The 72,089-nt window shown below is 43.0% G+C and overlaps 9 non-coding genes and 4 pseudogenes across 9 annotated transcripts; all 13 read right to left on the bottom strand.

Moving 5' to 3' along the window:
- Window positions 1-20,799: 20,799 nt before the first annotated feature.
- On the bottom strand, window positions 20,800-20,870 carry TRNAT-GGU (transfer RNA threonine (anticodon GGU)). The gene has a single exon. It is a non-coding gene; the product is annotated as a tRNA-Thr (tRNA).
- A 2,873-nt stretch (window positions 20,871-23,743) lies between these two features.
- Window positions 23,744-23,814, bottom strand: TRNAT-GGU (transfer RNA threonine (anticodon GGU)). Its single transcript has one exon. It is a non-coding gene; the product is annotated as a tRNA-Thr (tRNA).
- Window positions 23,815-43,377: 19,563 nt separating this feature from the next.
- On the bottom strand, window positions 43,378-43,448 carry TRNAT-GGU (transfer RNA threonine (anticodon GGU)). The gene has a single exon. It is a non-coding gene; the product is annotated as a tRNA-Thr (tRNA).
- A 1,840-nt stretch (window positions 43,449-45,288) lies between these two features.
- TRNAT-GGU (transfer RNA threonine (anticodon GGU)) lies at window positions 45,289-45,359 on the bottom strand. The gene has a single exon. It is a non-coding gene; the product is annotated as a tRNA-Thr (tRNA).
- Window positions 45,360-46,758: 1,399 nt separating this feature from the next.
- Window positions 46,759-46,829, bottom strand: TRNAT-GGU (transfer RNA threonine (anticodon GGU)). The gene has a single exon. It is a non-coding gene; the product is annotated as a tRNA-Thr (tRNA).
- A 1,840-nt stretch (window positions 46,830-48,669) lies between these two features.
- TRNAT-GGU (transfer RNA threonine (anticodon GGU)) lies at window positions 48,670-48,740 on the bottom strand. Its single transcript has one exon. It is a non-coding gene; the product is annotated as a tRNA-Thr (tRNA).
- Window positions 48,741-50,139: 1,399 nt separating this feature from the next.
- Window positions 50,140-50,210, bottom strand: TRNAT-GGU (transfer RNA threonine (anticodon GGU)). Its single transcript has one exon. It is a non-coding gene; the product is annotated as a tRNA-Thr (tRNA).
- A 1,399-nt stretch (window positions 50,211-51,609) lies between these two features.
- On the bottom strand, window positions 51,610-51,680 carry TRNAT-GGU (transfer RNA threonine (anticodon GGU)). The gene has a single exon. It is a non-coding gene; the product is annotated as a tRNA-Thr (tRNA).
- A 1,399-nt stretch (window positions 51,681-53,079) lies between these two features.
- Window positions 53,080-53,150, bottom strand: TRNAT-GGU (transfer RNA threonine (anticodon GGU)). Its single transcript has one exon. It is a non-coding gene; the product is annotated as a tRNA-Thr (tRNA).
- Window positions 53,151-62,212: 9,062 nt separating this feature from the next.
- Window positions 62,213-62,330, bottom strand: LOC149582424 (5S ribosomal RNA; annotated as a pseudogene).
- A 136-nt stretch (window positions 62,331-62,466) lies between these two features.
- Window positions 62,467-62,585, bottom strand: LOC149582423 (5S ribosomal RNA; annotated as a pseudogene).
- Window positions 62,586-62,941: 356 nt separating this feature from the next.
- On the bottom strand, window positions 62,942-63,060 carry LOC149582422 (5S ribosomal RNA; annotated as a pseudogene).
- Window positions 63,061-63,419: 359 nt separating this feature from the next.
- LOC149582421 (5S ribosomal RNA) lies at window positions 63,420-63,538 on the bottom strand (annotated as a pseudogene).
- Window positions 63,539-72,089: the final 8,551 nt, after the last annotated feature.

The following is a 72,089-nucleotide window of genomic DNA, read 5'->3' as shown; positions in this document are numbered from 1 at the left end:
AGAAACAAACCTTCTCCATAGGAAATGAGTTAGACTATACTTTGCAGGCTCGTAACTCTGTTTCTACTGTAGATACGGGGATGTCCTTTGAGTATGTTATAGTCCAATTTGTCCCCCATCTAACCATACTAAAAACATTGAGCTACGACAAACAGTAGTCGAGTAATTAAGCTAATCGTAAACAAACAAACCCCTCCATAGGAAATCCATTAGACTAAATTCTGGAGGCTCGTAAATCTGGTTCTACCAGAGATACGGGGATGTAAATAATTTGACCTTGACACAAATGTTCGGATAATTATAAAAAAAAACTTCGCGGTTTCGAACCTGTGGCCTTCCGGGAGTGAGGCGGATGCGATAACCGCTACACTAAAGATATGTTATTATTTTTAATCGAAAGAACAGGGTCAAGTAATTAAGCAATACGTGAACAAACAAACCCCTCCATAGAAAATGCATTAGACTATACTTTGCAGGCTCGTAACTCTGTTTCTACTGGAGATACGGGGATGTCCTTTGAGTATGTTATAGTCCAATTTGTCCCCCATCTAACCATACTAAAAACATTGAGCTACGACAAACAAGGGCCGAGATATTAAGCAAAATGTTCGTCAACTTTGGTATCGTCTCACTTATTTTTATTATGTTACTTATGATTTTTGCACTAAACTTTGGAGGCTCATAACTCCTGTTCTACAAGAGATACTGGGATCTCCTTTGGATATGTTATAGTACTCTTTGCTCCCCATACAAGGATACTTTAAACTTGAGGCTACCTCAATATCGTCGTCAACTTATTTTTTGTCTCACTCATTGTTAGAAGGTTACTTTTGATTTTTGAAAATAAACTTTGCAGGCTCGTAACTCTGTTTCTACTGGAGATACCGGGATGTCCTTAGGATATGTTATAGTCCAATTTGTCCTTCATCTAACCATACTAAAAACTTTGGGCTACGACAAACAGGGGCCGAGTACTTAAGCAAAACGTAAAGAAACAAACCCCCTCCATAGGAAACGAGTTAGACTATACTTTGCAGGCTCGTAACTCTGTTTCTACTGGAGATACGGGGATGTCCTTTGAATAATTTATAGTCCAATTTGTCCCCCATCTAACCATACTAAAAACATTGCGCTACGACAAACAGGGGCCGAGTAATTAAGCTAAACGTAAACAAACAACCCGTCCATAGGAAATGCATTAGACTATACTTTGCAGGCCCATAACTCTGTGTCTACAAGAGATACGGGGATGTCCTTAGGATATAATATAGTCCAAATTGTCCCCCATCTAACCATACTAAACACATTGAGCTACGACAAACAGGGGCCGAGATATTAAGCAAAATGTTCGTCAATTTTGGTATCGTCTCACTTATTTTTATTATGTTACTTATGATTTTTGCACTAAACTTTGGAGGCTCATAACTCTTGTTCTACAAGAGATACTGGGATCTCCTTTGGATATGTTATAGTACTCTTTGCTCCCCATACAAGGATACTTTAAACTTGAGGCTACCTCAATATCGTCGTCAACTTACTTTTTGTCTCATTTATTGTTAGAAGGTTACTTTTGATTTTTGAAAATATACTTTGCAGGCTCGTAACTCTGTTTCTACGGGAGATACGGGGATGTCCTTTGAGTATGTTATAGACCAATTTGTCCCCCATCTAGCCATACTAAGAATTAGGGCTACGACAAACAGTAGTCGAGTAATTAAGCTAATCGTATACAAACAAACCCCTCCATAGGAAATACATTAGACTAAATTCTGGAGGCTCGTAACTCTGGTTCTACCAGAGATACGGGGATGTAAATAATGTGACCTTGACACAAATGTTCGGATAATTATAAAGGTCTTTGCATGTTCCAAGCAAAAAAAATTTTCGCGGTTTCGAACCTGTGGCCTTCCGGGGTGAGGCGGATGCGATAACCGCTACACTAAAGATATGTTATTATTTTTAATCGAAAGAACAGGGTCAAGTAATTAAGCAATACGTGAACAAACAAACCCCTCCATAGAAAATGCATTAGACTATATTTTGCAGGCTCGTAAATCTGTTTCTACTGTAGATACGGGGATGTCCTTTGAGTATGTTATAGTCCAATTTGTCCCCCATCTAACCATACTAAAAACATTGAGCTACGACAAACAGTAGTCGAGTAATTAAGCTAATCGTAAACAAACAAACCCCTCCATAGGAAATCCATTAGACTAAATTCTGGAGGCTCGTAACTCTGGTTCTACCAGAGATACGGGGATGTAAATAATGTGACCTTGACACAAATGTTCGGATAATTATAAAAAAAAACTTCGCGGTTTCGAACCTGTGGCCTTCCGGGAGTGAGGCGGATGCGATAACCGCTACAGTAAAGATATGTTATCATTTTTAATCGAAAGAACAGGGTCAAGTAATTAAGCCTCCAGAATTTAGTCTAATGGATTTCCTATGGAGGGGTTTGTTTGTTTACGATTAGCTTAATTACTCGACTACTGTTTGTCGTAGCTCAATGTTTTTAGTATGGTTAGATGGGGGACAAATTGGACTATAACATACTCAAAGGACATCCCCGTATCTACAGTAGAAACAGATTTACGAGCCTGCAAAATATAGTCTAATGCATTTTCTATGGAGGGGTTTGTTTGTTCACGTATTGCTTAATTACTTGACCCTGTTCTTTCGATTAAAAATAATAACATATCTTTAGTGTGGCGGTTATCGCATCCGCCTCACTCTCGGAAGGCCACAGGTTCGAAACCGCGAAGTTTTTTTTTGCTTGGAACATGCATAGACCTTTATAATTATCCGAACATTTGTGTCAAGGTCACATTATTTACATCCCCGTATCTCTGGTAGAACCAGAGTTACGAGCCTCCAGAATTTAGTCTAATGTATTTCCTATGGAGGGGTTTGTTTGTTTACGATTAGCTTAATTACTCGACTACTGTTTGTCGTAGCCCTAATTCTTAGTATGGCTAGATGGGGGACAAATTGGTCTATAACATACTCAAAGGACATCCCCGTATCTCCAGTAGAAACAGAGTTACGAGCCTGCAAAGTATATTTTCAAAAATCAAAAGTAACCTTCTAACAATAAGTGAGACAAAAAGTAAGTTGGCGACGATATTGAGGTAGCCTCAAGTTTAAAGTATCCTTGTATGGGGAGCAAAGAGTACTATAACATATCCAAAGGAGATCCCAGTATCTCTTGTAGAACAAGAGTTATGAGCCTCCAAAGTTTAGTGCAAAAATCATAAGTAACATAATAAAAATAAGTGAGACGATACCAAAATTGACGAACATTTTGCTTAATATCTCGGCCCCTGTTTGTCGTAGCTCAATGTTTTTAGTATGGTTAGATGGGGGACAATTTGGACTATATCATATCCTAAGGACATCCCCGTATCTCTTGTAGACACAGAGTTATGGGCCTGCAAAGTATAGTCTAATGCATTTCCTATGGACGGGTTGTTTGTTTACGTTTAGCTTAATTACTCGGCCCCTGTTTGTCGTAGCGCAATGTTTTTAGTATGGTTAGATGAGGGACAAATTGGACTATAAATTATTCAAAGGATATCCCCGTATCTCCAGTAGAAACAGAGTTACGAGCCTGCAAAGTATAGTCTAATGCATTTTCTATGGAGGGGTTTGTTTGTTCACGTATTGCTTAATTACTTGACCCTGTTCTTTCGATTAAAAATAATAACATATCTTTAGTGTAGCGGTTATCGCATCCGCCTCACTCCCGGAAGGCCACAGGTTCGAAACCGCGAAGTTTTTTTTTATAATTATCCGAACATTTGTGTCAAGGTCAAATTATTTACATCCCCGTATCTCTGGTAGAACCAGATTTACGAGCCTCCAGAATTTAGTCTAATGGATTTCCTATGGAGGGGTTTGTTTGTTTACGATTAGCTTAATTACTCGACTACTGTTTGTCGTAGCTCAATGTTTTTAGTATGGTTAGATGGGGGACAAATTGGACTATAACATACTCAAAGGACATCCCCGTATCTACAGTAGAAACAGAGTTACGAGCCTGCAAAGTATAGTCTAACTCATTTCCTATGGAGGGGGTTTGTTTCTTTACGTTTTGCTTAAGTACTCGGCCCCTGTTTGTCGTATTCCAAAGTTTTTAGTATGGTTAGATGAAAGACAAATTGTACTATAACATATCCTAAGGACATCCCGGTATCTCCAGTAGAAACAGAGTTACGAGCCTGCAAAGTTTATTTTCAAAAATCAAAAGTAACCTTCTAACAATAAGTGAGACAAAAAATAAGTTGACGACGATATTGAGGTAGCCTCAAGTTTAAAGCATCCTTGTTATGGGAGCAAAGAGTACTATAACATATCAAAAGGAGATCTCAGTATCTCTTGTAGAACAAGAGTTATGAGCCTCCAAAGTTTAGTGCAAAAATCATAAGTAACATAATAAAAATAAGTGAGACGATACCAAAGTTGACGAACATTTTGCTTAATATCTCGGCCCTTGTTTGTCGTAGCTCAATGTTTTTAGTATGGTTAGATGGGGGACAAATTGGACTATAACATACTCCAATCTATTGGTTAACAGCCGAACGCGCTAACCATTGAGCCACGGAAGCTCAGAAATTAAATGGTTGTCAGGTATTGTGGAAAAGTTTTGACTTTTTACGCTAAATCTGAGACCCCACAACACCTTTCCCGGGTGGGCTCGATACAACTAGAACGAATCATGTCAGGTGGGCAGGGAAGTGGGAAAAGGACGTGCCATGAAAATAGAGGCACCAAAGAAAAGTAGGAATGCCACCATCCACGTCGTTCATCCCTTCACACCAGGGGTACTAACTTATCTTTCCCTTTTAAACAACCATTTTTTACAGTGCAATTACTTATACCAGTATCAATGTCATTGTACCAAATTTTCTTTTTACCATATTTCACTAAATACATGTAATGCAATCACCTTATAAGTGTTCCATTTAAACCAATACACCCTTTATACTTTTAACAAATACCAACATTACCTTTTACAAATAGTAATTTTACCTTTTACCAAACAACCTAGTTAACGGCAATAATGATTGGACAAAGTCAGCCAGGGACTCGCGAAGGGACCACCAAAAAGGGAGTATCCAAACTTCGGTCTGTACACCTGTTAATCACTCGTCGACGCCGTTCGAAATAAATCTTACAGCGCCGCTCGTATCGTGAATGCGCTACTAAGTGTATCGAAATAGCCAACTAATAAGCGTCGCCTTTTTCTTAGGTACGCCCCGATCAGGTCTTAATAATGCCCATGTGCAACTCTTTTATCTTGGCTAACCCTTTTATCCTTTTAGGCAAAGGTTCGTGCTCAATTAAGAGCTTTTTGTCCTTTCATGGACTTTGTCTAATGCCCGTGCTGGGGCATGGGAGGGGATACCCGGCTAGGTTATTTACTTATTTTCGCTCTTTATGGGGCATCTAATTTCTTACCGTGGCCACGCCATCATACAACCTCTCTTTCACAACAAGCCAAGACCGACCTATTGGTAATAAACCCTTATACCAAGCTCAACCAGAGCACTTAAACCAAGCTCAACCAGAACACCTTTAACCAATCTCAACCAGAGCACAACTTTAACCAAGCTCAACCAGAGGACAACTTTAACCAAGTTCAACCAGAGGACAACTTTAACCAAGCTCAACCAGAGCACAACTTTAACTCAGCTCAACCAGAGCACAACTTTAACTCAGCTCAACCAGAGCGCAACTTTAACCAAGCTCAACCAGAGCACAACTTTAACTCAGCTCAACCAGAGCACAACTTTAACTCAGCTCAACCAGAGCACAACTTTAACTCAGCTCAACCAGAGCACAACTTTAACCAAGCTCAACCAGAGCACAAGTTTCTATCTTACGTCAACCTAGTGTCAAACCTTCGTTTCACTTAATACAAATTTTTCTACGAACCCAACTTCATTGCGAAGTGCGAATCAATTTTATCAACCTGAAGTGTAACGGTTGTTCGTTGCTTCCAAACTGCATATAGTTGCATCCAACCTTGACAAACACCACTCCTTCGGCTTCTGTAGACTCTGATGTCTTTGGGCTGGGACTCCTTTATCCCGCTCCTTGTCGCTCTCCGCCGCTGGACTTCTTGCGGCACGTTCATGTTCCCTTTCTCTCAGGCATCGGCAAAAAGCATCCATCGTGGAGTTGACTAGAGACTTGAAGATTTCCAAAATTTTTCGAAGTTCTCGAACCAAGTCCAATGTTCACAAAATTGTCCAATTAACGTAATTTTTCTCGAGCACGTAATTAGTCCCGGGCGCGTAATTAATCCCGAGCACGTAATTAGTCCCGGGTTTCGGCACCATTTTATGTTGCGACTTCCATCCCAACATAAGAGTTTGTGATACCCTTCTGATATCACATTGGCGGACTGAAACACCGATCTAAATCCCTAACTTATTTGTGTGTCTTTATTCAAAAACGAAGAAGCTCCAAATGCAATCGTCAATAATTTCTTTAATTGTTGTATTGTCTGTCAAATCATACTCAAATTAACATATCTTTACATTAATTTTCCTTAAAACACGTCCGTTTATCTAAAGTTCTAAATCTTTCTTTTACAACCTCTCTCGGCAGAGTCGGTTTGCTTTCTATATTGTCCGATGGTAACAAGCGCTCTTTTTCCATCAAGAGTCCAATACGTTCTACTCAGGCTTTGCTTTTGCTAGTTTTAACACAAAGTTCAAGTTTTACCCCCTATTATTGTTACTAAGCGATCCCCAATATTCGTCACTCCGAAGTTTTATGACTTTACAGGGCCAGAGGGCCTTTTAACATCCTAGTAACAAAAACCATCCGTCGAACCTTTCAAATGCATTACTATAGCCTTTACAATTGTACAGTATTTCTTAGCAATTACAGGCCGTGCCATACGACAGTTCTTATTTTGGTTTAGAGTTAAATGTTATCTTAAAGGTCTTTACATAAAAAACATATCAAACATAAGTATTCATTATAAGTAAACCTTAAATAATCTTAACTAAACTGTATCTAAACTAAATTCGGACCATAAAAACCCATAACTTCTGCTTATGGGAAAAAAGGTCCTGGGAAAACCCCAGTGGGGAAAACCATTAATTTCAATCATTATTTAGGTCTAAATGACCAGGCTCGTTGTGGATCGCCGGATTCAACAATCTGAGACCCTACAACACCTCTCCCGGGTGGGCTCGAACCACCAACCTTTCGAATAACAGCTGAACGCGCTAACCATTGCGCCACGGAAGCCCAAAAATTAAATGCTCGTCAGGTATTGTGTAAAAACCTTGACTTTTTACGTCACATCTGAGACCTCACAACACCGTTCCCGGATGGGCTCGAACCACTAACCTATTGTTTAACAGCCGAACGCGCTAAACATTGCGCCACAGAAGCCCAAAAATTAAATGGTCGTCAGGTATTGTGGAAAAGTTTTGACTTTTTACGCTACATCTGAGACCCCACAACACCTCTCCCGGGTGGGCTCGAACCACCATCCTTTCGATTAACAGCTGAACGCGCTAACCATTGCGCCACGGAACCCCAAAAATTAAATGCTCGTCAGGTATTGTGTAAAAACCTTGACTTTTTGCGTCACATCTGAGACCTCACAACACCACTCCCGGATGGGCTCGAACCACCAACCTATTGGTTAACAGCCGAACGCGCTAACCATTGCGCCACGGAAGCCCAAAAATTAAATGGTCGTCAGGTGTTGTGGAAAAAACCTTGACTTTTTACGTCACATCTGAGACGTCACAACACCGCTCCCGGATGGGCTCGAGCCACACACCTATTGGTTAACAGCCGAACGCGCTAACCTTTGAGCCACGGAAGCTCAGAAATTAAATGGTTGTCAGGTATTGTGTATAAGTTATGACTTTTTACGTTACATCTGAGACCCTACAACACCTCTTCCGGTTGGGCTCGAACCACCAACCTTTCGGTTAACAGCCGAACGCGCTAACCATTGTGCCAAGGAAGCCCAAAAATTTAATGGTCGTCAGGTATTGTTGCAAAACTTTGTCTTTCTACGTTACATTTGAGATCCCACACCACCGCTCCCGGGTGGGCTCGAACCACCAACCTATTGGTTAACAGCCGAACGCGCTAACCATTGAGCCACGGAAGCTCAGAAATTAAATGGTTGTCACGTATTGTGGATAAGTTTTGACTTTTTACGCTACATCTGAGACCCCACAACACCTCTTCCGGGTGCGCTTGAACCACCAGCCTTTCGATTAACAGTTGAACGCGCTAATAATTGCGCCAAGGAAGCCAAAAATTAAATGTTCGTCAGGTATTGTGGAAAAACTCTGACATATTACGTTACATCTGAGACGTCACAACACCGCTCCAGGATGGGCTCGAACCACCAACCTTTAGGTTAACAGCCGAACGCGCTAACCATTGAGCCACGGAAGCCCAAAAATTAAATGCTCGTCAGGTATTGTGTAAAAACCTTGACTTTTTGCCTCACATCTGAGACCTCACAACACCGCTCCCGGATGGGCTCGAACCACCAACCTATTGGCTAAAAGCCGAACGCGCTAACCATTGCGCCACGGAAGCCCAAAAATTAAATGCTCGTCAGGTATTGTGTAAAAACCTTGGCTTTTTACGTCACATCTGAGACCTCACAACACCGCTCCCGGATGGGCTCGAACCACCAACCTATTGGCTAAGAGCCGAACGCGCTAACCATTCAGCCACGGAAGCTCAGAAATTAAATGGTTGTCAGGTATTGTGGATAAGTTATGACTTATTACGTTACATCTGAGACCCTACAGCACCTCTCTCGGTTGGGCTCGAACCACCAACCTTTCGGTTAACAGCCGAACGCGCTAACCATTGCGCCAAGGAAGCCCAAAAAATAAATGGTCGTCAGGTATTGTGGAAAAACTTTGGCTTTCTACGTTACATTTGAGATCCCACAACACCGCTCCCGGGTGGGCTCGAACCACCAACCTATTGGTTAACAGCCGAACGCGCTAACCATTGCGCCACGGAAGCCCAAAAGCTAAATGCCCGTCAGGTATTGTGTAAAAACCTTGACTTTTTACGTCACATCTGAGACCTCACAACACCGCTCCCGGATGGGCTCGAACCACCAACCTATTGGTTAACAGCCGAACGCGCTAACCATTGCGCCACGGAAGCCCAAAAGCTAAATGCCCGTCAGGTATTGTTCAAAAACCATGACTTTTTACGTCACATCTGAGACCTCACAACACCGCTCCCGGATGGGCTCGAACCACCAACCTATTGGTTAACAGCTGAACGCGCTAACCATTGCGCCACGGAAGCCCAAAAATTAAATGCTCGTCAGGTATTGTGTAAAAACCTTGACTTTTTACGTCACATCTGAGACCTCACAACACCGTTCCCGGATGGGCTCGAACCACTAACCTATTGTTTAACAGCCGAACGCGCTAAACATTGCGCCACAGAAGCCCAAAAATTAAATGGTCGTCAGGTATTGTGGAAAAGTTTTGACTTTTTACGCTACATCTGAGACCCCACAACACCTCTCCCGGGTGGGCTCGAACCACCATCCTTTCGATTAACAGCTGAACGCGCTAACCATTGCGCCACGGAACCCCAAAAATTAAATGCTCGTCAGGTATTGTGTAAAAACCTTGACTTTTTGCGTCACATCTGAGACCTCACAACACCACTCCCGGATGGGCTCGAACCACCAACCTATTGGTTAACAGCCGAACGCGCTAACCATTGCGCCACGGAAGCCCAAAAATTAAATGGTCGTCAGGTGTTGTGGAAAAAACCTTGACTTTTTACGTCACATCTGAGACGTCACAACACCGCTCCCGGATGGGCTCGAGCCACACACCTATTGGTTAACAGCCGAACGCGCTAACCTTTGAGCCACGGAAGCTCAGAAATTAAATGGTTGTCAGGTATTGTGTATAAGTTATGACTTTTTACGTTACATCTGAGACCCTACAACACCTCTTCCGGTTGGGCTCGAACCACCAACCTTTCGGTTAACAGCCGAACGCGCTAACCATTGCGCCAAGGAAGCCCAAAAATTTAATGGTCGTCAGGTATTGTTGCAAAACTTTGTCTTTCTACGTTACATTTGAGATCCCACACCACCGCTCCCGGGTGGGCTCGAACCACCAACCTATTGGTTAACAGCCGAACGCGCTAACCATTGAGCCACGGAAGCTCAGAAATTAAATGGTTGTCACGTATTGTGGATAAGTTTTGACTTTTTACGCTACATCTGAGACCCCACAACACCTCTTCCGGGTGCGCTTGAACCACCAGCCTTTCGATTAACAGTTGAACGCGCTAATAATTGCGCCAAGGAAGCCAAAAATTAAATGTTCGTCAGGTATTGTGGAAAAACTCTGACATATTACGTTACATCTGAGACGTCACAACACCGCTCCAGGATGGGCTCGAACCACCAACCTTTAGGTTAACAGCCGAACGCGCTAACCATTGAGCCACGGAAGCCCAAAAATTAAATGCTCGTCAGGTATTGTGTAAAAACCTTGACTTTTTGCCTCACATCTGAGACCTCACAACACCGCTCCCGGATGGGCTCGAACCACCAACCTATTGGCTAAAAGCCGAACGCGCTAACCATTGCGCCACGGAAGCCCAAAAATTAAATGCTCGTCAGGTATTGTGTAAAAACCTTGGCTTTTTACGTCACATCTGAGACCTCACAACACCGCTCCCGGATGGGCTCGAACCACCAACCTATTGGCTAAGAGCCGAACGCGCTAACCATTCAGCCACGGAAGCTCAGAAATTAAATGGTTGTCAGGTATTGTGGATAAGTTATGACTTATTACGTTACATCTGAGACCCTACAGCACCTCTCTCGGTTGGGCTCGAACCACCAACCTTTCGGTTAACAGCCGAACGCGCTAACCATTGCGCCAAGGAAGCCCAAAAAATAAATGGTCGTCAGGTATTGTGGAAAAACTTTGGCTTTCTACGTTACATTTGAGATCCCACAACACCGCTCCCGGGTGGGCTCGAACCACCAACCTATTGGTTAACAGCCGAACGCGCTAACCATTGCGCCACGGAAGCCCAAAAGCTAAATGCCCGTCAGGTATTGTGTAAAAACCTTGACTTTTTACGTCACATCTGAGACCTCACAACACCGCTCCCGGATGGGCTCGAACCACCAACCTATTGGTTAACAGCCGAACGCGCTAACCATTGCGCCACGGAAGCCCAAAAGCTAAATGCCCGTCAGGTATTGTTCAAAAACCATGACTTTTTACGTCACATCTGAGACCTCACAACACCGCTCCCGGATGGGCTCGAACCACCAACCTATTGGTTAACAGCCGAACGCGCTAACCATTGCGCCACGGAAGCCCAAAAGTTAAATGCTCGTCAGGTATTGTGTAAAAACCTTGACTTTTTACCTCTCCGAGTGACGTATGTCACGGAGAGGTTCTAATTTCGACGTGTGTGTGTGTCTGTGTGTGTGTGTGTCTGTTGTTACACCCACGTGACCGCGTTCGCAGTTTCCAAATCGGAGCAAACGTGATCGCCATTTCCGAACTGCTTTCACAGTCACGGAAATGGCTCCTTTACTTGAGTTCTCACACCACCATCTTCTCGTCTTCGTCCATTCCACTTGGACACCAGTCTGTACATACTGGCTTCTAATCACCACCATCTTTTGGTCTTCGTCCATCCCACATGGACACCAGTCTGTACATACTGGCTTCTAATCACCACCATCTTTTGGTCTTCGTCCATCCCACATGGACACAATCTGTACATACTGGCTTCTAATCACCACCATCTTCTGGTCTTCGTCCATCCCACATGGACACCAGTCTGTACATACTGGCTTCTAATCACCACCATCTTCTGGTCTTCGTCCATTCCACTTGGACACCAGTCTGTACACCTGACTTCTACTCCATCGTCATCGTTGGGTTTAAGACATTCGCGGCGACCAGCTAGGGTTACGAGAAACGTCTAGCCTCCCTAGGGTGGGTTGTCCACCAAAGGTTTTCGCAATTGCGGTTGTTCTTGCTTTTAGTTGTAGTTCGACACCCTTATATACTACCTATTTGAGTAAGGTAATGCAACCGGCGTATGCTTCATTTCAAACGCCAATATTAGTCAAGTCTCTCAAGAATGTCTAATTGTTCTTTATCAACGCGATGTAACGCTCAATAAGGCGAACAACTAACGAAGAAAATATTTAATATTAATTATATTTATTTTAATATTTAAGATAATCTTGTTTCTCAACTCAAAATTAAAACGGAAAGAGTTAAAAAGCAGTCTATGTTTAAGTCTGTGTATGTCCGTCCGTTAGTGCATCGCGTTAGCAGTTCGCTTTGTTTTGTGGAAAGAAATCCTACAAAACCTTAATATTTGGTTTTCTCATAATGTATAATTAATATATGGAAATATTTTTCGTAATTTCGATGCCTTTAGTGGTTTTGTAGCTATAAAGCTCTGTTTCATTTTGATATCCCAAGAACTTTTTTTAATATTATTATTTGAAATCGATGTTTATATATTACTTAAGCTATACTACATCTGTTTATAGCATAATCCTTTCTAAAGTGATTTCAAGAAGAACGCCACTATATTGGTCAAATGAACTTTCATCTGTCAATAGGCCTAGTGAACCATAAAGTAAACGCTAGGTTTTCGTTTCTGTAATGCAGAGACATTAACGGTTCAGAGTGAGCCGAAAGTTAATTACACTTTTAAATAATCAGGCTAAGATTTTATAATCATGGTGGAAGTCTGGGCCGCGTTGAGCAGAGCTCAGCGCTGTTAGCAGTGTCCTACAGAACGGGATTTTGGTTATGAATTTTGACGGCACGGTGCTCAGCGTTGAGCCAGCGCGGTCACCAATGAAAATAGTCAGGTTTTTGGATAACGTGACGTAAAACGCGTAGTTCTCAGCTTGGCGAAAAAAACATGGAGGAATTAATACAAATAGCTCTTGCTGATTCTGATCATAGAGACTAGAAACCCCAAGGAGTGGCAGGAATGCCTCAACTTGTTGCCCTTTTTCATGGTACACGCAATGGGTACACGGCGACTTCCGCTAAGCAAAATTAAACGGGCCGGAAGCTCTCATGTACCAATTTATGAGCAACATATTATTTGCGCTTGTAGAGCGGGGGACCTGCCACTCCTTGGGGTTTCTAGTCTCTATGTTCTGATGGGACTATAGCTATTTATTTGACGTGAAACCAGTTGATCACGCGAGAATTTTAAGAGATATGTTAGTTTCTATGTTTAATTATAAAAGTTGTTCTTATCTATCTCCATAAATATGTTATCATACAATTTTTGTTAAGCCTTTGTACCGTGCACGCTTTATTGCGCTAGCTTCATTTTTAAAACACCGATGACCGGAGAAAAGCTATGACGACAGATCTCACCGGTAAACGTTTTCCAAAATCCGCTGTCTTTTTTGGTGAGCTCTGCTGAACGCAGCCCAGATCAGTGAAAGGTCTGATCGTAATCGGATTATAGCTTTGTGTTATCATGATTTTAATGGTGCACGTTTACTTTCAGTGTGTGTAGCCACAAATTAGCTTTGGTGTTATGTAACTTTAATCGTCATGTTGACAAACTAAGAAAATTGTTGAGGTGAAAGGAGAGGATAGTGTTTACATGGCAACCCTGTTGTGAATATGGCTTTGAACATAGAGGGTATACAGTTGAGGAGTAGCAAATTGGGCCTTTACAAACACGTAAAGGTAATATCCCTCCAAAGTTTTATCTCTTCATTTCCCGTTTTTCCCCCATCGGATGATTTTAATGTGTACAAGTATATCCTTATTGGATGTAAAATGTCGTCTGATTTACAGTATATTTTCTATGCTTTGTATACTGCTTTAATATTTCATAAATTTTAACTTCAGTATTTGTTCATAAAAAAAAGAAACATTTCCATAACTGGGTAAATAAGTTTTAAGGTAGTCCTTCTCTTGACTCGGAGAGGTAATATTTTGGTTTTCCCAACTTGTTACGTCACATCTGAGACCTCACAACACCGCTCCCGGATGGGCTCGAACCACCAACCTATTGGTTAACAGCCGAACGCGCTAACCATTGCGCCACGGAAGCCCAAAAGTTAAATGCTCGTCAGGTATTGTGTAAAAACCTTGACTTTTTACGTCCATCTGAGACCTCACAACACCGCTCCCGGATGGGGTCGAACCACCAACCTACTGGTTAACAGCCGAACGCGCTAACCATTGCGCCACGGAAGCCCAAAAATTAAATGGTCGTCATTTATTGTGCAAAAACTTTGGCTTTCTACGTTACATTTGAGATCCCACAACACCGCGCCCGGATGGGCTCGAACCACCAACCTATTGGTTAACAGCCGAACGCGCTAACCATTGCGCCACGGAAGCCCAAAAGTTAAATGCTCGTCAGGTATTGTGTAAAAACCTTGACTTTTTACGTCACATCTGAGACCTCACAACACCGCTCCCGGATGGGCTCGAACCACCAACCTATTGGTTAACAGCCGAACGCGCTAACCATTGCGCCACGGAAGCCCAAAAGTTAAACGCTCGTCAGGTATTATGTAAAAACCTTGATTTTTTACGTCACATCTGAGACCTCACAACACCGCTCCCGGATGGGGTCGAACCACCACCCTATGGGTTAACAGCCGAACGCGCTAACCATTGCGCCACGGAAGCCCAAAAATTAAATGGTCGTCATTTATTGTGCAAAAACTTTGGCTTTCTACGTTACATTTCAGATCCCACAACACCGCTCCCGGGTGGGCTCGAACCACCAACCTTTTGGTTAACAGCCGAACGCGCTAACCATTGAGCCACGGAAGCTCAGAAATTAAATGGTTGTCAGGTATTGTGGAAAACCTTGACTTTTTACGTCACATCTGAGACCTCACAACACCGCTCCCGGATGAGCTCGAACCACCAACCTATTGGTTAACAGCCGAACGTGCTAACCATTGCGCCACGGAAGCCCAAAAATTAAATGGTCGTCAGGTATTGTGTAAAAACATTGGCTTTCTACGTTACATCTGAGACCTCACAACACCGCTCCCGGATGGGCTCGAACCACCAACCTATTGGTTAACAGCCGAACGCGCTAACCATTGAGCCACGGAAGCTCAGAAATTTAATGGTTGTCAGGTGTTGTGTAAAAACTTTGGCTTTCTACGTTACATTTGAGACCCCACAACACCTCTCCCGGGTGGGCTCGAACCACCAACCTTTCGATTAGCAGCTGAACGCGCTAACCATTGCGCCACGGAATCCCAAAAATTAAATGCTCGTCAGGTATTGTGTAAAAACCTTGACTTTTACGTCACATCTGAGACCTCACAACACCGCTCCCGGATGGGCTCGAACCACCAACCTATTGGTTAACAGCCGAACGCACTAACCATTGCGCCACGGAAGCCCAAAAGTTAAATGCTCGTTAGGTATTGTGTAAAAACCTTGACTTTTTACGTCACATCTGAGACCTCACAACACCGCTCCCGGATGGGCTCGAACCACCAACCTATTGGTTAACAGCCGAACGCGCTAACCATTGCGCCACGGAAGCCCAAAGGTTAAATGCTCGTCAGGTATTATGTAAAAACCTTGACTTTTTACGTCACATCTGAGACCTCACAACACCGCTCCCGGATGGGGTCGAACCACCAACCTATTGGTTAACAGCCGAACGCGCTAACCATTGAGCCACGGAAGCTCAGAAATTAAATGGTTGTCAGGTATTGTGGAAAACCTTGACTTTTTACGTCACATCTGAGACCTCACAACACCGCTCCCGGATGGGCTCGAACCACCAATCTATTGGTTAAAAGCCGAACGTGCTAACCATTGCGCCACGGAAGCCCAAAAATTAAATGGTCGTCAGGTATTGTGGAAAAACTTTGGCTTTCTACGTTACATTTGAGATCACACAACACCGCTCCCGGATGGGGTCGAACCACCAACCTATTGGTTAACAGCCGAACGCGCTAACCATTGAGCCACGGAAGCTCAGAAATTAAATGGTTGTCAGGTATTGTGGAAAACCTTGACTTTTTACGTCACATCTGAGACCTCACAACACCGCTCCCGGATGGGCTCGAACCACCAATCTATTGGTTAAAAGCCGAACGTGCTAACCATTGCGCCACGGAAGCCCAAAAATTAAATGGTCGTCAGGTATTGTGGAAAAACTTTGGCTTTCTACGTTACATTTGAGATCACACAACACCGCTCCCGGATGGGCTCGAACCACCAACCTATTGGTTAACAGCCGAACGCGCTAACCATTGCGCCACGGAATCCCAAAAATTAAATGCTCGTCAGGTATTGTGTAAAAACCTTGACTTTTTACGTCACATCTGAGACCTCACAACACCGCTCCCGGATGGGCTCGAACCACCAACCTATTGGTTAACAGCCGAACGCGCTAACCATTGCGCCACGGAAGCCCAAAAATTAAATGGTCGTCAGGTATTGTGGAAAAACTTTGGCTTTCTACGTTACATTTGAGATCACACAACACCGCTCCCGGATGGGCTCGAACCACCAACCTATTGGTTAACAGCCGAACGCGCTAACCATTGATCCACGGAAGCTCAGAAATTAAATGGTTGTCAGGTATTGTGGAAAAACTTTGGCTTTGTACGTTACATTTGAGACCCCACAACACCTTTCCCGGATGGGCTCGAACCACCAACCTATTGCTTAACAGCCGAACGCGCTAACCATTGCGCCACGGAAGCCCAAAACCTAAATGCTCGTCAGGTATTGTGCAAAAAACTTGACTTTTTACGTCACATCTGAGACCTCACAACACCGCTCCCGGATGGGCTCGAACCACCAACCTATTGGTTAACAGCCGAACGCGCTAACCATTGCGCCACGGAAGCCCAAAAGTTATAACTCGTCAGGTATTATGTAAAAACCTTGACTACTTACGTCACATCTGAGACCTCACAACACCGCTCCCGGATGGGCTCGAACCACCAACCTATTGGTTAACAGCCGAACGCGCTACCCATTGCGCCACGGAAGCCCAAAAGTTAAATGCTCGTCAGGTATTGTGTCAAAACCTTGACTTTTTACGTCACATCTGAGACCTCACAACACCGCTCCCGGATGGGCTCGAACCACCAACCTATTGGTTAACAGCCGAACGCGCTAACCATTGAGCCACGGAAGCTCAGAAATTAAATGGTTGTCAGGTGTTGTGGAAAAACTTTGGCTTTCTACGTTACATTTGAGACCCCACAACACCTCTCCCGGATGGGCTCGAACCACCAACCTTTCGATTAGCAGCTGAACGCGCTAACCATTGCGCCACGGAATCCCAAAAATTAAATGCTCGTCAGGTATTGTGTAAAAACCTTGACTTTTACGTCACATCTGAGACCTCACAACACCGCTCCCGGATGGGCTCGAACCACCAACCTATTGGTTAACAGCCGAACGCGCTAACCATTGAGCCACGGAAGCTCAGAAATTTAATGGTTGTCAGGTGTTGTGTAAAAACTTTGGCTTTCTACGTTACATTTGAGACCCCACAACACCTCTCCCGGGTGGGCTCGAACCACCAACCTTTCGATTAGCAGCTGAACGCGCTAACCATTGCGCCACGGAATCCCAAAAATTAAATGCTCGTCAGGTATTGTGTAAAAACCTTGACTTTTACGTCACATCTGAGACCTCACAGCACCGCTCCCGGATGGGCTCGAACCACCAACCTATTGGTTAACAGCCGAACGCACTAACCATTGCGCCACGGAAGCCCAAAAGTTAAATGCTCGTTAGGTATTGTGTAAAAACCTTGACTTTTTACGTCACATCTGAGACCTCACAACACCGCTCCCGGATGGGCTCGAACCACCAACCTATTGGTTAACAGCCGAACGCGCTAACCATTGCGCCACGGAAGCCCAAAGGTTAAATGCTCGTCAGGTATTATGTAAAAACCTTGACTTTTTACGTCACATCTGAGACCTCACAACACCGCTCCCGGATGGGGTCGAACCACCAACCTATTGGTTAACAGCCGAACGCGCTAACCATTGAGCCACGGAAGCTCAGAAATTAAATGGTTGTCAGGTATTGTGGAAAACCTTGACTTTTTACGTCACATCTGAGACCTCACAACACCGCTCCCGGATGGGCTCGAACCACCAATCTATTGGTTAAAAGCCGAACGTGCTAACCATTGCGCCACGGAAGCCCAAAAATTAAATGGTCGTCAGGTATTGTGGAAAAACTTTGGCTTTCTACGTTACATTTGAGATCACACAACACCGCTCCCGGATGGGGTCGAACCACCAACCTATTGGTTAACAGCCGAACGCGCTAACCATTGAGCCACGGAAGCTCAGAAATTAAATGGTTGTCAGGTATTGTGGAAAACCTTGACTTTTTACGTCACATCTGAGACCTCACAACACCGCTCCCGGATGGGCTCGAACCACCAATCTATTGGTTAAAAGCCGAACGTGCTAACCATTGCGCCACGGAAGCCCAAAAATTAAATGGTCGTCAGGTATTGTGGAAAAACTTTGGCTTTCTACGTTACATTTGAGATCACACAACACCGCTCCCGGATGGGCTCGAACCACCAACCTATTGGTTAACAGCCGAACGCGCTAACCATTGCGCCACGGAATCCCAAAAATTAAATGCTCGTCAGGTATTGTGTAAAAACCTTGACTTTTTACGTCACATCTGAGACCTCACAACACCGCTCCCGGATGGGCTCGAACCACCAACCTATTGGTTAACAGCCGAACGCGCTAACCATTGCGCCACGGAAGCCCAAAAATTAAATGGTCGTCAGGTATTGTGGAAAAACTTTGGCTTTCTACGCTACATTTGAGATCACACAACACCGCTCCCGGATGGGCTCGAACCACCAACCTATTGGTTAACAGCCGAACGCGCTAACCATTGATCCACGGAAGCTCAGAAATTAAATGGTTGTCAGGTATTGTGGAAAAACTTTGGCTTTGTACGTTACATTTGAGACCCCACAACACCTTTCCCGGATGGGCTCGAACCACCAACCTATTGCTTAACAGCCGAACGCGCTAACCATTGCGCCACGGAAGCCCAAAACCTAAATGCTCGTCAGGTATTGTGCAAAAAACTTGACTTTTTACGTCACATCTGAGACCTCACAACACCGCTCCCGGATGGGCTCGAACCACCAACCTATTGGTTAACAGCCGAACGCGCTAACCATTGCGCCACGGAAGCCCAAATGTTATAACTCGTCAGGTATTATGTAAAAGCCTTGACTACTTACGTCACATCTGAGACCTCACAACACCGCTCCCGGATGGGCTCGAACCACCAACCTATTGGTTAACAGCCGAACGCGCTACCCATTGCGCCACGGAAGCCCAAAAGTTAAATGCTCGTCAGGTATTGTGTCAAAACCTTGACTTTTTACGTCACATCTGAGACCTCACAACACCGCTCCCGGATGGGCTCGAACCACCAACCTATTGGTTAACAGCCGAACGCGCTAACCATTGAGCCACGGAAGCTCAGAAATTAAATGGTTGTCAGGTGTTGTGGAAAACCTTTGGCTTTCTACGTTACATTTGAGACCCCACAACACCTCTCCCGGATGGGCTCGAACCACCAACCTTTCGATTAACAGCTGAACGCGCTAACCATTGCGCCACGGAATCCCAAAAATTAAATGCTCGTCAGGTATTGTGTAAAAACCTTGACTTTTTACGTCACATCTGAGACCTCACAACACCGCTCCCGGATGGGCTCGAACCACCAACCTATTGGTTAACAGCCGAACGCGCTAACCATTGCGCCACGGAAGCCCAAAAGTTAAATGCTCGTCAGGTATTATGTAAAAACCTTGACTTTTTACGTCACATCTGAGACCTCACAACACCGCTCCCGGATGGGCTCGAACCACCAACCTATTGGTTAACAGCCGAACGTGCTAACCATTGCGCCACGGAAGCCCAAAAATTAAATGGTCGTCAGGTATTGTGGAAAAATTTTGGCTTTCTACGTTACATTTGAGATCACACAAGACCGCTCCCGGGTGGGCTCGAACCACCAACCTATTGGTTAACAGCCGAACGCGCTAACCATTGCGCCAAGGAAGCCCAAAATTTAAATGCTCGTCAGGTATTGTGTAAAAACCTTGACTTTTTACGTCACATCTGAGACCTCACAACACCGCTCCCGGATGGGCTCGAACCACCAACCTATTGCTTAACAGCCGAACGCGCTAACCATTGCGCCACGGAAGCCCAAAACCTAAATACTCGTCAGGTATTGTGCAAAAAACTTGACTTTTTACGTCACATCTGAGACCTCACAACACCGCTCCCGGATGGGCTCGAACCACCAACCTATTGGTTAACAGCCGAACGCGCTAACCATTGCGCCACGGAAGCCCAAAAGTTAAATACTCGTCAGGTATTGTGTAAAAACCTTGACTTCTTACGTCACATCTGAGACCTCACAACACCGCTCCCGGATGGGCTCGAACCACCAACCTATTGGTTAACAGCCGAACGCGCTAACCATTGCGCCACGGAAGCCAAAAAGTTAAATGCTCGTCAGGTATTGTGTAAAAACCTTGACTTTTTACGTCACATCTGAGACCTCACAACACCGCTCCCGGATGGGCTCGAACCACCAACCTATTGGTTAACAGCCGAACGCGCTAACCATTGAGCCACGGAAGCTCAGAAATTAAATGGTTGTCAGGTGTTGTGGAAAAACTTTGGCTTTCTACGTTACATTTGAGACCCCACAACACCTTTCCCGGGTGGGCTCGAACCACCAACCTTTCGATTACCAGCTGAACGCGCTAACCATTGCGCCACGGAATCTCAAAAATTAAATGCTCGTCAGGTATTGTGTAAAAACCTTTACCTTTTTCGTCACATCTGAGACCTCACAACACCGCTCCCGGATGGGCTCGAACCACCAACCTATTGGTTAACAGCCGAACGCGCTAACCATTGCGCCACGGAAGCCCAAAAGTTAAATACTCGTCAGGTATTGTGTAAAAACCTTGACTTCTTACGTTACATCTGAGACCTCACAACACCGCTCCCGGATGGGCTCGAACCACCAACCTATTGGTTAACAGCCGAACGCGCTAACCATTGCGCCACGGAAGCACAAAAGTTAAATGCTCGTCAGGTATTGTGTAAAAACCTTGACTTTTTACGTCACATCTGAGACCTCACAACACCGCTCCCGGATGGGCTCGAACCACCAACCTATTGGTTAACAGCCGAACGCGCTAACCATTGCGCCACGGAAGCCCAAAAGTTAAATGCTCGTTAGGTATTGTGTAAAAACCTTGACTTTTTACGTCACATCTGAGACCTCACAACACCGCTCCCGGATGGGCTCGAACCACCAACCTATTGGTTAACAGCCGAACGCGCTAACCATTGCGCCACGGAAGCCCAAAAGTTAAATGCTCGTCAGGTATTGTGTAAAAACCTTGACTTTTTACGTCACATCTGAGACCTCACAACACCGCTCCCGGATGGGGTCGAACCACCAACCTATTGGTTAACAGCCGAACGCGCTAACTATTGCGCCACGGAAGCCCAAAAATTAAATGGTCGTCATTTATTGTGCAAAAACTTTGGCTTTCTACGTTACATTTGAGATCCCACAACACCGCTCCTGGATGGGCTCGAACCACCAACCTATTCGTTAACAGCCGAACGTGCTAACCATTGCGCCACGGAAGCCCAAAAAATAAATGGTCGTCAGGTATTGTGGAAAAACTTTGGCTTTCTACGTTACATTTGAGATCACACAACACCGCTCCCGGGTGGGCTCGAACCACCAACCTATTGGTTAACAGCCGAACGCGCTAACCATTGCGCCACGGAAGCCAAGAAATTAAAAGGTTGTCAGGTATTGTGGAAAAGTTTTGACTTTTCACGCTACGTCTGAGACGTCACAACACCTTTCCAGGGAGGGCTCAAACAACCAGTCTTCTGAATAGCAGCTGAACGTGCTAACCATTGCGCCACGGAAGCCCATAAATTAAATGGTCGTCAGGTATTGTGGAAAAACCTTGACTTTTTACGTTACATCTGAGACCTCCCAACACCGCTCCCAGATGGGCTCGAACCACCAACCTTTCAGTCGGTTAACAGCCGAACGCGCTAACCATTGCGCCACGGAAGCCCAAAAATTAAATGGTCGTCATTTATTGTGCAAAAACTTTGGCTTTCTACGTTACATTTGAGATCCCACAACACCGCTCCCGGATGGGCTCGAACCACCAACCTATTCGTTAACAGCCGAACGTGCTAACCATTGCGCCACGGAAGCCCAAAAATTAAATGGTCGTCAGGTATTGTGGAAAAACTTTGGCTTTCTACGTTACATTTGAGATCACACAACACCGCTCCCGGATGGGCTCGAACCACCAACCTATTGGTTAACAGCCGAACGCGCTAACCATTGAGCCACGGAAGCTCAGAAATTAAATGGTTGTCAGGTGTTGTGGAAAAACTTTGGCTTTCTACGTTACATTTGAGACCCCACAACACCTCTCCCGGATGGGCTCGAACCACCAACCTTTCGATTAACAGCTGAACGCGCTAACCATTGCGCCACGGAATCCCAAAAATTAAATGCTCGTCAGGTATTGTGTAAAAACCTTGACTTTTTACGTCACATCTGAGACCTCACAACACCGCTCCCGGATGGGCTCGAACCACCAACCTATTGCTTAACAGCCGAACGCGCTAACCATTGCGCCACGGAAGCCCAAAACCTAAATACTCGTCAGGTATTGTGCAAAAAACTTGACTTTTTACGTCACATCTGAGACCTCACAACACCGCTCCCGGATGGGCTCGAACCACCAACCTATTGGTTAACAGCCGAACGAGCTAACCATTGCGCCACGGAAGCCCAAAAGTTAAATACTCGTCAGGTATTGTGTAAAAACCTTGACTTCTTACGTCACATCTGAGACCTCACAACACCGCTCCCGGATGGGCTCGAACCACCAACCTATTGGTTAACAGCCGAACGCGCTAACCATTGCGCCACGGAAGCCAAAAAGTTAAATGCTCGTCAGGTATTGTGTAAAAACCTTGACTTTTTACGTCACATCTGAGACCTCACAACACCGCTCCCGGATGGGCTCGAACCACCAACCTATTGCTTAACAGCCGAACGCGCTAACCATTGCGCCACGGAAGCCCAAAACCTAAATACTCGTCAGGTATTGTGCAAAAAACTTGACTTTTTACGTCACATCTGAGACCTCACAACACCGCTCCCGGATGGGCTCGAACCACCAACCTATTGGTTAACAGCCGAACGCGCTAACCATTGCGCCACGGAAGCCCAAAAGTTAAATACTCGTCAGGTATTGTGTAAAAACCTTGACTTCTTACGTCACATCTGAGACCTCACAACACCGCTCCCGGATGGGCTCGAACCACCAACCTATTGGTTAACAGCCGAACGCGCTAACCATTGCGCCACGGAAGCCAAAAAGTTAAATGCTCGTCAGGTATTGTGTAAAAACCTTGACTTTTTACGTCACATCTGAGACCTCACAGCACCGCTCCCGGATGGGCTCGAACCACCAACCTATTGGTTAACAGCCGAACGCGCTAACCATTGAGCCACGGAAGCTCAGAAATTAAATGGTTGTCAGGTGTTGTGGAAAAACTTTGGCTTTCTACGTTACATTTGAGACCCCACAACACCTTTCCCGGGTGGGCTCGAACCACCAACCTTTCGATTACCAGCTGAACGCGCTAACCATTGCGCCACGGAATCTCAAAAATTAAATGCTCGTCAGGTATTGTGTAAAAACCTTTACGTTTTTCGTCACATCTGAGACCTCACAACACCGCTCCCGGATGGGCTCGAACCACCAACCTATTGGTTAACAGCCGAACGCGCTAACCATTGCGCCACGGAAGCCCAAAAGTTAAATACTCGTCAGGTATTGTGTAAAAACCTTGACTTCTTACGTTACATATGAGACCTCACAACACCGCTCCCGGATGGGCTCGAACCACCAACCTATTGGTTAACAGCCGAACGCGCTAACCATTGCGCCACGGAAGCACAAAAGTTAAATGCTCGTCAGGTATTGTGTAAAAACCTTGACTTTTTACGTCACATCTGAGACCTCACAACACCGCTCCCGGATGGGCTCGAACCACCAACCTATTGGTTAACAGCCGAACGCGCTAACCATTGCGCCACGGAAGCCCAAAAGTTAAATGCTCGTTAGGTATTGTGTAAAAACCTTGACTTTTTACGTCACATCTGAGACCTCACAACACCGCTCCCGGATGGGCTCGAACCACCAACCTATTGGTTAACAGCCGAACGCGCTAACCATTGCGCCACGGAAGCCCAAAAGTTAAATGCTCGTCAGGTATTGTGTAAAAACCTTGACTTTTTACGTCACATCTGAGACCTCACAACACCGCTCCCGGATGGGGTCGAACCACCAACCTATTGGTTAACAGCCGAACGCGCTAACTATTGCGCCACGGAAGCCCAAAAATTAAATGGTCGTCATTTATTGTGCAAAAACTTTGGCTTTCTACGTTACATTTGAGATCCCACAACACCGCTCCTGGATAAGTTCGAACCACCAACCTATTCGTTAACAGCCGAACGCGCTAACCATTGCGCCACGGAAGCCAAGAAATTAAAAGGTTGTCAGGTATTGTGGAAAAGTTTTGACTTTTCACGCTACGTCTGAGACGTCACAACACCGCTCCAGGGAGGGCTCAAACAACCAGTTTTCTGAATAGCAGCTGAACGTGCTAACCATTGCGCCACGGAAGCCCATAAATTAAATGGTCGTCAGGTATTGTGGAAAAACCTTGACTTTTTACGTTACATCTGAGACCTCACAACACCGCTCCCAGATGGGCTCGAACCACCAACCTTTCAGTCGGTTAACAGCCGAACGCGCTAACCATTGCGCCACGGAAGCCCAAAAATTAAATGGTCGTCATTTATTGTGCAAAAACTTTGGCTTTCTACGTTACATTTGAGATCCCACAACACCGCTCCCGGATGGGCTCGAACCACCAACCTATTCGTTAACAGCCGAACGTGCTAACCATTGCGCCACGGAAGCCCAAAAATTAAATGGTCGTCAGGTATTGTGGAAAAACTTTGGCTTTCTACGTTACATTTGAGATCACACAACACCGCTCCCTGATGGGCTCGAACCACCAACCTATTGGTTAACAGCCGAACGCGCTAACCATTGAGCCACGGAAGCTCAGAAATTAAATGGTTGTCAGGTGTTGTGGAAAAACTTTGGCTTTCTACGTTACATTTGAGACCCCACAACACCTCTCCCGGATGGGCTCGAACCACCAACCTTTCGATTAACAGCTGAACGCGCTAACCATTGCGCCACGGAATCCCAAAAATTAAATGCTCGTCAGGTATTGTGTAAAAACCTTGACTTTTTACGTCACATCTGAGACCTCACAACACCGCTCCCGGATGGGCTCGAACCACCAACCTATTGGTTAACAGCCGAACGCGCTAACCATTGCGCCACGGAAGCCCAAAAGTTAAATGCTCGTCAGGTATTATGTAAAAACCTTGACTTTTTACGTCACATCTGAGACCTCACAACACCGCTCCCGGATGGGCTCGAACCACCAACCTATTGGTTAACAGCCGAACGTGCTAACCATTGCGCCACGGAAGCCCAAAAATTAAATGGTCGTCAGGTATTGTGGAAAAATTTTGGCTTTCTACGTTACATTTGAGATCACACAACACCGCTCCCGGGTGGGCTCGAACCACCAACCTATTGGTTAACAGCCGAACGCGCTAACCATTGCGCCAAGGAAGCCCAAAATTTAAATGCTCGTCAGGTATTGTGTAAAAACCTTGACTTTTTACGTCACATCTGAGACCTCACAACACCGCTCCCGGATGGGCTCGAACCACCAACCTATTGCTTAACAGCCGAACGCGCTAACCATTGCGCCACGGAAGCCCAAAACCTAAATACTCGTCAGGTATTGTGCAAAAAACTTGACTTTTTACGTCACATCTGAGACCTCACAACACCGCTCCCGGATGGGCTCGAACCACCAACCTATTGGTTAACAGCCGAACGAGCTAACCATTGCGCCACGGAAGCCCAAAAGTTAAATACTCGTCAGGTATTGTGTAAAAACCTTGACTTCTTACGTCACATCTGAGACCTCACAACACCGCTCCCGGATGGGCTCGAACCACCAACCTATTGGTTAACAGCCGAACGCGCTAGCCATTGCGCCACGGAAGCCAAAAAGTTAAATGCTCGTCAGGTATTGTGTAAAAACCTTGACTTTTTACGTCACATCTGAGACCTCACAACACCGCTCCCGGATGGGCTCGAACCACCAACCTATTGCTTAACAGCCGAACGCGCTAACCATTGCGCCACGGAAGCCCAAAACCTAAATACTCGTCAGGTATTGTGCAAAAAACTTGACTTTTTACGTCACATCTGAGACCTCACAACACCGCTCCCGGATGGGCTCGAACCACCAACCTATTGGTTAACAGCCGAACGCGCTAACCATTGCGCCACGGAAGCCCAAAAGTTAAATACTCGTCAGGTATTGTGTAAAAACCTTGACTTCTTACGTCACATCTGAGACCTCACAACACCGCTCCCGGATGGGCTCGAACCACCAACCTATTGGTTAACAGCCGAACGCGCTAACCATTGCGCCACGGAAGCCAAAAAGTTAAATGCTCGTCAGGTATTGTGTAAAAACCTTGACTTTTTACGTCACATCTGAGACCTCACAACACCGCTCCCGGATGGGCTCGAACCACCAACCTATTGGTTAACAGCCGAACGCGCTAACCATTGAGCCACGGAAGCTCAGAAATTAAATGGTTGTCAGGTGTTGTGGAAAAACTTTGGCTTTCTACGTTACATTTGAGACCCCACAACACCTTTCCCGGGTGGGCTCGAACCACCAACCTTTCGATTAACAGCTGAACGCGCTAACCATTGCGCCACGGAATCCCAAAAATTAAATGCTCGTCAGGTATTTTGTAAAAACCTTGACCTTTTACGTCACATCTGAGACCTCACAACACCGCTCCCGGATGGGCTCGAACCACCAACCTATTGGTTAACAGCCGAACGCGCTAACCATTGCGCCACGGAAGCCCAAAAGTTAAATACTCGTCAGGTATTGTGTAAAAACCTTGACTTCTTACGTTACATCTGAGACCTCACAACACCGCTCCCGGATGGGCTCGAACCACCAACCTATTGGTTAACAGCCGAACGCGCTAACCATTGCGCCACGGAAGCACAAAAGTTAAATGCTCGTCAGGTATTGTGTAAAAACCTTGACTTTTTACGTCACATCTGAGACCTCACAACACCGCTCCCGGATGGGCTCGAACCACCAACCTATTGGTTAACAGCCGAACGCGCTAACTATTGCGCCACGGAAGCCCAAAAATTAAATGGTCGTCATTTATTGTGCAAAAACTTTGGCTTTCTACGTTACATTTGAGATCCCACAACACCGCTCCTGGATGGGCTCGAACCACCAACCTATTCGTTAACAGCCGAACGTGCTAACCATTGCGCCACGGAAGCCCAAAAAGTAAATGGTCGTCAGGTATTGTGGAAAAACTTTGGCTTTCTACGTTACATTTGAGATCACACAACACCGCTCCCGGGTGGGCTCGAACCACCAACCTATTGGTTAACAGCCGAACGCGCTAACCATTGCGCCACGGAAGCCAAGAAATTAAAAGGTTGTCAGGTATTGTGGAAAAGTTTTGACTTTTCACGCTACGTCTGAGACGTCACAACACCGCTCCAGGGAGGGCTCAAACAACCAGTCTTCTGAATAGCAGCTGAACGTGCTAACCATTGCGCCACGGAAGCCCATAAATTAAATGGTCGTCAGGTATTGTGGAAAAACCTTGACTTTTTACGTTACATCTGAGACCTCACAACACCGCTCCCGGATGGGCTCGAACCACCAACCTATTGGTTAACAGCCGAACGCGCTAACCATTGCGCCACGGAAGCACAAAAGTTAAATGCTCGTCAGGTATTGTGTAAAAACCTTGACTTTTTACGTCACATCTGAGACCTCACAACACCGCTCCCGGATGGGCTCGAACCACCAACCTATTGGTTAACAGCCGAACGCGCTAACTATTGCGCCACGGAAGCCCAAAAATTAAATGGTCGTCATTTATTGTGCAAAAACTTTGGCTTTCTACGTTACATTTGAGATCCCACAACACCGCTCCTGGATGGGCTCGAACCACCAACCTATTCGTTAACAGCCGAACGTGCTAACCATTGCGCCACGGAAGCCCAAAAAGTAAATGGTCGTCAGGTATTGTGGAAAAACTTTGGCTTTCTACGTTACATTTGAGATCACACAACACCGCTCCCGGGTGGGCTCGAACCACCAACCTATTGGTTAACAGCCGAACGCGCTAACCATTGCGCCACGGAAGCCAAGAAATTAAAAGGTTGTCAGGTATTGTGGAAAAGTTTTGACTTTTCACGCTACGTCTGAGACGTCACAACACCGCTCCAGGGAGGGCTCAAACAACCAGTCTTCTGAATAGCAGCTGAACGTGCTAACCATTGCGCCACGGAAGCCCATAAATTAAATGGTCGTCAGGTATTGTGGAAAAACCTTGACTTTTTACGTTACATCTGAGACCTCACAACACCGCTCCCGGATGGGCTCGAACCACCAACCTATTGGTTAACAGCCGAACGCGCTAACCATTGCGCCACGGAAGCCCAAAAATTTAATGCTCGTCAGGTATTGTGTAAAAACCTTGGCTTTTTACGTCACATCTGAGACCTCACAACACCGCTCCCGGATGGGCTCGAACCACCAACCTATTGGCTAAGAGCCGAACGCGCTAACCATTCAGCCACGGAAGCTCAGAAATTAAATGGTTGTCAGGTATTGTGGATAAGTTATGACTTATTACGTTACATCTGAGACCCTACAACACCTCTCTCGGTTGGGCTCGAACCACCAACCTTTCGGTTAACAGCCGAACGCGCTAACGATTGCGCCAAGGAAGCCCAAAAAATAAATGGTCGTCAGGTATTGTGGAAAAACTTTGGCTTTCTACGTTACATTTGAGATCCCACAACACCGCTCCCGGGTGGGCTCGAACCACCAACCTATTGGTTAACAGCCGAACGCGCTAACCATTGCGCCACGGAAGCCCAAAAGCTAAATGCCCGTCAGGTATTGTGTAAAAACCTTGACTTTTTACGTCACATCTAAGACCTCACAACACCGCTCCCGGATGGGCTCGAACCACCAACCTATTGGTTAACAGCCGAACGCGCTAACCATTGCGCCACGGAAGCCCAAAAGCTAAATGCCCGTCAGGTATTGTGCAAAAACCATGACTTTTTACGTCACATCTGAGACCTCACAACACCGCTCCCGGATGGGCTCGAACCACCAACCTATTGGTTAACAGCCGAACGCGCTAACCATTGCGCCACGGAAGCCCAAAAGTTAAATGCCCGTCAGGTATTGTGTAAAAACCTTGACTTTTTACGTCACATCTGAGACCTCACAACACCGCTCCCGGATGGGCTCGAACCACCAAGCTATTGGTTAACAGCCGAACGCGCTAACCATTGCGCCACGGAAGCCCAAAAGCTAAATGCCCGTCAGGTATTGTGCAAAAACCATGACTTTTTACGTCACATCTGAGACCTCACAACACCGCTCCCGAATGGGCTCGAACCACCAACCTATTGGTTAACAGCCGAACGCGCTAACCATTGCGCCACGGAAGCCCAAAAGTTAAATGCTCGTCAGGTATTGTGTAAAAACCTTGACTTTTTACCTCTCCGAGTGACGTATGTCACGGAGAGGTTCTAATTTCGACGTGTGTGTGTGTCTGTGTGTGTGTCTGTGTGTGTGTGTGTCTTTTGTTACACCCACGTGACCGCGTTCGCAGTTTCCAAATCGGAGCAAACGTGTTCGCCATTTCCGAACTGCTTTCACAGTCACGGAAATGGCTCCTTTACTTGAGTTCTCACACCACCATCTTCTCGTCTTCGTCCATTCCACTTGGACACCAGTCTGTACATACTGGCTTCTAATCACCACCATCTTTTGGTCTTCGTCCATCCCACATGGACACCAGTCTGTACATACTGGCTTCTAATCACCACCATCTTTTGGTCTTCGTCCATCCCACATGGACACCAGTCTGTACATACTGGCTTCTAATCACCACCATCTTCTGGTCTTCGTCCATCCCACATGGACACCAGTCTGTACATACTGGCTTCTAATCACCACCATCTTCTGGTCTTCGTCCATTCCACTTGGACACCAGTCTGTACACCTGGCTTCTACTCCATCGTCATCGTTGGGTTTAAGACATTCGCGGCGATCAGCTAGGGTTACGAGAAACGTCTAGCCTCCCTAGGGTGGGTTGTCCACCAAAGGTTTTCGCAATTGCGGTTGTTCTTGCTTTTAGCTGTAGTTCGACACCCTTATATACTACCTATTTGAGTTAGGTAATGCAACCGGCGTATGCTTCATTTCAAACGCCAATATTAGTCAAGTCTCTCAAGAATGTCTAATTGTTCTTTATCAACGCGATGTAACGCTCAATAAGGCGAACAACTAACGAAGAAAATATTTAATATTAATTATATTTATTTTAATATTTAAGATAATCTTGTTTCTCAACTCAAAATTAAAACGGAAAGAGTTAAAAAGCAGTCTATGTTTTAGTCTGTGTATGTCCGTCCGTTAGTGCATCGCGTTAGCAGTTCGCTTTGTTTTGTGGAAAGAAATCCTACAAAACCTTAATATTTGGTTTTCTCATAATGTATAATTAATATATGGAAATATTTTTCGTAATTTCGATGCCTTTAGTGGTTTTGTAGCTATAAAGCTCTGTTTCATTTTGATATCCCAAGAACTTTTTTTAATATTATTATTTGAAATCGATGTTTATATATTACTTAAGCTATACTACATCTGTTTATAGCATAATCCTTTCTAAAGTGATTTCAAGAAGAACGCCACTATATTGGTCAAATGAACTTTCATCTGTCAATAGGCCTAGTGAACCATAAAGTAAACGCTAGGTTTTCGTTTCTGTAATGCAGAGACATTAACGGTTCAGAGTGAGCCGAAAGTTAATTACACTTTTAAATAATCAGGCTAAGATTTTATAATCATGGTGGAAGTCTGGGCCGCGTTGAGCAAAGCTCAGCGCTGTTAGCAGTGTCCTACAGAACGGGATTTTGGTTATGAATTTTGACGGCACGGTGCTCAGCGTTGAGCCAGCGCGGTCACCAATGAAAATAGTCAGGTTTTTGGATAACGTGACGTAAAACGCGTAGTTCTCAGCTTGGCGAAAAAAACATGGAGGAATTAATACAAATAGCTCTTGCTGATTCTGATCATAGAGACTAGAAACCCCAAGGAGTGGCAGGAATGCCTCAACTTGTTGCCCTTTTTCATGGTACACGCAATGGGTACACGGCGACTTCCGCTAAGCAAAATTAAACGGGCCGGAAGCTCTCATGTACCAATTTATGAGCAACATATTATTTGCGCTTGTAGAGCGGGGGACCTGCCACTCCTTGGGGTTTCTAGTCTCTATGTTCTGATGGGACTATAGCTATTTATTTGACGTGAAACCAGTTGATCACGCGAGAATTTTAAGAGACATGTTAGTTTCTATGTTTAATTATAAAAGTTGTTCTTATCTATCTCCATAAATATGTTATCATACAATTTTTGTTAAGCCTTTGTACCGTGCACGCTTTATTGTGCTAGCTTCATTTTTAAAACACCGATGACCGGAGAAAAGCTATGACGACAGATCTCACCGGTAAACGTTTTCCAAAATCCGCTGTCTTTTTTGGTGAGCTCTGCTGAACGCAGCCCAGATCAGTGAAAGGTCTGATCGTAATCGGATTATAGCTTCGTGTTATCATGATTTTAATGGTGCACGTTTACTTTCAGTGTGTGTAGCCACAAATTAGCTTTGGTGTTATGTAACTTTAATCGTCATGTTGACAAACTAAGAAAATTGTTGAGGTGAAAGGAGAGGATAGTGTTTACATGGCAACCCTGTTGTGAATATGGCTTTGAACATAGAGGGTATACAGTTGAGGAGTAGCAAATTGGGCCTTTACAAACACGTAAAGGTAATATCCCTCCAAAGTTTTATCTCTTCATTTCCCGTTTTTCCCCCATCGGATGATTTTAATGTGTACAAGTATATCCTTATTGGATGTAAAATGTCGTCTGATTTACAGTATATTTTCTATGCTTTGTATACTGCTTTAATATTTCATAAATTTTAACTTCAGTATTTGTTCATAAAAAAAAAGAAACATTTCCATAACTGGGTAAATAAGTTTTAAGGTAGTCCTTCTCTTGACTCGGAGAGGTAATATTTTGGTTTTCCCAACTTGTTACGTCACATCTGAGACCTCACAACACCGCTCCCGGATGGGCTCGAACCACCAACCTATTGGTTAACAGCCGAACGCGCTAACCATTGCGCCACGGAAGCCCAAAAGTTAAATGCTCGTCAGGTATTGTGTAAAAACCTTGACTTTTTACGTCACATCTGAGACCTCACAACACTGCTCCCGGATGGGGTCGAACCACCAACCTACTGGTTAACAGCCGAACGCGCTAACCATTGCGCCACGGAAGCCCAAAAATTAAATGGTCGTCATTTATTGTGCAAAAACTTTGGCTTTCTACGTTACATTTGAGATCCCACAACACCGCTCCCGGATGGGCTCGAACCACCAACCTATTGGTTAACAGCCGAACGCGCTAACCATTGCGCCACGGAAGCCCAAAAGTTAAATGCTCGTCAGGTATTGTGTAAAAACCTTGACTTTTTACGTCACATCTGAGACCTCACAACACCGCTCCCGGATGGGCTCGAACCACCAACCTATTGGTTAACAGCCGAACGCGCTAACCATTGCGCCACGGAAGCCCAAAAGTTAAACGCTCGTCAGGTATTATGTAAAAACCTTGATTTTTTACGTCACATCTGAGACCTCACAACACCGCTCCCGGATGGGGTCGAACCACCACCCTATGGGTTAACAGCCGAACGCGCTAACCATTGCGCCACGGAAGCCCAAAAATTAAATGGTCGTCATTTATTGTGCAAAAACTTTGGCTTTCTACGTTACATTTCAGATCCCACAACACCGCTCCCGGGTGGGCTCGAACCACCAACCTTTTGGTTAACAGCCGAACGCGCTAACCATTGAGCCACGGAAGCTCAGAAATTAAATGGTTGTCAGGTATTGTGGAAAACCTTGACTTTTTACGTCACATCTGAGACCTCACAACACCGCTCCCGGATGAGCTCGAACCACCAACCTATTGGTTAACAGCCGAACGTGCTAACCATTGCGCCACGGAAGCCCAAAAATTAAATGGTCGTCAGGTATTGTGGAAAAACATTGGCTTTCTACGTTACATTTGAGATCACACAACACCGCTCCCGGGTGGGCTCGAACCACCAACCTATTGGTTAACAGCCGAACGCGCTAACCATTGCGCCAAGGAAACCCAAAATTTAAATGCTCGTCAGGTATTGTGTAAAAACATTGGCTTTCTACGTTACATCTGAGACCTCACAACACCGCTCCCGGATGGGCTCGAACCACCAACCTATTGGTTAACAGCCGAACGCGCTAACCATTGAGCCACGGAAGCTCAGAAATTTAATGGTTGTCAGGTGTTGTGTAAAAACTTTGGCTTTCTACGTTACATTTGAGACCCCACAACACCTCTCCCGAGTGGGCTCGAACCACCAACCTTTCGATTAGCAGCTGAACGCGCTAACCATTGCGCCACGGAATCCCAAAAATTAAATGCTCGTCAGGTATTGTGTAAAAACCTTGACTTTTACGTCACATCTGAGACCTCACAACACCGCTCCCGGATGGGCTCGAACCACCAACCTATTGGTTAACAGCCGAACGCACTAACCATTGCGCCACGGAAGCCCAAAAGTTAAATGCTCGTTAGGTATTGTGTAAAAACTTTGACTTTTTACGTCACATCTGAGACCTCACAACACCGCTCCCGGATGGGCTCGAACCACCAACCTATTAGTTAACAGCCGAACGCGCTAACCATTGGGCCACGGAAGCCCAAAGGTTAAATGCTCGTCAGGTATTATGTAAAAACCTTGACTTTTTACGTCACATCTGAGACCTCACAACACCGCTCCCGGATGGGGTCGAACCACCAACCTATTGGTTAACAGCCGAACGCGCTAACCATTGAGCCACGGAAGCTCAGAAATTAAATGGTTGTCAGGTATTGTGGAAAACCTTGACTTTTTACGTCACATCTGAGACCTCACAACACCGCTCCCGGATGGGCTCGAACCACCAATCTATTGGTTAAAAGCCGAACGTGCTAACCATTGCGCCACGGAAGCCCAAAAATTAAATGGTCGTCAGGTATTGTGGAAAAACTTTGGCTTTCTACGTTACATTTGAGATCACACAACACCGCTCCCGGATGGGGTCGAACCACCAACCTATTGGTTAACAGCCGAACGCGCTAAACATTGAGCCACGGAAGCTCAGAAATTAAATGGTTGTCAGGTATTGTGGAAAACCTTGACTTTTTACGTCACATCTGAGACCTCACAACACCGCTCCCGGATGGGCTCGAACCACCAATCTATTGGTTAAAAGCCGAACGTGCTAACCATTGCGCCACGGAAGCCCAAAGGTTAAATGCTCGTCAGGTATTATGTAAAAACCTTGACTTTTTACGTCACATCTGAGACCTCACAACACCGCTCCCGGATGGGCTCGAACCACCAATCTATTGGTTAAAAGCCGAACGTGCTAACCATTGCGCCACGGAAGCCCAAAGGTTAAATGCTCGTCAGGTATTATGTAAAAACCTTGACTTTTTACGTCACATCTGAGACCTCACAACACCGCTCCCGGATGGGCTCGAACCACCAACCTATTAGTTAACAGCCGAACGCGCTAACCATTGAGCCACGGAAGCTCAGAAATTAAATGGTTGTCAGGTATTGTGGAAAACCTTGACTTTTTACGTCACATCTGAGACCTCACAACACCGCTCCCGGATGGGCTCGAACCACCAATCTATTGGTTAAAAGCCGAACGTGCTAACCATTGCGCCACGGAAGCCCAAAAATTAAATGGTCGTCAGGTATTGTGGAAAAACTTTGGCTTTCTACGTTACATTTGAGATCACACAACACCGCTCCCGGATGGGGTCGAACCACCAACCTATTGGTTAACAGCCGAACGCGCTAACCATTGAGCCACGGAAGCTCAGAAATTAAATGGTTGTCAGGTATTGTGGAAAACCTTGACTTTTTACGTCACATCTGAGACCTCACAACACCGCTCCCGGATGGGGTCGAACCACCAACCTATTGGTTAACAGCCGAACGCGCTAACCATTGAGCCACGGAAGCTCAGAAATTAAATGGTTGTCAGGTATTGTGGAAAACCTTGACTTTTCACGTCACATCTGAGACCTCACAACACCGCTCCCGGATGGGCTCGAACCACCAATCTATTGGTTAAAAGCCGAACGTGCTAACCATTGCGCCACGGAAGCCCAAAAATTAAATGGTCGTCAGGTATTGTGGAAAAACTTTGGCTTTCTACGTTACATTTGAGATCACACAACACCGCTCCCGGATGGGGTCGAACCACCAACCTATTGGTTAACAGCCGAACGCGCTAACCATTGAGCCACGGAAGCTCAGAAATTAAATGGTTGTCAGGTATTGTGGAAAACCTTGACTTTTTACGTCACATCTGAGACCTCACAACACCGCTCCCGGATGGGCTCGAACCACCAATCTATTGGTTAAAAGCCGAACGTGCTAACCATTGCGCCACGGAAGCCCAAAGGTTAAATGCTCGTCAGGTATTATGTAAAAACCTTGACTTTTTACGTCACATCTGAGACCTCACAACACCGCTCCCGGATGGGCTCGAACCACCAACCTATTAGTTAACAGCCGAACGCGCTAACCATTGAGCCACGGAAGCTCAGAAATTAAATGGTTGTCAGGTATTGTGGAAAACCTTGACTTTTTACGTCACATCTGAGACCTCACAACACCGCTCCCGGATGGGCTCGAACCACCAATCTATTGGTTAAAAGCCGAACGTGCTAACCATTGCGCCACGGAAGCCCAAAAATTAAATGGTCGTCAGGTATTGTGGAAAAACTTTGGCTTTCTACGTTACATTTGAGATCACACAACACCGCTCCCGGATGGGGTCGAACCACCAACCTATTGGTTAACAGCCGAACGCGCTAACCATTGAGCCACGGAAGCTCAGAAATTAAATGGTTGTCAGGTATTGTGGAAAACCTTGACTTTTTACGTCACATCTGAGACCTCACAACACCGCTCCCGGATGGGGTCGAACCACCAACCTATTGGTTAACAGCCGAACGCGCTAACCATTGAGCCACGGAAGCTCAGAAATTAAATGGTTGTCAGGTATTGTGGAAAACCTTGACTTTTCACGTCACATCTGAGACCTCACAACACCGCTCCCGGATGGGCTCGAACCACCAATCTATTGGTTAAAAGCCGAACGTGCTAACCATTGCGCCACGGAAGCCCAAAGGTTAAATGCTCGTCAGGTATTATGTAAAAACCTTGACTTTTTACGTCACATCTGAGACCTCACAACACCGCTCCCGGATGGGCTCGAACCACCAACCTATTAGTTAATAGCCGAACGCGCTAACCATTGAGCCACGGAAGCTCAGAAATTAAATGGTTGTCAGGTATTGTGGAAAACCTTGACTTTTTACGTCACATCTGAGACCTCACAACACCGCTCCCGGATGGGCTCGAACCACCAATCTATTGGTTAAAAGCCGAACGTGCTAACCATTGCGCCACGGAAGCCCAAAAATTAAATGGTCGTCAGGTATTGTGGAAAAACTTTGGCTTTCTACGTTACATTTGAGATCACACAACACCGCTCCCGGATGGGGTCGAACCACCAACCTATTGGTTAACAGCCGAACGCGCTAACCATTGAGCCACGGAAGCTCAGAAATTAAATGGTTGTCAGGTATTGTGGAAAACCTTGACTTTTTACGTCACATCTGAGACCTCACAACACCGCTCCCGGATGGGGTCGAACCACCAACCTATTGGTTAACAGCCGAACGCGCTAACCATTGAGCCACGGAAGCTCAGAAATTAAATGGTTGTCAGGTATTGTGGAAAACCTTGACTTTTCACGTCACATCTGAGACCTCACAACACCGCTCCCGGATGGGCTCGAACCACCAATCTATTGGTTAAAAGCCGAACGTGCTAACCATTGCGCCACGGAAGCCCAAAAATTAAATGGTCGTCAGGTATTGTGGAAAAACTTTGGCTTTCTACGTTACATTTGAGATCACACAACACCGCTCCCGGATGGGGTCGAACCACCAACCTATTGGTTAACAGCCGAACGCGCTAACCATTGAGCCACGGAAGCTCAGAAATTAAATGGTTGTCAGGTATTGTGGAAAACCTTGACTTTTTACGTCACATCTGAGACCTCACAACACCGCTCCCGGATGGGCTCGAACCACCAATCTATTGGTTAAAAGCCGAACGTGCTAACCATTGCGCCACGGAAGCCCAAAGGTTAAATGCTCGTCAGGTATTATGTAAAAACCTTGACTTTTTACGTCACATCTGAGACCTCACAACACCGCTCCCGGATGGGCTCGAACCACCAACCTATTAGTTAACAGCCGAACGCGCTAACCATTGAGCCACGGAAGCTCAGAAATTAAATGGTTGTCAGGTATTGTGGAAAACCTTGACTTTTTACGTCACATCTGAGACCTCACAACACCGCTCCCGGATGGGCTCGAACCACCAATCTATTGGTTAAAAGCCGAACGTGCTAACCATTGCGCCACGGAAGCCCAAAAATTAAATGGTCGTCAGGTATTGTGGAAAAACTTTGGCTTTCTACGTTACATTTGAGATCACACAACACCGCTCCCGGATGGGGTCGAACCACCAACCTATTGGTTAACAGCCGAACGCGCTAACCATTGAGCCACGGAAGCTCAGAAATTAAATGGTTGTCAGGTATTGTGGAAAACCTTGACTTTTTACGTCACATCTGAGACCTCACAACACCGCTCCCGGATGGGCTCGAACCACCAACCTATTGGTTAACAGCCGAACGCGCTAACCATTGCGCCACGGAAGCCCAAAAATTAAATGGTCGTCAGGTATTGTGGAAAAACTTTGGCTTTGTACGTTACATTTGAGACCCCACAACACCTTTCCCGGATGGGCTCGAACCACCAACCTATTGCTTAACAGCCGAACGCGCTAACCATTGCGCCACGGAAGCCCAAAACCTAAATGCTCGTCAGGTATTGTGCAAAAAACTTGACTTTTTACGTCACATCTGAGACCTCACAACACCGCTCCCGGATGGGCTCGAACCACCAACCTATTGGTTAACAGCCGAACGCGCTAACCATTGCGCCACGGAAGCCCAAAAGTTATAACTCGTCAGGTATTATGTAAAAACCTTGACTACTTACGTCACATCTGAGACCTCACAACACCGCTCCCGGATGGGCTCAAACCACCAACCTATTGGTTAACAGCCGAACGCGCTACCCATTGCGCCACGGAAGCCCAAAAGTTAAATGCTCGTCAGGTATTGTGTCAAAACCTTGACTTTTTACGTCACATCTGAGACCTCACAACACCGCTCCCGGATGGGCTCGAACCACCAACCTATTGGTTAACAGCCGAACGCGCTAACCATTGAGCCACGGAAGCTCAGAAATTAAATGGTTGTCAGGTGTTGTGGAAAAACTTTGGCTTTCTACGTTACATTTGAGACCCCACAACACCTCTCCCGGATGGGCTCGAACCACCAACCTTTCGATTAACAGCTGAACGCGCTAACCATTGCGCCACGGAATCCCAAAAATTAAATGCTCGTCAGGTATTGTGTAAAAACCTTGACTTTTTACGTCACATCTGAGACCTCACAACACCGCTCCCGGATGGGCTCGAACCACCAATCTATTGGTTAAAAGCCGAACGTGCTAACCATTGCGCCACGGAAGCCCAAAGGTTAAATGCTCGTCAGGTATTATGTAAAAACCTTGACTTTTTACGTCACATCTGAGACCTCACAACACCGCTCCCGGATGGGCTCGAACCACCAACCTATTAGTTAACAGCCGAACGCGCTAACCATTGAGCCACGGAAGCTCAGAAATTAAATGGTTGTCAGGTATTGTGGAAAACCTTGACTTTTTACGTCACATCTGAGACCTCACAACACCGCTCCCGGATGGGCTCGAACCACCAATCTATTGGTTAAAAGCCGAACGTGCTAACCATTGCGCCACGGAAGCCCAAAAATTAAATGGTCGTCAGGTATTGTGGAAAAACTTTGGCTTTCTACGTTACATTTGAGATCACACAACACCGCTCCCGGATGGGGTCGAACCACCAACCTATTGGTTAACAGCCGAACGCGCTAACCATTGAGCCACGGAAGCTCAGAAATTAAATGGTTGTCAGGTATTGTGGAAAACCTTGACTTTTTACGTCACATCTGAGACCTCACAACACCGCTCCCGGATGGGGTCGAACCACCAACCTATTGGTTAACAGCCGAACGCGCTAACCATTGAGCCACGGAAGCTCAGAAATTAAATGGTTGTCAGGTATTGTGGAAAACCTTGACTTTTCACGTCACATCTGAGACCTCACAACACCGCTCCCGGATGGGCTCGAACCACCAATCTATTGGTTAAAAGCCGAACGTGCTAACCATTGCGCCACGGAAGCCCAAAGGTTAAATGCTCGTCAGGTATTATGTAAAAACCTTGACTTTTTACGTCACATCTGAGACCTCACAACACCGCTCCCGGATGGGCTCGAACCACCAACCTATTAGTTAATAGCCGAACGCGCTAACCATTGAGCCACGGAAGCTCAGAAATTAAATGGTTGTCAGGTATTGTGGAAAACCTTGACTTTTTACGTCACATCTGAGACCTCACAACACCGCTCCCGGATGGGCTCGAACCACCAATCTATTGGTTAAAAGCCGAACGTGCTAACCATTGCGCCACGGAAGCCCAAAAATTAAATGGTCGTCAGGTATTGTGGAAAAACTTTGGCTTTCTACGTTACATTTGAGATCACACAACACCGCTCCCGGATGGGGTCGAACCACCAACCTATTGGTTAACAGCCGAACGCGCTAACCATTGAGCCACGGAAGCTCAGAAATTAAATGGTTGTCAGGTATTGTGGAAAACCTTGACTTTTTACGTCACATCTGAGACCTCACAACACCGCTCCCGGATGGGGTCGAACCACCAACCTATTGGTTAACAGCCGAACGCGCTAACCATTGAGCCACGGAAGCTCAGAAATTAAATGGTTGTCAGGTATTGTGGAAAACCTTGACTTTTCACGTCACATCTGAGACCTCACAACACCGCTCCCGGATGGGCTCGAACCACCAATCTATTGGTTAAAAGCCGAACGTGCTAACCATTGCGCCACGGAAGCCCAAAAATTAAATGGTCGTCAGGTATTGTGGAAAAACTTTGGCTTTCTACGTTACATTTGAGATCACACAACACCGCTCCCGGATGGGGTCGAACCACCAACCTATTGGTTAACAGCCGAACGCGCTAACCATTGAGCCACGGAAGCTCAGAAATTAAATGGTTGTCAGGTATTGTGGAAAACCTTGACTTTTTACGTCACATCTGAGACCTCACAACACCGCTCCCGGATGGGCTCGAACCACCAATCTATTGGTTAAAAGCCGAACGTGCTAACCATTGCGCCACGGAAGCCCAAAGGTTAAATGCTCGTCAGGTATTATGTAAAAACCTTGACTTTTTACGTCACATCTGAGACCTCACAACACCGCTCCCGGATGGGCTCGAACCACCAACCTATTAGTTAACAGCCGAACGCGCTAACCATTGAGCCACGGAAGCTCAGAAATTAAATGGTTGTCAGGTATTGTGGAAAACCTTGACTTTTTACGTCACATCTGAGACCTCACAACACCGCTCCCGGATGGGCTCGAACCACCAATCTATTGGTTAAAAGCCGAACGTGCTAACCATTGCGCCACGGAAGCCCAAAAATTAAATGGTCGTCAGGTATTGTGGAAAAACTTTGGCTTTCTACGTTACATTTGAGATCACACAACACCGCTCCCGGATGGGGTCGAACCACCAACCTATTGGTTAACAGCCGAACGCGCTAACCATTGAGCCACGGAAGCTCAGAAATTAAATGGTTGTCAGGTATTGTGGAAAACCTTGACTTTTTACGTCACATCTGAGACCTCACAACACCGCTCCCGGATGGGCTCGAACCACCAACCTATTGGTTAACAGCCGAACGCGCTAACCATTGCGCCACGGAAGCCCAAAAATTAAATGGTCGTCAGGTATTGTGGAAAAACTTTGGCTTTGTACGTTACATTTGAGACCCCACAACACCTTTCCCGGATGGGCTCGAACCACCAACCTATTGCTTAACAGCCGAACGCGCTAACCATTGCGCCACGGAAGCCCAAAACCTAAATGCTCGTCAGGTATTGTGCAAAAAACTTGACTTTTTACGTCACATCTGAGACCTCACAACACCGCTCCCGGATGGGCTCGAACCACCAACCTATTGGTTAACAGCCGAACGCGCTAACCATTGCGCCACGGAAGCCCAAAAGTTATAACTCGTCAGGTATTATGTAAAAACCTTGACTACTTACGTCACATCTGAGACCTCACAACACCGCTCCCGGATGGGCTCAAACCACCAACCTATTGGTTAACAGCCGAACGCGCTACCCATTGCGCCACGGAAGCCCAAAAGTTAAATGCTCGTCAGGTATTGTGTCAAAACCTTGACTTTTTACGTCACATCTGAGACCTCACAACACCGCTCCCGGATGGGCTCGAACCACCAACCTATTGGTTAACAGCCGAACGCGCTAACCATTGAGCCACGGAAGCTCAGAAATTAAATGGTTGTCAGGTGTTGTGGAAAAACTTTGGCTTTCTACGTTACATTTGAGACCCCACAACACCTCTCCCGGATGGGCTCGAACCACCAACCTTTCGATTAACAGCTGAACGCGCTAACCATTGCGCCACGGAATCCCAAAAATTAAATGCTCGTCAGGTATTGTGTAAAAACCTTGACTTTTTACGTCACATCTGAGACCTCACAACACCGCTCCCGGATGGGCTCGAACCACCAACCTATTGGTTAACAGCCGAACGCGCTAACCATTGCGCCACGGAAGCCCAAAAGTTAAATGCTCGTCAGGTATTATGTAAAAACCTTGACTTTTTACGTCACATCTGAGACCTCACAACACCGCTCCCGGATGGGCTCGAACCACCAACCTATTGGTTAACAGCCGAACGTGCTAACCATTGCGCCACGGAAGCCCAAAAATTAAATGGTCGTCAGGTATTGTGGAAAAACTTTGGCTTTCTACGTTACATTTGAGATCACACAACACCGCTCCCGGGTGGGCTCGAACCACCAACCTATTGGTTAACAGCCGAACGCGCTAACCATTGCGCCAAGGAAGCCCAAAATTTAAATGCTCGTCAGGTATTGTGTAAAAACCTTGACTTTTTACGTCACATCTGAGACCTCACAACACCGCTCCCGGATGGGCTCGAACCACCAACCTATTGCTTAACAGCCGAACGCGCTAACCATTGCGCCACGGAAGCCCAAAACCTAAATACTCGTCAGGTATTGTGCAAAAAACTTGACTTTTTACGTCACATCTGAGACCTCACAACACCGCTCCCGGATGGGCTCGAACCACCAACCTATTGGTTAACAGCCGAACGCGCTAACCATTGCGCCACGGAAGCCCAAAAGTTAAATACTCGTCAGGTATTGTGTAAAAACCTTGACTTCTTACGTCACATCTGAGACCTCACAACACCGCTCCCGGATGGGCTCGAACCACCAACCTATTGGTTAACAGCCGAACGCGCTAACCATTGCGCCACGGAAGCCAAAAATTTAAATGCTCGTCAGGTATTGTGTAAAAACCTTGACTTTTTACGTCACATCTGAGACCTCACAACACCGCTCCCGGATGGGCTCGAACCACCAACCTATTGGTTAACAGCCGAACGCGCTAACCATTGAGCCACGGAAGCTCAGAAATTAAATGGTTGTCAGGTGTTGTGGAAAAACTTTGGCTTTCTACGTTACATTTGAGACCCCACAACACCTTTCCCGGGTGGGCTTGAACCACCAACCTTTCGATTACCAGCTGAACGCGCTAACCATTGCGCCACGGAATCTCAAAAATTAAATGCTCGTCAGGTATTGTGTAAAAACCTTGACCTTTTACGTCACATCTGAGACCTCACAACACCGCTCCCGGATGGGCTCGAACCACCAACCTATTGGTTAACAGCCGAACGCGCTAACCATTGCGCCACGGAAGCCCAAAAGTTAAATACTCGTCAGGTATTGTGTAAAAACCTTGACTTCTTACGTTACATCTGAGACCTCACAACACCGCTCCCGGATGGGCTCGAACCACCAACCTATTGGTTAACAGCCGAACGCGCTAACCATTGCGCCACGGAAGCACAAAAGTTAAATGCTCGTCAGGTATTGTGTAAAAACCTTGACTTTTTACGTCACATCTGAGACCTCACAACACCGCTCCCAGATGGGCTCGAACCACCAACCTATTGGTTAACAGCCGAACGCGCTAACCATTGCGCCACGGAAGCCCAAAAGTTAAATGCTCGTCAGGTATTATGTAAAAACCTTGACTTTTTACGTCACATCTGAGACCTCACAACACCGCTCCCGGATGGGCTCGAACCACCAACCTATTGGTTAACAGCCGAACGTGCTAACCATTGCGCCACGGAAGCCCAAAACCTAAATACTCGTCAGGTATTGTGCAAAAAACTTGACTTTTTACGTCACATCTGAGACCTCACAACACCGCTCCCGGATGGGCTCGAACCACCAACCTATTGGTTAACAGCCGAACGTGCTAACCATTGCGCCAAGGAAGCCCAAAATTTAAATGCTCGTCAGGTATTGTGTAAAAACCTTGACTTTTTACGTCACATCTGAGACCTCACAACACCGCTCCCGGATGGGCTCGAACCACCAACCTATTGCTTAACAGCCGAACGCGCTAACCATTGCGCCACGGAAGCCCAAAACCTAAATACTCGTCAGGTATTGTGCAAAAAACTTGACTTTTTACGTCACATCTGAGACCTCACAACACCGCTCCCGGATGGGCTCGAACCACCAACCTATTGGTTAACAGCCGAACGTGCTAACCATTGCGCCACGGAAGCCCAAAAATTAAATGGTCGTCAGGTATTGTGGAAAAACTTTGGCTTTCTACGTTACATTTGAGATCACACAACACCGCTCCCGGGTGGGCTCGAACCACCAACCTATTGGTTAACAGCCGAACGCGCTAACCATTGCGCCAAGGAAGCCCAAAATTTAAATGCTCGTCAGGTATTGTGTAAAAACCTTGACTTTTTACGTCACATCTGAGACCTCACAACACCGCTCCCGGATGGGCTCGAACCACCAACCTATTGCTTAACAGCCGAACGCGCTAACCATTGCGCCACGGAAGCCCAAAACCTAAATACTCGTCAGGTATTGTGCAAAAAACTTGACTTTTTACGTCACATCTGAGACCTCACAACACCGCTCCCGGATGGGCTCGAACCACCAACCTATTGGTTAACAGCCGAACGCGCTAACCATTGCGCCACGGAAGCCCAAAAGTTAAATACTCGTCAGGTATTGTGTAAAAACCTTGACTTCTTACGTCACATCTGAGACCTCACAACACCGCTCCCGGATGGGCTCGAACCACCAACCTATTGGTTAACAGCCGAACGCGCTAACCATTGCGCCACGGAAGCCAAAAAGTTAAATGCTCGTCAGGTATTGTGTAAAAACCTTGACTTTTTACGTCACATCTGAGACCTCACAACACCGCTCCCGGATGGGCTCGAACCACCAACCTATTGGTTAACAGCCGAACGCGCTAACCATTGAGCCACGGAAGCTCAGAAATTAAATGGTTGTCAGGTGTTGTGGAAAAACTTTGGCTTTCTACGTTACATTTGAGACCCCACAACACCTTTCCCGGGTGGGCTTGAACCACCAACCTTTCGATTACCAGCTGAACGCGCTAACCATTGCGCCACGGAATCTCAAAAATTAAATGCTCGTCAGGTATTGTGTAAAAACCTTGACCTTTTACGTCACATCTGAGACCTCACAACACCGCTCCCGGATGGGCTCGAACCACCAACCTATTGGTTAACAGCCGAACGCGCTAACCATTGCGCCACGGAAGCCCAAAAGTTAAATACTCGTCAGGTATTGTGTAAAAACCTTGACTTCTTACGTTACATCTGAGACCTCACAACACCGCTCCCGGATGGGCTCGAACCACCAACCTATTGGTTAACAGCCGAACGCGCTAACCATTGCGCCACGGAAGCACAAAAGTTAAATGCTCGTCAGGTATTGTGTAAAAACCTTGACTTTTTACGTCACATCTGAGACCTCACAACACCGCTCCCAGATGGGCTCGAACCACCAACCTATTGGTTAACAGCCGAACGCGCTAACCATTGCGCCACGGAAGCCCAAAAGTTAAATGCTCGTCAGGTATTATGTAAAAACCTTGACTTTTTACGTCACATCTGAGACCTCACAACACCGCTCCCGGATGGGCTCGAACCACCAACCTATTGGTTAACAGCCGAACGTGCTAACCATTGCGCCACGGAAGCCCAAAAATTAAATGGTCGTCAGGTATTGTGGAAAAACTTTGGCTTTCTACGTTACATTTGAGATCACACAACACCGCTCCCGGGTGGGCTCGAACCACCAACCTATTGGTTAACAGCCGAACGCGCTAACCATTGCGCCAAGGAAGCCCAAAATTTAAATGCTCGTCAGGTATTGTGTAAAAACCTTGACTTTTTACGTCACATCTGAGACCTCACAACACCGCTCCCGGATGGGCTCGAACCACCAACCTATTGCTTAACAGCCGAACGCGCTAACCATTGCGCCACGAAAGCCCAAAACCTAAATACTCGTCAGGTATTGTGCAAAAAACTTGACTTTTTACGTCACATCTGAGACCTCACAACACCGCTCCCGGATGGGCTCGAACCACCAACCTATTGGTTAACAGCCGAACGCGCTAACCATTGCGCCACGGAAGCCCAAAAGTTAAATACTCGTCAGGTATTGTGTAAAAACCTTGACTTCTTACGTCACATCTGAGACCTCACAACACCGCTCCCGGATGGGCTCGAACCACCAACCTATTGGTTAACAGCCGAACGCGCTAACCATTGCGCCACGGAAGCCAAAAAGTTAAATGCTCGTCAGGTATTGTGTAAAAACCTTGACTTTTTACGTCACATCTGAGACCTCACAACACCGCTCCCGGATGGGCTCGAACCACCAACCTATTGGTTAACAGCCGAACGCGCTAACCATTGAGCCACGGAAGCTCAGAAATTAAATGGTTGTCAGGTGTTGTGGAAAAACTTTGGCTTTCTACGTTACATTTGAGACCCCACAACACCTTTCCCGGGTGGGCTTGAACCACCAACCTTTCGATTACCAGCTGAACGCGCTAACCATTGCGCCACGGAATCTCAAAAATTAAATGCTCGTCAGGTATTGTGTAAAAACCTTGACCTTTTACGTCACATCTGAGACCTCACAACACCGCTCCCGGATGGGCTCGAACCACCAACCTATTGGTTAACAGCCGAACGCGCTAACCATTGCGCCACGGAAGCCCAAAAGTTAAATACTCGTCAGGTATTGTGTAAAAACCTTGACTTCTTACGTTACATCTGAGACCTCACAACACCGCTCCCGGATGGGCTCGAACCACCAACCTATTGGTTAACAGCCGAACGCGCTAACCATTGCGCCACGGAAGCACAAAAGTTAAATGCTCGTCAGGTATTGTGTAAAAACCTTGACTTTTTACGTCACATCTGAGACCTCACAACACCGCTCCCAGATGGGCTCGAACCACCAACCTATTGGTTAACAGCCGAACGCGCTAACCATTGCGCCACGGAAGCCCAAAAGTTAAATGCTCGTCAGGTATTATGTAAAAACCTTGACTTTTTACGTCACATCTGAGACCTCACAACACCGCTCCCGGATGGGCTCGAACCACCAACCTATTGGTTAACAGCCGAACGTGCTAACCATTGCGCCACGGAAGCCCAAAAATTAAATGGTCGTCAGGTATTGTGGAAAAACTTTGGCTTTCTACGTTACATTTGAGATCACACAACACCGCTCCCGGGTGGGCTCGAACCACCAACCTATTGGTTAACAGCCGAACGCGCTAACCATTGCGCCAAGGAAGCCCAAAATTTAAATGCTCGTCAGGTATTGTGTAAAAACCTTGACTTTTTACGTCACATCTGAGACCTCACAACACCGCTCCCGGATGGGCTCGAACCACCAACCTATTGCTTAACAGCCGAACGCGCTAACCATTGCGCCACGGAAGCCCAAAACCTAAATACTCGTCAGGTATTGTGCAAAAAACTTGACTTTTTACGTCACATCTGAGACCTCACAACACCGCTCCCGGATGGGCTCGAACCACCAACCTATTGGTTAACAGCCGAACGCGCTAACCATTGCGCCACGGAAGCCCAAAAGTTAAATACTCGTCAGGTATTGTGGAAAAACTTTGGCTTTCTACGTTACATTTGAGATCACACAACACCGCTCCCGGGTGGGCTCGAACCACCAACCTATTGGTTAACAGCCGAACGCGCTAACCATTGCGCCAAGGAAGCCCAAAATTTAAATGCTCGTCAGGTATTGTGTAAAAACCTTGACTTTTTACGTCACATCTGAGACCTCACAACACCGCTCCCGGATGGGCTCGAACCACCAACCTATTGCTTAACAGCCGAACGCGCTAACCATTGCGCCACGGAAGCCCAAAACCTAAATACTCGTCAGGTATTGTGCAAAAAACTTGACTTTTTACGTCACATCTGAGACCTCACAACACCGCTCCCGGATGGGCTCGAACCACCAACCTATTGGTTAACAGCCGAACGCGCTAACCATTGCGCCACGGAAGCCCAAAAGTTAAATACTCGTCAGGTATTGTGTAAAAACCTTGACTTCTTACGTCACATCTGAGACCTCACAACACCGCTCCCGGATGGGCTCGAACCACCAACCTATTGGTTAACAGCCGAACGCGCTAACCATTGCGCCACGGAAGCCAAAAAGTTAAATGCTCGTCAGGTATTGTGTAAAAACCTTGACTTTTTACGTCACATCTGAGACCTCACAACACCGCTCCCGGATGGGCTCGAACCACCAACCTATTGGTTAACAGCCGAACGCGCTAACCATTGAGCCACGGAAGCTCAGAAATTAAATGGTTGTCAGGTGTTGTGGAAAAACTTTGGCTTTCTACGTTACATTTGAGACCCCACAACACCTTTCCCGGGTGGGCTTGAACCACCAACCTTTCGATTACCAGCTGAACGCGCTAACCATTGCGCCACGGAATCTCAAAAATTAAATGCTCGTCAGGTATTGTGTAAAAACCTTGACCTTTTACGTCACATCTGAGACCTCACAACACCGCTCCCGGATGGGCTCGAACCACCAACCTATTGGTTAACAGCCGAACGCGCTAACCATTGCGCCACGGAAGCCCAAAAGTTAAATACTCGTCAGGTATTGTGTAAAAACCTTGACTTCTTACGTTACATCTGAGACCTCACAACACCGCTCCCGGATGGGCTCGAACCACCAACCTATTGGTTAACAGCCGAACGCGCTAACCATTGCGCCACGGAAGCACAAAAGTTAAATGCTCGTCAGGTATTGTGTAAAAACCTTGACTTTTTACGTCACATCTGAGACCTCACAACACCGCTCCCAGATGGGCTCGAACCACCAACCTATTGGTTAACAGCCGAACGCGCTAACCATTGCGCCATGGAAGCCCAAAAGTTAAATGCTCGTCAGGTATTATGTAAAAACCTTGACTTTTTACGTCACATCTGAGACCTCACAACACCGCTCCCGGATGGGCTCGAACCACCAACCTATTGGTTAACAGCCGAACGTGCTAACCATTGCGCCACGGAAGCCCAAAAATTAAATGGTCGTCAGGTATTGTGGAAAAACTTTGGCTTTCTACGTTACATTTGAGATCACACAACACCGCTCCCGGGTGGGCTCGAACCACCAACCTATTGGTTAACAGCCGAACGCGCTAACCATTGCGCCAAGGAAGCCCAAAATTTAAATGCTCGTCAGGTATTGTGTAAAAACCTTGACTTTTTACGTCACATCTGAGACCTCACAACACCGCTCCCGGATGGGCTCGAACCACCAACCTATTGCTTAACAGCCGAACGCGCTAACCATTGCGCCACGGAAGCCCAAAACCTAAATACTCGTCAGGTATTGTGCAAAAAACTTGACTTTTTACGTCACATCTGAGACCTCACAACACCGCTCCCGGATGGGCTCGAACCACCAACCTATTGGTTAACAGCCGAACGCGCTAACCATTGCGCCACGGAAGCCCAAAAGTTAAATACTCGTCAGGTATTGTGTAAAAACCTTGACTTCTTACGTCACATCTGAGACCTCACAACACCGCTCCCGGATGGGCTCGAACCACCAACCTATTGGTTAACAGCCGAACGCGCTAACCATTGCGCCACGGAAGCCAAAAAGTTAAATGCTCGTCAGGTATTGTGTAAAAACCTTGACTTTTTACGTCACATCTGAGACCTCACAACACCGCTCCCGGATGGGCTCGAACCACCAACCTATTGGTTAACAGCCGAACGCGCTAACCATTGAGCCACGGAAGCTCAGAAATTAAATGGTTGTCAGGTGTTGTGGAAAAACTTTGGCTTTCTACGTTACATTTGAGACCCCACAACACCTTTCCCGGGTGGGCTCGAACCACCAACCTTTCGATTACCAGCTGAACGCGCTAACCATTGCGCCACGGAATCTCAAAAATTAAATGCTCGTCAGGTATTGTGTAAAAACCTTGACCTTTTACGTCACATCTGAGACCTCACAACACCGCTCCCGGAAGGGCTCGAACCACCAACCTATTGGTTAACAGCCGAACGCGCTAACCATTGCGCCACGGAAGCCCAAAAGTTAAATACTCGTCAGGTATTGTGTAAAAACCTTGACTTCTTACGTTACATCTGAGACCTCACAACACCGCTCCCGGATGGGCTCGAACCACCAACCTATTGGTTAACAGCCGAACGCACTAACCATTGCGCCACGGAAGCACAAAAGTTAAATGCTCGTCAGGTATTGTGTAAAAACCTTGACTTTTTACGTCACATCTGAGACCTCACAACACCGCTCCCGGATGGGCTCGAACCACCAACCTATTGGTTAACAGCCGAACGCGCTAACCATTGCGCCACGGAAGCCCAAAAGTTAAATGCTCGTCAGGTATTATGTAAAAACCTTGACTTTTTACGTCACATCTGAGACCTCACAACACCGCTCCCGGATGGGCTCGAACCACCAACCTATTGGTTAACAGCCGAACGTGCTAACCATTGCGCCACGGAAGCCCAAAAATTAAATGGTCGTCAGGTATTGTGGAAAAACTTTGGCTTTCTACGTTACATTTGAGATCACACAACACCGCTCCCGGGTGGGCTCGAACCACCAACCTATTGGTTAACAGCCGAACGCGCTAACCATTGCGCCAAGGAAGCCCAAAATTTAAATGCTCGTCAGGTATTGTGTAAAAACCTTGACTTTTTACGTCACATCTGAGACCTCACAACACCGCTCCCGGATGGGCTCGAACCACCAACCTATTGCTTAACAGCCGAACGCGCTAACCATTGCGCCACGGAAGCCCAAAACCTAAATACTCGTCAGGTATTGTGCAAAAAACTTGACTTTTTACGTCACATCTGAGACCTCACAACACCGCTCCCGGATGGGCTCGAACCACCAACCTATTGGTTAACAGCCGAACGCGCTAACCATTGCGCCACGGAAGCCCAAAAGTTAAATACTCGTCAGGTATTGTGTAAAAACCTTGACTTCTTACGTCACATCTGAGACCTCACAACACCGCTCCCGGATGGGCTCGAACCACCAACCTATTGGTTAACAGCCGAACGCGCTAACCATTGCGCCACGGAAGCCAAAAAGTTAAATGCTCGTCAGGTATTGTGTAAAAACCTTGACTTTTTACGTCACATCTGAGACCTCACAACACCGCTCCCGGATGGGCTCGAACCACCAACCTATTGGTTAACAGCCGAACGCGCTAACCATTGAGCCACGGAAGCTCAGAAATTAAATGGTTGTCAGGTGTTGTGGAAAAACTTTGGCTTTCTACGTTACATTTGAGACCCCACAACACCTTTCCCGGGTGGGCTCGAACCACCAACCTTTCGATTACCAGCTGAACGCGCTAACCATTGCGCCACGGAATCTCAAAAATTAAATGCTCGTCAGGTATTGTGTAAAAACCTTGACCTTTTACGTCACATCTGAGACCTCACAACACCGCTCCCGGATGGGCTCGAACCACCAACCTATTGGTTAACAGCCGAACGCGCTAACCATTGCGCCACGGAAGCCCAAAAGTTAAATACTCGTCAGGTATTGTGTAAAAACCTTGACTTCTTACGTTACATCTGAGACCTCACAACACCGCTCCCGGATGGGCTCGAACCACCAACCTATTGGTTAACAGCCGAACGCGCTAACCATTGCGCCACGGAAGCACAAAAGTTAAATGCTCGTCAGGTATTGTGTAAAAACCTTGACTTTTTACGTCACATCTGAGACCTCACAACACCGCTCCCGGATGGGCTCGAACCACCAACCTATTGGTTAACAGCCGAACGCGCTAACCATTGCGCCACGGAAGCCCAAAAGTTAAATGCTCGTTAGGTATTGTGTAAAAACCTTGACTTTTTACGTCACATCTGAGACCTCACAACACCGCTCCCGGATGGGCTCGAACCACCAACCTATTGGTTAACAGCCGAACGCGCTAACCATTGCGCCACGGAAGCCCAAAAGTTAAATGCTCGTCAGGTATTGTGTAAAAACCTTGACTTTTTACGTCACATCTGAGACCTCACAACACCGCTCCCGGATGGGGTCGAACCACCAACCTATTGGTTAACAGCCGAACGCGCTAACTATTGCGCCACGGAAGCCCAAAAATTAAATGGTCGTCATTTATTGTGCAAAAACTTTGGCTTTCTACGTTACATTTGAGATCCCACAACACCGCTCCTGGATGGGCTCGAACCACCAACCTATTCGTTAACAGCCGAACGTGCTAACCATTGCGCCACGGAAGCCCAAAAAATAAATGGTCGTCAGGTATTGTGGAAAAACTTTGGCTTTCTACGTTACATTTGAGATCACACAACACCGCTCCCGGGTGGGCTCGAACCACTAACCTATTGGTTAACAGCCGAACGCGCTAACCATTGCGCCACGGAAGCCCAAAAGTTAAATACTCGTCAGGTATTGTGTAAAAACCTTGACTTCTTACGTCACATCTGAGACCTCACAACACCGCTCCCGGATGGGCTCGAACCACCAACCTATTGGTTAACAGCCGAACGCGCTAACCATTGCGCCACGGAAGCCAAAAAGTTAAATGCTCGTCAGGTATTGTGTAAAAACCTTGACTTTTTACGTCACATCTGAGACCTCACAACACCGCTCCCGGATGGGCTCGAACCACCAACCTATTGGTTAACAGCCGAACGCGCTAACCATTGAGCCACGGAAGCTCAGAAATTAAATGGTTGTCAGGTGTTGTGGAAAAACTTTGGCTTTCTACGTTACATTTGAGACCCCACAACACCTTTCCCGGGTGGGCTCGAACCACCAACCTTTCGATTACCAGCTGAACGCGCTAACCATTGCGCCACGGAATCTCAAAAATTAAATGCTCGTCAGGTATTGTGTAAAAACCTTGACCTTTTACGTCACATCTGAGACCTCACAACACCGCTCCCGGATGGGCTCGAACCACCAACCTATTGGTTAACAGCCGAACGCGCTAACCATTGCGCCACGGAAGCCCAAAAGTTAAATACTCGTCAGGTATTGTGTAAAAACCTTGACTTCTTACGTTACATCTGAGACCTCACAACACCGCTCCCGGATGGGCTCGAACCACCAACCTATTGGTTAACAGCCGAACGCGCTAACCATTGCGCCACGGAAGCACAAAAGTTAAATGCTCGTCAGGTATTGTGTAAAAACCTTGACTTTTTACGTCACATCTGAGACCTCACAACACCGCTCCCGGATGGGCTCGAACCACCAACCTATTGGTTAACAGCCGAACGCGCTAACCATTGCGCCACGGAAGCCCAAAAGTTAAATGCTCGTTAGGTATTGTGTAAAAACCTTGACTTTTTACGTCACATCTGAGACCTCACAACACCGCTCCCGGATGGGCTCGAACCACCAACCTATTGGTTAACAGCCGAACGCGCTAACCATTGCGCCACGGAAGCCCAAAAGTTAAATGCTCGTCAGGTATTGTGTAAAAACCTTGACTTTTTACGTCACATCTGAGACCTCACAACACCGCTCCCGGATGGGGTCGAACCACCAACCTATTGGTTAACAGCCGAACGCGCTAACTATTGCGCCACGGAAGCCCAAAAATTAAATGGTCGTCATTTATTGTGCAAAAACTTTGGCTTTCTACGTTACATTTGAGATCCCACAACACCGCTCCTGGATGGGCTCGAACCACCAACCTATTCGTTAACAGCCGAACGTGCTAACCATTGCGCCACGGAAGCCCAAAAAATAAATGGTCGTCAGGTATTGTGGAAAAACTTTGGCTTTCTACGTTACATTTGAGATCACACAACACCGCTCCCGGGTGGGCTCGAACCACTAACCTATTGGTTAACAGCCGAACGCGCTAACCATTGCGCCACGGAAGCCAAGAAATTAAAAGGTTGTCAGGTATTGTGGAAAAGTTTTGACTTTTCACGCTACGTCTGAGACGTCACAACACCGCTCCAGGGAGGGCTCAAACAACCAGTCTTCTGAATAGCAGCTGAACGTGCTAACCATTGCGCCACGGAAGCCCATAATTTAAATGGTCGTCAGGTATTGTGGAAAAACCTTGACTTTTTACGTTACATCTGAGACCTCACAACACCGCTCCCAGATGGACTCGAACCACCAACCTTTCAGTCGGTTAACAGCCGAACGCGCTAACCATTGCGCCACGGAAGCCCAAAAATTAAATGGTCGTCATTTATTGTGCAAAAACTTTGGCTTTCTACGTTACATTTGAGATCCCACAACACCGCTCCCGGATGGGCTCGAACCACCAACCTATTCGTTAACAGCCGAACGTGCTAACCATTGCGCCACGGAAGCCCAAAAATTAAATGGTCGTCAGGTATTGTGGAAAAACTTTGGCTTTCTACGTTACATTTGAGATCACACAACACCGCTCCCGGGTGGGCTCGAACCACCAGCCTTTTGAATAACAGCTGAGCGCGCTAACCATTGCACCACGGAAGCCCAAAAATAAAATATTCGTCAGGTATTGTGGAAAAACCTTGATTTTACTTCACATTGAGACGTCACAACACCGCTCCCGGATGGGCTCGAACCACCAACCTATTGGTTAACAGCCGAACGCGCTAACTATTGCGCCACGGAAGCCCAAAAATTAAATGGTCGTCATTTATTGTGCAAAAACTTTGGCTTTCTACGTTACATTTGAGATCCCACAACACCGCTCCTGGATGGGCTCGAACCACCAACCTATTCGTTAACAGCCGAACGTGCTAACCATTGCGCCACGGAAGCCCAAAAAATAAATGGTCGTCAGGTATTGTGGAAAAACTTTGGCTTTCTACGTTACATTTGAGATCACACAACACCGATCCCGGGTGGGCTCGAACCACTAACCTATTGGTTAACAGCCGAACGCGCTAACCATTGCGCCACAGAAGCCAAGAAATTAAAAGGTTGTCAGGTATTGTGGAAAAGTTTTGACTTTTCACGCTACGTCTGAGACGTCACAACACCGCTCCAGGGAGGGCTCAAACAACCAGTCTTCTGAATAGCAGCTGAACGTGCTAACCATTGCGCCACGGAAGCCCATAAATTAAATGGTCGTCAGGTATTGTGGAAAAACCTTGACTTTTTACGTTACATCTGAGACCTCACAACACCGCTCCCAGATGGACTCGAACCACCAACCTTTCAGTCGGTTAACAGCCGAACGCGCTAACCATTGCGCCACGGAAGCCCAAAAATTAAATGGTCGTCATTTATTGTGCAAAAACTTTGGCTTTCTACGTTACATTTGAGATCCCACAACACCGCTCCCGGATGGGCTCGAACCACCAACCTATTCGTTAACAGCCGAACGTGCTAACCATTGCGCCACGGAAGCCCAAAAATTAAATGGTCGTCAGGTATTGTGGAAAAACTTTGGCTTTCTACGTTACATTTGATATCACACAACACCGCTCCCGGGTGGGCTCGAACCACCAGCCTTTTGAATAACAGCTGAGCGCGCTAACCATTGCACCACGGAAGCCCAAAAATAAAATATTCGTCAGGTATTGTGGAAAAACCTTGATTTTACTTCACATTGAGACGTCACAACACCGCTCCCGGATGGGCTCGAACCACCAACCTATTGGTTAACAGCCGAACGCGCTAACCATTGAGCCACGGAAGCCCAAAAATTAAATGGTCGTCAGGTATTGTGGAAAAACTTTGGCTTTCTACGTTACATTTGAGATCACACAACACCGCTCCCGGGTGGGCTCGAACCACCAGCCTTTTGAATAACAGCTGAACGCGCTATCCAATTGCGCCACGGACGCCCAAAAATTAAATGGTCGTCAGGTATTGTGGAAAAACTTTGGCTTTCTACGTTACATTTGAGATCACACAACACCGCTCCCGGATGGGCTCGAACCACCAACCTTTAGGTTAACAGCCGAACGCGCTAACCATTGAGCCACGGAAGCCCAAAAATTAAATGCTCGTCAGGTATTGTGTAAAAACCTTGACTTTTTGCCTCACATCTGAGACCTCACAACACCGCTCCCGGATGGGCTCGAACCACCAACCTATTGGCTAACAGCCGAACGCGCTAACCATTGCGCCACGGAAGCCCAAAAATTAAATGCTCGTCAGGTATTGTGTAAAAACCTTGGCTTTTTACGTCACATCTGAGACCTCACAACACCGCTCCCGGATGGGCTCGAACCACCAACCTATTGGCTAAGAGCCGAACGCGCTAACCATTGAGCCACGGAAGCTCTGAAATTAAATGGTTGTCACGTATTGTGGAAATGTTTTGACTTTTTCCGCTACATCTGAGACCGTACAACACCTCTCCCGGGTGGGCTCGAACCACCAACCTTTCGATTAACAGCTGAACGCGCTAACCATTGCGCCACGGAAGCCAAAAAATTGAATGTTCGTCAGGGATTGTGGAAAAACTCTGACATTTTACGTTACATCTGAGACGTCACAACAACGCTCCCGGGAGGGCTCAAACCACCAGTCTTCTGAATAGCAGCTGAACGCGCTAACCATTGCGCCACGGAAGCCCAAAAATTAAATGGTCGTCAGGTATTTTGGAAAAACCTTGACTTTTTACGTCACATCTGAGACGTCACAACACCGCTCCCGGATGGGCTCGAACCAACAACCTATTTGTTAACAGCCGAACGCGCTAACCATTGAGCCACGGAAGCTCAGAAATTAAATGGTTGTCACGTATTGTGGAAAAGTTTTGACTTTTTACGCTACATCTGAGACCACACAACACCTCTCCCGGGTGTGCTCGAACCACCAATCTTTCGATTAACAGCTGAACGCGCTAACCATTGCGCCACGGAAGCCCAAAAATTAAATGTTCGTCAGGTATTGTGGAAAAACTCTGATATTTTACGTTACATCTGAGACGTCACAACACCGCTCCCGGGAGGGCTCAACGATTTTGAAAATGTTATTAAAAATCGAGGAACATTTTTAATTATTGTTCAATCGAGATGAAATCACTTTCAATGAGTGTTTTATAGGGAATTAAGCTGAATTCGGTCAAACATTTCTCCAGAAAAAAATGCATTCAAAAGTGTACCAAAAAAATCGCATGTTTTTCTTCTTCAAGATACAAAATCCGTGACAACGATTTCTTATTTAAAATTGAATTTTAACAGTTTGTTGAATGAATATCGTTACATTTGCTTGAATTAACGCAAAAATTACAAAAATAATGGTTTCAGTGGTTATATTTGAAAATATTGAAGAAATACTCAAAATATGCTTCGTTGGCGGTGAAACGTCGATTTTGAAAATGTTATTAAAAATCGAGCTACATTTTTAATTATTGTTCAATCGAGATGAAATCACTTTTATTGAGTGTTTTAGAGGGAATTAAGCTGTATTCGGTCAAACATTTCTCCAGAAAAAAATGCATTTAAAAGTGTACCGAAAAAATCGCATGTTTTTTCTCTTCAAGATACAAAATCCGTGACAACGATTTCTTATTTAAAATTGAATTTTAACAGGCTGTTGAATGAATATCGTTACATTTGCTTGAATTAAGGCAAAAATTACAAAAATAATGGTTTCAGTGGTTATATTTGAAAATAGTGAAGAAATACTCAAAATGTTTTTCTTTGGCCGAGTTACGTCGATTTTGAAAATGTTATTAAAAATCGAGGTACATTTTTATTTATTGTTCAATCGAGATGAAATTACTTTTAATGAGTGTTTTATAGGGAATTAAGCTGAATTCGGTCAAAAATTTCTCCAGAAAAAAATGCATTCAAAAAAGTACCGAAAAAATCGCATGTTTTTCTTCTTCAAGACACAAAATCCGTGACAACGATTTCTTATTGAAAAATTTAATTTTAACAGTTTTTTGATTGAATATCGTTACATTTGCTTGAATTAAAGCAAAAAGTATAAAAATAATGGTTTCAGTGAACATATTTGAAAATAGCGAAGAAATACTCAAAGTATGCTTCTTTGGCCGTGAAACGTCGATTTTTAAAATCTTATTAAAAATCGAGGTAAATTTTTAATTATTGTTCAATCGAGATGAAATCACTTTCAATGAGTGTTTTATAGGGAATTAAACAGAATTCGGTCAAAAATTTCTCCAGAAAAAAATGCATTCAAAAAAGTACCGAAAAAATCGCATGTTTTTCTTCTTCTAGATACAAAATCCGTGACAACGATTTCTTATTGAAAAATTTAATTTTAACAGTATTTTGATTGAATATCGTTACATTTGCTTGAATTAAAGCAAAAAGTATAAAAATAATGGTTTCAGTGAATATATTTGTAAATAGTGAAGAAATACTCAAAATATGCTTCGTTGGCGGTGAAACGTCGATTTTGAAAATGTTATTAAAAATCGAGGTACATTTTTAATTATTGTTCAATCGAGATGAAATCACTTTTAATGAGTGTTTTATAGGGAATTAAGCTGAATTCGGTCAAACATTTCTCCAGAAAAAAATGCATTTAAAAGTGTACCAAAAAATCGCATGTTTTTTCTCTTCAAGATACAAAATCCGTGACAACGATTTCTTATTTAAAATTGAATTTTAACAGGTTGTTGAATGAATATCGTTACATTTGCTTGAATTAACGCAAAAATTACAAAAATAATGGTTTCAGTGGTTATATTTGAAAATAGTGAAGAAATACTCAAAATGTTTTTCTTTGGCCGAGTTACGTCGATTTTGAAAATGTTATCAAAAATCGAGGTACATTTTTATTTATTGTTCAATCGAGATGAAATCACTTTTAATGAGTGTTTTATATTGAATTAAGCTGAATTCGGTCAAAAATTTCTCCAGAAAAAAATGCATTCAAAAAAGTACCGAAAAAATCGCATGTTTTTCTTCTTCAAGACACAAAATCCGTGAATACGATTTCTTATTGAAAATTGAATTTTAACAGTTTTTTGAATGAATATCGTTACATTGCTTGAATTAAAGCAAAAAGTATAAAAATAATGGATTCAATGAATATATTTGAAAATAGAGAAGAACTACTCAAAATATGCTTCTTTGGCCGTGAAACGCCGATTTTGAAAATGTTATTAAAAATCGAGGTAAATTTTTAATTATGTTCAATCGAGATGAAATCACTTTTTATGGGTGTTTTATAGGGAATTAAGCTGAATTCGGTCAAACATTTCTCCAGAAAAAAATGCATTCAAAAGTGTACCGAAAAAATCGCATGTTTTTCTTCTTCAAGATACAAAATCCGTGACAACGATTTCTTATTTAAAATTGAATTTTAACAGTTTGTTGAATGAATATCGTTACATTTGCTTGAATTAACGCAAAAATTACAAAAATAATGGTTTCAGTGGTTATATTTGAAAATATTGAAGAAATACTCAAAATATGCTTCGTTGGCGGTGAAACGTCGATTTTGAAAATGTTATTAAAAATCGAGCTACATTTTTAATTATTGTTCAATCGAGATGAAATCACTTTTATTGAGTGTTTTAGAGGGAATTAAGCTGTATTCGGTCAAACATTTCTCCAGAAAAAAATGCATTTAAAAGTGTACCGAAAAAATCGCATGTTTTTTCTCTTCAAGATACAAAATCCGTGACAACGATTTCTTATTTAAAATTGAATTTTAACAGGCTGTTGAATGAATATCGTTACATTTGCTTGAATTAAGGCAAAAATTACAAAAATAATGGTTTCAGTGGTTATATTTGAAAATAGTGAAGAAATACTCCAAATGTTTTTCTTTGGCCGAGTTACGTCGATTTTGAAAATGTTATTAAAAATCGAGGTACATTTTTATTTATTGTTCAATCGAGATGAAATTACTTTTAATGAGTGTTTTATAGGGAATTAAGCTGAATTCGGTCAAAAATTTCTCCAGAAAAAAATGCATTCAAAAAAGTACCGAAAAAATCGCATGTTTTTCTTCTTCAAGACACAAAATCCGTGACAACGATTTCTTATTGAAAAATTTAATTTTAACAGTTTTTTGATTGAATATCGTTACATTTGCTTGAATTAAAGCAAAAAGTATAAAAATAATGGTTTCAGTGAACATATTTGAAAATAGTGAAGAAATACTCAAAGTATGCTTCTTTGGCCGTGAAACGTCGATTTTTAAAATCTTATTAAAAATCGAGGTAAATTTTTAATTATTGTTCAATCGAGATGAAATCACTTTCAATGAGTGTTTTATAGGGAATTAAACAGAATTCGGTCAAAAATTTCTCCAGAAAAAAATGCATTCAAAAAAGTACCGAAAAAATCGCATGTTTTTCTTCTTCTAGATACAAAATCCGTGACAACGATTTCTTATTGAAAAATTTAATTTTAACAGTATTTTGATTGAATATCGTTACATTTGCTTGAATTAAAGCAAAAAGTATAAAAATAATGGTTTCAGTGAATATATTTGTAAATAGTGAAGAAATACTCAAAATATGCTTCGTTGGCGGTGAAACGTCGATTTTGAAAATGTTATTAAAAATCGAGGTACATTTTTAATTATTGTTCAATCGAGATGAAATCACTTTTAATGAGTGTTTTATAGGGAATTAAGCTGAATTCGGTCAAACATTTCTCCAGAAAAAAATGCATTTAAAAGTGTACCAAAAAATCGCATGTTTTTTCTCTTCAAGATACAAAATCCGTGACAACGATTTCTTATTTAAAATTGAATTTTAACAGGTTGTTGAATGAATATCGTTACATTTGCTTGAATTAACGCAAAAATTACAAAAATAATGGTTTCAGTGGTTATATTTGAAAATAGTGAAGAAATACTCAAAATGTTTTTCTTTGGCCGAGTTACGTCGATTTTGAAAATGTTATCAAAAATCGAGGTACATTTTTATTTATTGTTCAATCGAGATGAAATCACTTTTAATGAGTGTTTTATATTGAATTAAGCTGAATTCGGTCAAAAATTTCTCCAGAAAAAAATGCATTCAAAAAAGTACCGAAAAAATCGCATGTTTTTCTTCTTCAAGACACAAAATCCGTGAATACGATTTCTTATTGAAAATTGAATTTTAACAGTTTTTTGAATGAATATCGTTACATTGCTTGAATTAAAGCAAAAAGTATAAAAATAATGGATTCAATGAATATATTTGAAAATAGAGAAGAACTACTCAAAATATGCTTCTTTGGCCGTGAAACGCCGATTTTGAAAATGTTATTAAAAATCGAGGTAAATTTTTAATTATGTTCAATCGAGATGAAATCACTTTTTATGGGTGTTTTATAGGGAATTAAGCTGAATTCGGTCAAACATTTCTCCAGAAAAAAATGCATTCAAAAGTGTACCGAAAAAATCGCATGTTTTTCTTCTTCAAGATACAAAATCCGTGACAACGATTTCTTATTGAAAAATGGAATTTTAACAGTTTTTTGAATGAATATCGTTACATTTGCTTGAATTAAAGCAAAAGGTATAAAAATAATGGTTTCAGTGGTTATATTTGAAAATAGTGAAGAAATACTCAAAGTGGTCTCCCTCCCAAGGACTGACTGCGCTCGACGCTTCTTAACTTCGGTTATCGGACGAGAACCGGTGTATTCAGCGTGTTATGGCCGTTTCTCGAGAGTGCTAGTTAATAATTTGAATTAAATTAACTTTCATCTTTATAAAACAATAACAAAAAGAAGATATGTTTGCTTTTTTCATATTTGGTGGAATTTGAAAGAGGAAACAAAAGTGAAAAAGCCGACGGCACGCAGTATTCCCAAGTACTGTATGCGCTCGACGCTGCTTAACTTCGGTTATCGGACGAGAGCCGGTGTATTCAGCGTGATATGGCCGTTGCCGAGAGTGCTAGGTAATAATTCGAATTTAAATTAAGTGAGACAAATTAACCATCATCTTTTTAAGACAATAACAAAAAGAAAATAAGTTTGCTTTTTTCAAATCTATTGGAATTTAAAAGAGGGAAAAAAAAGTGAAAAAGCCAACGGCACGCAGTGTTCCTAAGTGGTCTCCCTCCCAAGTAGTGACTGCGCTCGACGCTGCTAACGTCGGCGATCGGACGAGAACCGGTGTTCTCAGCGTGATATGGCCGTTGCCGAGGGTGCTAGTTAAAAATTCGAATTTAAATTAAGTGAGACAAATTAACCTTCATCTTTCTAAAACAATAACAAAAAGAAGATATGTTTGCTTTTTCATATCTATTGGAATTTAAAAGAGGAAAAAAAAGTGAAAAAGCTAACGGCACGCAGTGTTCCTAAGTGGTCGCCCTCCCAAATACTGACTGCGCTCGACGCTGCTTAACTTCGGTTATCGTACGAGAACCGGTGTATTCAGCGTGTTATGGCCGTTGCCGATAGTGCTAGTTAATAATTTGAATTAAATTAACTTACATCTTTATAAAACAATAACAAAAAGAAGATATGTGTGCTTTTTTCAATTCGGGTGGAATTTAAAAGAGGAAACAAAAGTGAAAAACCAACGGCACGCAGTATTCCCAAGTACTGACTGCGCTCGACGCTGCTACCAGGGCGATCGGACGAGAACCGGTGTTCTCAACGTGATATGGCCGTTGCCGAGAGTGCTAGTTAAAAATTCGAATTTAAATTAAGTGAGACAAATTAACCTTCATAATTTTAAAACAATAACAAAAAAAACATGTTTGCTTTTTTCATATCTATTAAAATTTAAAAGAGGAAAAAAAGTGAAAAACCCAACGGCACGCAGTGTTCCTAAGTGGTCTCCCTCCCAAGTACTGACTGCGCTCGACGCTGCTTAACTTCGGTGATCGGACGAGAACCGGTGTATTCAGCGTGTTATGGCCGTTGCCGAAAGTGCTAGTTAATAATTTGAACTAAATCAACTTTCATCTTTATAAAACAATAACAAAAAGAAGATATGTTTGCTTTTTTCATATCGGGTGGAATTTAAAAGAGGAAACAAAAGTGAAAAAGCCAACGGCACGCAGTATTCCCAAGTACTGACTGCGCTCGACGCTGCCAACGTCGGCGATCGGACGAGAACCGGTGTTCTCAGCGTGATATGGTCGTTGCCGAGAGTGCTAGATAATAATTCGAACTTAAATTAAGTGAGACAAATTAACCTTCATCTTTTTAAAACAATAACAAAAAGAAAATATGTTTGCTTTTTTATATCTATTGGAATTTAAAAGAGGAAAAAAAGTGAAAAAGCTAACGGCACGCAGTGTTCCTAAGTGGTCGCCCTCCCAAGTACTGACTGCGCTCGACGCTTCTTAACTTCGGTGATCGGACGAGAACCGGTGTATTCAGCGTGATATGGCCGTTGCCGAGAGTGCTAGTTAATAATTTGAATTTAATTAACTTTCATCTTTATAAAACAATAACAAAAAGAAGATATGTTTGCTTCTTTCATATCGGGTGGAATTTAAAAGAGGAAACAAAAGTGAAAAACCAACGGAACGCAGTATTCCCAAGTACTGTATGCGCTCGACGCTGCTTAACTTCGGTTATCGGACGAGAACCGGTGTATTCAGCGTGATATGGCCGTTGCCGAGAGTGCTAGTTAATAATTTGAATTTAATTAACTTTCATCTTTATAAAACAATAACAAAAAAGAAGATATGTTTGCTTTTTTCATATCTATTAAAATTTAAAAGAGGAAACAAAAGTGAAAAAGCCAACGGCACGCAATATTCCCAAGTACTGACTGCGCTCGACGCTGCTAACGTCGGCGATCGGACGAGAACCGGTGTTCTCAGCGTGATATGGCCGTTGCCGAGAGTGCTAGATAATAATTCGAATGGTTTCAGTGGTTATTTTTGAAAATAGTGAAGAAATACTCAAAATATGCTTCTTTGGCCGTGAAACGTCGATTTTGAAAATGTTATTAAAAATCGAGGTACATTTTTGTTTATTGTTCAATCGAGATGAAATCACTTTTAATGAGTGTTTTATAGGGAATTAAGCTGAATTCGGTCAAAAATTTCTCCAGAAAAAAATGCATTCAAAAAAGTACCGAAAAAATCGCATGTTTTTCTTCTTCAAGATACAAAATCCGTGACAACGATTTCTTATTGAAAAATTTAATTTTAACAGTTTTTTGATTGAATATCGTTACATTTGCTTGAATTAAAGCAAAAAGTATAAAAATAATGCTTTCAGTGAACATATTTGAAAATAGTGAAGAAATACTCAAAGTATGCTTCTTTGGCCGTGAAACGTCGATTTTGAAAATGTTATTAAAAATCGAGGTAAATTTTTAATTATTGTTCAATCGAGATGAAATCACTATCAATGAGTGTTTTATAGGGAATTAAGCTGAATTCGGTCAAACATTTCTCCAGAAAAAAATGCATTCAAAAGTGTACCGAAAAAATCGCATGTTTTTTTTCTTCAAGATACAAAATCCGTGACAACGATTTCTTATTTAAAATTGAATTTTAACAGTTTGTTGAATGAATATCGTTACATTTGCTTGAATTAACGCAAAAATTACAAAAATAATGGTTTCAGTGGTTATATTTGAAAACAGTGAACAAATACTCAAAATGTTTTCCTTAGGCCGAGTTACGTCGATTTTGAAAATGTTATTAAAAATCGAGGTACATTTTTATTTATTGTTCAATCGAGATGAAATCACTTTCAATGAGTGTTTTATAGGGAATTAAGCTGAATTCGGTCAAAAATTTCTCCAGAAAAAAATTCATTCAAAAAAGTACCGAAAAAATCGCAGGTTTTTCTTCTTCAAGACACAAAATCCGTGAATACGATTTCTTACTGAAAATTGAATTTTAACAGTTTTTTGAATGAATATCGTTACATTGCTTGAATTAAAGCAAAAAGTATAAAAATAATGGTTTCAGTGAACATATTTGAAAATAGTGAAGAAATACTCAAAGTATGCTTCTTTGGCCGTGAAACGTCGATTTTGAAAATGTTATTAAAAATCGAGGTAAATTTTTAATTATTGTTCAATCAAGATGAAATCACTTTCAAAGAGTGTTTTATAGGGAATTAAGGTGAATTCGGTCAAACATTTCTCCAAAAAAAATGCATTCTAAAGTGTACCGAAAAAATCGCATGTTTTTTTTCTTCAAGATACAAAATCCGTGACAACGATTTCTTATTGAAAATTGAATTTTAACAGTTTTTTGAATGAATATCGTTACATTTGCTTGAATTAACGCAAAAATTACAAAAATAATGGTTTCAGTGGTTATATTTGAAAACAGTGAACAAATACTCAAAATGTTTTCCTTAGGCCGAGTTACGTCGATTTTGAAAATGTTATTAAAAATCGAGGTACATTTTTATTTATTGTTCAATCGAGATGAAATCACTTTCAATGAGTGTTTTATAGGGAATTAAGCTGAATTCGGTCAAAAATTTCTCCAGAAAAAAAATCATTCAAAAAAGTACCGAAAAAATCGCATGATTTTCTTCTTCAAGATACAAAATCCGTGACAACGATTTCTTATTGAAAAATTGAATTTTAACAGTTTTTTGAATGAATATCGTTACATTTGCTTGAATTAAAGCAAAAAGTATAAAAATAATGGTTTCAGTGGTTATTTTTGAAAATAGTGAAGAAATACTCAAAATATGCTTCTTTGGCCGTGAAACGTCGATTTTGAAAATGTTATTAAAAATCGAGGTACATTTTTGTTTATTGTTCAATCGAGATGAAATCACTTTTAATGAGTGTTTTATAGGGAATTAAGGTGAATTCGGTCAAACATTTCTCCAAAAAAAATGCATTCTAAAGTGTACCGAAAAAATCGCATGTTTTTTTTCTTCAAGATACAAAATCCGTGACAACGATTTCTTATTGAAAATTGAATTTTAACAGTTTTTTGAATGAATATCGTTACATTTGCTTGAATTAACGCAAAAATTACAAAAATAATGGTTTCAGTGGTTATATTTGAAAACAGTGAACAAATACTCAAAATGTTTTCCTTAGGCCGAGTTACGTCGATTTTGAAAATGTTATTAAAAATCGAGGTACATTTTCATTTATTGTTCAATCGAGATGAAATCACTTTCAATGAGTGTTTTATAGGGAATTAAGCTGAATTCGGTCAAAAATTTCTCCAGAAAAAAATTCATTCAAAAAAGTACCGAAAAAATCGCATGATTTTCTTCTTCAAGATACAAAATCCGTGACAACGATTTCTTATTGAAAAATTGAATTTTAACAGTTTTTTGAATGAATATCGTTACATTTGCTTGAATTAAAGCAAAAAGTATAAAAATAATGGTTTCAGTGGTTATTTTTGAAAATAGTGAAGAAATACTCAAAATATGCTTCTTTGGCCGTGAAACGTCGATTTTGAAAATGTTATTAAAAATCGAGGTACATTTTTGTTTATTGTTCAATCGAGATGAAATCACTTTTAATGAGTGTTTTATAGGGAATTAAGCTGAATTCGGTCAAAAATTTCTCCAGAAAAAAATGCATTCAAAAAAGTACCGAAAAAATCGCATGTTTTTCTTCTTCAAGATACAAAATCCGTGACAACGATTTCTTATTGAAAAATTTAATTTTAACAGTTTTTTGATTGAATATCGTTACATTTGCTTGAATTAAAGCAAAAAGTATAAAAATAATGCTTTCAGTGAACATATTTGAAAATAGTGAAGAAATACTCAAAGTATGCTTCTTTGGCCGTGAAACGTCGATTTTGAAAATGTTATTAAAAATCGAGGTAAATTTTTAATTATTGTTCAATCGAGATGAAATCACTATCAATGAGTGTTTTATAGGGAATTAAGCTGAATTCGGTCAAACATTTCTCCAGAAAAAAATGCATTCAAAAGTGTACCGAAAAAATCGCATGTTTTTTTTCTTCAAGATACAAAATCCGTGACAACGATTACTTATTTAAAATTGAATTTTAACAGTTTGTTGAATGAATATCGTTACATTTGCTTGAATTAACGCAAAAATTACAAAAATAATGGTTTCAGTGGTTATATTTGAAAACAGTGAACAAATACTCAAAATGTTTTCCTTAGGCCGAGTTACGTCGATTTTGAAAATGTTATTAAAAATCGAGGTACATTTTTATTTATTGTTCAATCGAGATGAAATCACTTTCAATGAGTGTTTTATAGGGAATTAAGCTGAATTCGGTCAAAAATTTCTCCAGAAAAAAATTCATTCAAAAAAGTACCGAAAAAATCGCAGGTTTTTCTTCTTCAAGACACAAAATCCGTGAATACGATTTCTTACTGAAAATTGAATTTTAACAGTTTTTTGAATGAATATCGTTACATTGCTTGAATTAAAGCAAAAAGTATAAAAATAATGGTTTCAGTGAACATATTTGAAAATAGTGAAGAAATACTCAAAGTATGCTTCTTTGGCCGTGAAACGTCGATTTTGAAAATGTTATTAAAAATCGAGGTAAATTTTTAATTATTGTTCAATCAAGATGAAATCACTTTCAAAGAGTGTTTTATAGGGAATTAAGGTGAATTCGGTCAAACATTTCTCCAAAAAAAATGCATTCTAAAGTGTACCGAAAAAATCGCATGTTTTTTTTCTTCAAGATACAAAATCCGTGACAACGATTTCTTATTGAAAATTGAATTTTAACAGTTTTTTGAATGAATATCGTTACATTTGCTTGAATTAACGCAAAAATTACAAAAATAATGGTTTCAGTGGTTATATTTGAAAACAGTGAACAAATACTCAAAATGTTTTCCTTAGGCCGAGTTACGTCGATTTTGAAAATGTTATTAAAAATCGAGGTACATTTTTATTTATTGTTCAATCGAGATGAAATCACTTTCAATGAGTGTTTTATAGGGAATTAAGCTGAATTCGGTCAAAAATTTCTCCAGAAAAAAAATCATTCAAAAAAGTACCGAAAAAATCGCATGATTTTCTTCTTCAAGATACAAAATCCGTGACAACGATTTCTTATTGAAAAATTGAATTTTAACAGTTTTTTGAATGAATATCGTTACATTTGCTTGAATTAAAGCAAAAAGTATAAAAATAATGGTTTCAGTGGTTATTTTTGAAAATAGTGAAGAAATACTCAAAATATGCTTCTTTGGCCGTGAAACGTCGATTTTGAAAATGTTATTAAAAATCGAGGTACATTTTTGTTTATTGTTCAATCGAGATGAAATCACTTTTAATGAGTGTTTTATAGGGAATTAAGGTGAATTCGGTCAAACATTTCTCCAAAAAAAATGCATTCTAAAGTGTACCGAAAAAATCGCATGTTTTTTTTCTTCAAGATACAAAATCCGTGACAACGATTTCTTATTGAAAATTGAATTTTAACAGTTTTTTGAATGAATATCGTTACATTTGCTTGAATTAACGCAAAAATTACAAAAATAATGGTTTCAGTGGTTATATTTGAAAACAGTGAACAAATACTCAAAATGTTTTCCTTAGGCCGAGTTACGTCGATTTTGAAAATGTTATTAAAAATCGAGGTACATTTTCATTTATTGTTCAATCGAGATGAAATCACTTTCAATGAGTGTTTTATAGGGAATTAAGCTGAATTCGGTCAAAAATTTCTCCAGAAAAAAATTCATTCAAAAAAGTACCGAAAAAATCGCATGATTTTCTTCTTCAAGATACAAAATCCGTGACAACGATTTCTTATTGAAAAATTGAATTTTAACAGTTTTTTGAATGAATATCGTTACATTTGCTTGAATTAAAGCAAAAAGTATAAAAATAATGGTTTCAGTGGTTATTTTTGAAAATAGTGAAGAAATACTCAAAATATGCTTCTTTGGCCGTGAAACGTCGATTTTGAAAATGGTATTAAAAATCGAGGTACATTTTTGTTTATTGTTCAATCGAGATGAAATCACTTTTAATGAGTGTTTTATAGGGAATTAAGCTGAATTCGGTCAAAAATTTCTCCAGAAAAAAATGCATTCAAAAAAGTACCGAAAAAATCGCATGTTTTTCTTCTTCAAGATACAAAATCCGTGACAACGATTTCTTATTGAAAAATTTAATTTTAACAGTTTTTTGATTGAATATCGTTACATTTGCTTGAATTAAAGCAAAAAGTATAAAAATAATGCTTTCAGTAAACATATTTGAAAATAGTGAAGAAATACTCAAAGTATGCTTCTTTGGCCGTTAAACGTCGATTTTGAAAATGTTATTAAAAATCGAGGTAAATTTTTAATTATTGTTCAATCGAGATGAAATCACTTTCAATGAGTGTTTTATAGGGAATTAAGCTGAATTCGGTCAAAAATTTCTCCAGAAAAAAATTCATTCAAAAAAGTACCGAAAAAATCGCAGGTTTTTCTTCTTCAAGACACAAAATCCGTGAATACGATTTCTTATTGAAAATTGAATTTTAACAGTTTTTTGAATGAATATCGTTACATTGCTTGAATTAAAGCAAAAATTATAAAAATAATGGTTTCAATGAATATATTTGAAAATAGTGAAGAAATACTCAAAGTATGCTTCTTTGGCCGTGAAACGTCGATTTTGAAAATGTTATTAAAAATCGAGGTAAATTTTTAATTATTGTTCAATCGAGATGAAATCACTTTCAATGAGTGTTTTATAGGGAATTAAGCTGAATTCGGTCAAAAATTTCTCCAGAAAAAAAAGCATTCAAAAAAGTACCGAAAAAAATCGCATGTTTTTCTTCTTCAAGATACAAAATCCGTGACAACGATTTCTTATTGAAAAATTGAATTTTAACAGTTTTTTGAATGAATATCGTTACATTTGCTTGAATTAAAGGAAAAATTACAAAAATAATGGTTTCAGTGGTTATATTTGAAAACAGTGAACAAATACTCAAAATGTTTTCCTTAGGCCGAGTTACGTCGATTTTGAAAATGTTATTAAAAATCGAGGTACATATTTATTTATTGTTCAATCGAGATGAAATCACTTTCAATGAGTGTTTTATAGGGAATTAAGCTGAATTCGGTCAAAAATTTCTCCAGAAAAAAATTCATCAAAAAAGTACCGAAAAAATCGCATGATTTTCTTCTTCAAGATACAAAATCCGTGACAACGATTTCTTATTGAAAAATTGAATTTTAACAGTTTTTTGAATGAATATCGTTACATTTGCTTGAATTAAAGCAAAAAGTATAAAAATAATGGTTTCAGTGAACATATTTGAAAATAGGGAAGAAATACTCAAAGTATGCTTCTTTGGCCGTGAAACGTCGATTTTGAAAATGTTATTAAAAATCGAGGTAAATTTTTAATTATTGTTCAATCGAGATGAAATCACTTTCAATGAGTGTTTTATAGGGAATTAAGCTGAATTTGGTCAAAAATTTCTCCAGAAAAAAATTCATTCAAAAAAGTACCGAAAAAATCGCATGATTTTCTTCTTCAAGATACAAAATCCGTGACAACGATTTCTTATTGAAAAATTGAATTTTAACAGTTTTTTGAATGAATATCGTTACATTTGCTTGAATTAAAGCAAAAAGTATAAAAATAATGGTTTCAGTGGTTATTTTTGAAAATAGTGAAGAAATACTCAAAATATGCTTCTTTGGCCGTGAAACGTCGATTTTGAAAATGTTATTAAAAATCGAGGTACATTTTTGTTTATTGTTCAATCGAGATGAAATCACTTTTAATGAGTGTTTTATAGGGAATGAAGCTGAATTCGGTCAAAAATTTCTCCAGAAAAAAATGCATTCAAAAAAGTACCGAAAAAATCGCATGTTTTTCTTCTTCAAGATACAAAATCCGTGACAACGATTTCTTATTGAAAAATTTAATTTTAACAGTTTTTTGATTGAATATCGTTACATTTGCTTGAATTAAAGCAAAAAGTATAAAAATAATGCTTTCAGTGAACATATTTGAAAATAGTGAAGAAATACTCAAAGTATGCTTCTTTGGCCGTTAAACGTCGATTTTGAAAATGTTATAAAAATCGAGGTAAATTTTTAATTATTGTTCAATCGAGATGAAATCACTTTCAATGAGTGTTTTATAGGGAATTAAGCTGAATTCGGTCAAAAATTTCTCTAGAAAAAAATTCATTCAAAAAAGTACCGAAAAAATCGCAGGTTTTTCTTCTTCAAGACACAAAATCCGTGAATACGATTTCTTATTGAAAATTGAATTTTAACAGTTTTTTGAATGAATATCGTTACATTGCTTGAATTAAAGCAAAAATTATAAAAATAATGGTTTCAATGAATATATTTGAAAATAGTGAAGAAATACTCAAAGTATGCTTCTTTGGCCGTGAAACGTCGATTTTGAAAATGTTATTAAAAATCGAGGTAAATTTTTAATTATTGTTCAATCGAGATGAAATCACTTTCAATGTGTGTTTTATAGGGAATTAAGCTGAATTCGGTCAAAAATTTCTCCAGAAAAAAAAGCATTCAAAAAAGTACCGAAAAAAATCGCATGTTTTTCTTCTTCAAGATACAAAATCCGTGACAACGATTTCTTATTGAAAAATTGAATTTTAACAGTTTTTTGAATGAATATCGTTACATTTGCTTGAATTAAAGCAAAAATTACAAAAATAATGGTTTCAGTGGTTATATTTGAAAACAGTGAACAAATACTCAAAATGTTTTCCTTAGGCCGAGTTACGTCGATTTTGAAAATGTTATTAAAAATCGAGGTACATATTTATTTATTGTTCAATCGAGATGAAATCACTTTCAATGAGTGTTTTATAGGGAATTAAGCTGAATTCGGTCAAAAATTTCTCCAGAAAAAAATTCATTCAAAAAAGTACCGAAAAAATCGCATGATTTTCTTCTTCAAGATACAAAATCCGTGACAACGATTTCTTATTGAAAAATTGAATTTTAACAGTTTTTTGAATGAATATCGTTACATTTGCTTGAATTAAAGAAAAAAGTATAAAAATAA

Source organism: Phalangium opilio, unplaced genomic scaffold (assembly GCF_054372755.1).
Source record: "Phalangium opilio isolate 3A_F unplaced genomic scaffold, DU_Popi_V2 ptg001675l_1, whole genome shotgun sequence".
In the NCBI taxonomy this organism is placed as follows: Eukaryota; Metazoa; Arthropoda; class Arachnida; order Opiliones; family Phalangiidae; genus Phalangium; species Phalangium opilio.
The sequence above is the reverse complement of the archived record's forward strand: the minus strand, read 5'-3'. Positions and strand labels throughout refer to the sequence as shown.